The sequence below is a fragment of the Brachypodium distachyon genome, chromosome 1 (assembly GCF_000005505.3).
Source record: "Brachypodium distachyon strain Bd21 chromosome 1, Brachypodium_distachyon_v3.0, whole genome shotgun sequence".
In the NCBI taxonomy this organism is placed as follows: domain Eukaryota; kingdom Viridiplantae; phylum Streptophyta; class Magnoliopsida; order Poales; family Poaceae; genus Brachypodium; species Brachypodium distachyon.
Genome location: NC_016131.3, coordinates 67,618,559 through 67,687,269, shown reverse-complemented (window position 1 = coordinate 67,687,269; position 68,711 = coordinate 67,618,559). Strand labels below are relative to the sequence as shown.

General features: G+C 43.4%; 7 protein-coding genes and 1 non-coding gene across 10 annotated transcripts in view; 2 read left to right on the top strand and 6 right to left on the bottom strand.

Annotated features, from left to right (window-relative positions):
- Positions 1–7,650, bottom strand: part of LOC100837000 (DNA polymerase I) — an 8,263-nt gene extending 613 nt beyond the window's left edge. The window contains exons 1-14 of one of the 3 annotated variants that reach the window (XM_003558377.3): positions 7,501–7,649; positions 7,222–7,368; positions 6,603–6,831; positions 5,927–6,006; positions 5,064–5,102; positions 4,640–4,658; positions 3,834–3,890; positions 3,082–3,209; positions 2,928–2,996; positions 2,549–2,634; positions 2,331–2,440; positions 662–712; positions 287–345; positions 20–64 (exon numbers count right to left, since the gene is read on the bottom strand). In XM_003558377.3, coding sequence (XP_003558425.1) covers positions 20–64; positions 287–345; positions 662–712; positions 2,331–2,440; positions 2,549–2,634; positions 2,928–2,996; positions 3,082–3,209; positions 3,834–3,890; positions 4,640–4,658; positions 5,064–5,102; positions 5,927–6,006; positions 6,603–6,831; positions 7,222–7,317 — 1,068 coding nt within the window. In that variant the 5' untranslated portion in view covers positions 7,318–7,368; positions 7,501–7,649. Of the gene's footprint in view, positions 1–19; positions 65–286; positions 346–661; positions 713–2,330; positions 2,441–2,548; positions 2,635–2,927; positions 2,997–3,081; positions 3,210–3,833; positions 3,891–4,639; positions 4,659–5,063; positions 5,103–5,926; positions 6,007–6,602; positions 6,832–7,221; positions 7,369–7,500 lie in introns of all 3 variants that reach the window. The other 2 variants (XM_014897463.2, XM_010230624.2) reach the window with 2 other exon arrangements.
- Positions 7,651–15,257: 7,607 nt separating this feature from the next.
- TRNAE-UUC lies at positions 15,258–15,331 on the top strand. Its single transcript has one exon. It is a non-coding gene; the product is annotated as a tRNA-Glu (tRNA).
- Positions 15,332–15,690: 359 nt separating this feature from the next.
- On the bottom strand, positions 15,691–23,841 carry LOC100836494 (coatomer subunit gamma-1). The gene is made up of 18 exons (XM_003558375.4): positions 23,548–23,841; positions 22,278–22,375; positions 22,124–22,174; positions 21,788–21,901; positions 21,493–21,693; positions 21,320–21,421; positions 20,753–20,860; positions 20,450–20,680; positions 20,090–20,340; positions 19,793–19,964; positions 18,383–18,538; positions 18,234–18,284; positions 17,908–18,048; positions 17,629–17,823; positions 17,321–17,452; positions 17,063–17,236; positions 16,433–16,672; positions 15,691–16,053 (listed from the first exon to the last, which is right to left on the bottom strand). Exons 1-18 carry the CDS (start codon positions 23,627–23,629, stop codon positions 15,859–15,861), a joined length of 2,694 nt encoding a protein of 897 aa, XP_003558423.1. The 5' UTR covers positions 23,630–23,841; the 3' UTR covers positions 15,691–15,858.
- A 3,025-nt stretch (positions 23,842–26,866) lies between these two features.
- On the bottom strand, positions 26,867–29,723 carry LOC104581320 (proline-rich receptor-like protein kinase PERK4). Its single transcript, XM_024457609.1, has 8 exons — positions 29,046–29,723; positions 28,447–28,956; positions 28,281–28,367; positions 28,110–28,180; positions 27,920–27,996; positions 27,665–27,809; positions 27,374–27,538; positions 26,867–27,270 (listed from the first exon to the last, which is right to left on the bottom strand). The coding sequence occupies exons 1-8, from the start codon at positions 29,626–29,628 to the stop codon at positions 27,055–27,057; spliced, it is 1,854 nt and encodes a 617-aa protein (XP_024313377.1). The 5' UTR covers positions 29,629–29,723; the 3' UTR covers positions 26,867–27,054.
- Positions 29,724–30,345: 622 nt separating this feature from the next.
- Positions 30,346–36,558, bottom strand: LOC100832522 (DNA (cytosine-5)-methyltransferase CMT1-like). Its single transcript, XM_010231902.3, has 21 exons — positions 35,757–36,558; positions 35,639–35,661; positions 35,455–35,551; positions 34,582–34,689; positions 34,378–34,512; positions 34,173–34,272; positions 33,695–33,903; positions 33,542–33,607; positions 33,205–33,447; positions 33,005–33,063; positions 32,869–32,935; positions 32,458–32,787; positions 32,311–32,379; positions 32,151–32,237; positions 31,960–32,047; positions 31,577–31,695; positions 31,384–31,488; positions 31,256–31,299; positions 31,115–31,184; positions 30,924–31,027; positions 30,346–30,811 (listed from the first exon to the last, which is right to left on the bottom strand). The coding sequence occupies exons 1-21, from the start codon at positions 36,303–36,305 to the stop codon at positions 30,613–30,615; spliced, it is 2,871 nt and encodes a 956-aa protein (XP_010230204.1). The 5' UTR covers positions 36,306–36,558; the 3' UTR covers positions 30,346–30,612.
- A 3,701-nt stretch (positions 36,559–40,259) lies between these two features.
- Positions 40,260–42,470, top strand: LOC100836190. Its single transcript, XM_003558374.4, has 2 exons — positions 40,260–40,967; positions 42,113–42,470. The coding sequence occupies exons 1-2, from the start codon at positions 40,397–40,399 to the stop codon at positions 42,307–42,309; spliced, it is 768 nt and encodes a 255-aa protein (XP_003558422.1). The 5' UTR covers positions 40,260–40,396; the 3' UTR covers positions 42,310–42,470.
- Positions 42,471–43,022: 552 nt separating this feature from the next.
- LOC100832213 lies at positions 43,023–50,238 on the bottom strand. The gene is made up of 8 exons (XM_003561808.4): positions 49,871–50,238; positions 48,048–48,368; positions 47,525–47,784; positions 46,855–46,996; positions 46,381–46,752; positions 46,156–46,287; positions 45,393–45,521; positions 43,023–45,311 (listed from the first exon to the last, which is right to left on the bottom strand). The coding sequence occupies exons 1-8, from the start codon at positions 49,970–49,972 to the stop codon at positions 43,296–43,298; spliced, it is 3,474 nt and encodes a 1,157-aa protein (XP_003561856.1). The 5' UTR covers positions 49,973–50,238; the 3' UTR covers positions 43,023–43,295.
- Positions 50,239–63,151: 12,913 nt separating this feature from the next.
- On the bottom strand, positions 63,152–67,808 carry LOC100835572 (metal tolerance protein 4). The gene is made up of 7 exons (XM_003558372.4): positions 67,506–67,808; positions 65,840–66,012; positions 65,556–65,754; positions 65,249–65,427; positions 65,002–65,152; positions 64,320–64,453; positions 63,152–63,757 (listed from the first exon to the last, which is right to left on the bottom strand). Exons 1-7 carry the CDS (start codon positions 67,693–67,695, stop codon positions 63,578–63,580), a joined length of 1,206 nt encoding a protein of 401 aa, XP_003558420.1. The 5' UTR covers positions 67,696–67,808; the 3' UTR covers positions 63,152–63,577.
- Between the last annotated feature and the right edge of the window lie 903 nt (positions 67,809–68,711).

Here is a 68,711-nt window from a genome sequence, read left to right as displayed (position 1 = left end):
CGATTAGAGAGAAAAATACCAGGCTTTTGCAAAGTATTGCCTGTTCCGATTGAGATATCAAAGCCTGTAAAGGACCACAATAAACACAATTTCTAAATCTTTTCTTTTATGGAAACAGTTGGGGAGAATCCTACTAGAACAAGTTACTCAACAATTTGAGAAACCATAAGATGATATACTTCATGAAGAAAAATGCAATCAATAATAAAGATGGTAACATGTTTAAAAATCAGATTCCATTGTTAGCATTGTTACAATCTGCAAGATCTAGAATGGTCCAGTCTACCTGCTTGATTCGCTCATCTTCGACTTCATTCACAGATCTCAATAAATTCTCCAACGAACCTATTCAAGTTACAATGAACAGACAATTTTCAATCAGGGTACCTGATATATCATGTAATACTTCAAAAACTCAACATCAAATATAGTTAACACCCAAGGCTGGTGGGTTAGTAATGGAACATCAGTAATTTCAACTTGGTATGCATCCAAGGTCTCCTTTATTGCATCAGAATGTTTATTTGGCTAGGTCAGTTTGCAATACGCTAAAACTAAAATGAAAGCAAAATCCTGCAGGCTAGAGTACTCAAGAGATCGATACATATCTGCTATCTAGTAAGTCTTCCAAAATGAGAATAGTTGAAAAGAACGAACATACCAAACTTAGTTATCAGTTTTACTGCATTAACATCTCCAATCCCTTCAACTCCTGAAAAAAAAGACCAGACATACAACAAACGTCTCAGTCAATAGGTCCCCGTAGTGAAAAAAAAAGATCATGATTCGAATTGCATTAATAAATGGTAACATATCTAAAGAAGATATTTCTCATATACAAATTGTGATTTACCTAAAACAGTTAATTTGACTTAGAAGAGTTAATAAAAAAATTGCCCAACATATATAAGTGCAATTAAATTGCACGGTACACTAATGGATACAATGTGTCTCGAAATTTGTGCAGATTCTCTCACCAAACATCTACACATGCATGGTGTGAGAGAATGCGCACAGATCTGGAGGCACATTGTATTGGTGAGATAGTGGAAGCACTCACCATACAGATAATTTCCCCTAAATAAAGACGCACAGTAATAAAAAAGAAACCCTTATTTTAGTGGATCATGCAGCTCCCATTTTCTCCACAAAATAAAAGTTAAAGTAGAAAGCATGCTATTATCAAAGTATTCATTTGCCATTTCACATTGTCAATTTGTCATCTTACAAATACTGTTGTGTCTGAAAACCTTCATGTTATCACTATATGCATTCTTTACCAATGGAGTGAGAAATAGCAAACAAAAATTGTCAGAAAAGGAGAATGACTACTATATTTATGGCTGTTCGTGGGTTGGACCGAAACCAAACCCTGTTTGCAGTTGCTGGATAACAGCTGACATAAACCACCAAATCCAAACAGAGGGAAGGAGACAGCTAGAATGGGTTGAAAAGAATTGGGATGTTTTGGCCTTTTAGGCACGTGGATGCTTTCGGTGGCGAAGGCAAAGCACAGGCGCATAGCAGCAGCCAGCGCTGTCGATCTAGCCATTAACTGAGTAGGTCCTACGCAGATCAAGCCAAGGCCGAAGCCAGCGAGTCGAGAGTGCACAGGTGTGGTTGGGAAGCTAACACAACATCTTATCAGTGTGGAGTCAATACATAGGTGGATGGCATCGTGGAGCGGAGCTTGAGAGCCCTAGATAGACAAGAAGAGCGGAGAGCTCACCGGAGTTCTTGGAGACTTGTGGGAGCAGGTGGCAGAGTTTGCACACAGAGCTCGAGAGGAGTAGAGGCAGTTTGCTCCGACACGTGTGGAGCATCAATCACCACATGAAGTCCATTGGTTATGCTGTTTTCTTTGGTTTCAATGGAGGAGAAGGGTGGCAACATCATCATGACGTGTCTCGGGCAGCTTAGCAGGCCCACCCACCAGGCCACAAAGCCTAGAAACTGTTTAAACCGTGCAACCCACTTAACCAAGCCGCCTAACTCAGCAAGTTTCTGCCTATTTTTCTCCCTGTACACAGTCCACAAACACATGCAAGCGTTGTGGCGGAGCTTAGTTAGGGGCTTAGGGGCAACATCGGCAATTAAATTGTAGATTAGCATTGCATACATAGCACTATTTTGGACCTTGTCTGACATAATACCCTCATTTAGCCCCCTCTCAAATCTTGTTGAGCTCTGCCACTGCGTGTGCGCCTAGTTTACTCCTATACAGTTTGGCCAGGTTTTTCATGCCAAACCGTAAGGAACCAGTTTTGTTTACCCCTAGCTAGAATGGTATCATACGATGCAAGTATACAACAGTAAGTAACAGATAATACCTGGAATATTATCAGCTTTATCGCCCGAAAGTGCAACAACATCAACAAACTGTGATGGCTTTAGTGCTCCGTATCTCTTCACGAAGTCTTCGACTCCAAATGAAACCATCCTGTTTGATAAAAAAAAATGAAACCGCCCTGTATGTCAATATCATTTACAATATGAGTTTGAATTTTGCCAGCAACACTTACAAAAGACAAAAAACAATTACACTGACCCAGAACCACGTGGAGAAATCCGCAGCAAACGTAGAGAAGGAGATAAAATTTGGAAGAAGTCTTTATCAGGAGAGACAACCCGTACCTTTAGAACAAGACCAGGAGTATTGAAAACAGGAAGACATCAGCTAAAGAAGAGAACCAGAGTATACAAGAAGATATCAAACCCAACAGACTTTAAGAATATCCAATTTTATCAGCTAGCGATTCACTTCTACAGAGACAGCATTACTTAAGTATAAAGAACCCAGTGAGCCTATACTTAAACATCAGCAGTCAATAGTAATTGTAGTAGATGAGAAAGAATGAAGAGAGATATCGACGAAATATAAATGAAAAAAGCATTCAGAGAACAGTTCATGAGAGAAGTAATTTTACCTTGTAACCTGCAGACACACTGTTGACAGCTAGTGTACCAATAGCATCATCGGCTTCGACACCTGGAACCTACATTGATAATTTTGACAATCCCAGATATCACCAGACAACCAACAATATCTTGCAAACTGCATGTACATCTGCCAATTTTTACCTCAATTACTTTAATTGACATTGCTTTGATAGATGCCTTCAAGTATTGCATGCCCTGAACAATGGTGTCTGGTGTTGAGGTACGGTTGCTCTTGTAAGCAGGGTATAACATATGTCGAAAAGTCATTCCTAGGAAAAGAAAAAAAGATAGCATCATGTTTCTAAAAATGTAAATCCATGGAGTATTGGTCATAACTGATATGATTTAAAAAAGTTATTCGCAACCCTATATTCAGTTAGTGTTACTTTACAAATGAAAACGGCAAACCTATATATCAACAAGGAAGAGAGCACAATGGGAAAAAGGAGAAAAGAAATTGCTTCAGCCCAGCAGGCTAGAAAGAAAGAACACATGTTCAGATTTCAGAAGGACCGCAGCAAATGCTGCTGAGCCAGAGTGTCCAAATGCACACACTACATACTCTTGCCCCCCCCCCCCCTCCCCCGACACACACACAAAAAAAAAACTCTTTAACTAGTAGGCACAAGAGGAGGAATTCAACAATAGCAAGAAAAAAACTAATCCACCTTTATAAAAAGAAGAAGCTGGTGCTTGTAAGGTGGACCTTAAACATCACATTTAGAACTCATATTTTTTTTCATTCCTACTGTTTTACACTTGTTTTGATCCAGTCTATCCATTGCATAAAAAATTGAATCAGTCTAAAGTCCCAGATGCATCAAGATGAGGAAGCCTAAGATTACCATCTCCCATGATCCACCATTAAGTTACTTGAGTTTTCTTACTCTTACCTTTTGCCATGTGACATTCTTTGGATGGCATGGCAGTATAATGACCATATGGGACTCCTGAAAAGAAAAGTGTGGCCACATATTTATTACTCTAAGAACTATAACAAGATGTATTACTTTGAATTTGCATAGCAAGGGTATTGGGATTCTTATCACAAACTAAACCAAGCAATGTCCACTTTTTAAGAAGAAACCCCAACAGATAGACTAAGGGCAAGGCCACAACAATCCACAGGAAAACAGATATTAATTGCAAATTACGACACATGTTGAAATGAGTTACATTGACTTGTATGTTTGACAGCAAGTCAGTAATATTTGTTTGGATTTGCACCACCGCGGTGATCCATAAATATTATAAACTTCCCCCTCTCTTGTGCAAAAATAAATCATTCATAGAGTGCATTTCACAGAGAAGTTGAGATTACAGGAGGAAGCATTCAATAGAAACGGATCAAAGATGATAAAAGAAAGCGAGGGAAATATGGCATTGTTGGCCCAACAATGAGCAAATCAGGGAAGAGGATTAAAGCATGATCAGGAAAGATGAGCATGGAGAGAACGTCACATGTCAGGAAAGATGAACTCGGAGAGAACATTACGTCCAATTGCAAGTAGTAACATAAGAAAATACTTGGAGAGAACAGTATGCGGACTTAGTATTTTGACTGTTGAACTGCAAATTGACATTACATGAAATGGTACATTCAAGAATGACAGCAAGATATTCAATAAAAGAACTACTGCAATAGTAACGTTAAACAGAATAAGTTTACTAAATAAATATGGGAAGGCAGACAGCTCACCATCATGGTCGAACACCACCTGCGAATGAGTTTAAAGGAACAATAAGGGAGCGGGAGGCTAAGAGGAAACAATAAAAGAACACGCAAGGAGAAACATTGTAGTCTCTGTAAAATGTGCTGTACTCACTGCTCAGGATTTACAGCTTAGTTTGAAAAATGCCCAATGACTCTTAAAGATAAAAATGTTGAAATAATAAGGGTACTACACATGTGCAGGTTAACTAAAGCCCCTATTTTTTTTATTCCAATAATAAGATACATGAGCAACTAGACCAAGGATCCTAATTACGCGTGTGCACATATATTGACAAGCGATTACCAATGAAAAAAGTTCATGCATAACCAGAATGTAGTTTTATCAGTTAAAATACAAAAATAAATAAGCGATGCCAGTAGAACCAATGCTAGAATAAAAATGGCATACCGCAACATGAGATGGAATTAACTCCAGCATGTCAAGAAGCTGCAGAAAAAACTCGAAAGGTTGATGGATCACAACAAAGGATCAGAAATGCTATCAACTAGATAACTTTACAAAGGAAAAAGTTCTAGTTCTACTATGTCAATGTAAAGTTGGTTCCTGAAAAAGCATTGCGGCAAAAGGTTAAACCATTAATGATTGAACCACAGAAGTACTAGATGTTTTCTTCAAAGCCACAGTAAACAACATATTGACATATTGTGGTTTTGTATGGACCCAGAAGGGATTAATATCAACTGAGGATAAACATTATGGTTAATAAATTTCTCAATTCTGAAATAGGCAGATATGTACAGGAAATTATTTTCTTCCAAAACACTCCAAACCCCAACTGCCCATCTTAACAGTAAAATATTCCTACCAGAACAAATTTGATGGGAAAAACATCATATTGTCTGTCAATATCAGATAATACTTGCACTGACCATCCAAAGTTTCTTTACATGGTTGCACTGACCGTCCAGTGCCATTGACTGAAAATATCTCCTAATTACAAAAAGTTTCTCAACTTTTTCTCACCTTCCATGTTTTTTCAGTTCTCCGCAATTCCCACTTTTTATATTAGTGGTGTCTAGTGGAGTAGTGGATGGTGAGAAAAATGTTTACAAAGAAAATAAAATACAAACATGTACCAGTACCACAGTCACTACATAAATAAAAATACAAATGAAGAAACTGAATTGCTCTAGCGGATTGTATTTGGGACAAAATTTACATGAACCAACCATAATAGTGAATAAATTTGAGTTTATTGACATCAACGATGACATTTAATAATTTAAATGCTACAAACTGGTCCAACTTACAAGTGACAGAGCTTTGAATATAGTTAAAACCCAATCCCCATTGCCATCAGCATGCTCCAACTGACCATGTTGCAGCTGCGCTACATCCATGGAAAAATAATATAAGTTGTAGATTATAATACTGAAAAAGCGCAATAGGAAAGAGAAATTTTACAAAACTACATGTTAATGTACTACAAACGATCACAGAATTATATATTTAGGAACCATTTTCACAAAACCACACATTGTTCTCTAAATCTGAAGTTCTACGAAGTTGGTCTTATAATTCTGTAGTTTTGTGATATTTTGTACATTGAGGATGTAGTTTCGCAAAATTCACTTTGGTGAAAAATACAGACAAAAAGTTACAAATAATGTGACATAGTGTGCTAGGGGGCACCTGCTTATGAATCAACAGTTACTTTTGGTGCCTTTTCTTTTGTGAACATCAATTATGCTTGAACAGCTAATCAATATTACATGACACACATTCCTATAGTTGACGGAAACCAGGTTTAAATCCACGAATCTCGCAAAGAACATACACAATAGAGTGTGCCTGAGCAACTGAGCGTCATGAAGAGGTGATCCTTAAGACCTTTCTTTCTAGACATGAATTTATCATAATAGGAAAACAAAAGCAAACAAAATGACAAGACATACCAATAAATCAGTGCATCAGGGAAAGACTGACCTAATATCTTGTAGTAGGATCTGTACATCACTGAGGTTCCATCAACAAGCATTATTCTACTCTTTGAAGGATCAGCAGGAGCGACATTCTCACTTTTCGAAAATATGGACGACCCGACTGAGGACATGCTGTCATCATACAATGGAATCCTTGGAGCATTGTCCACGGATGGTCCTTGAAAACTCTCAATCGAATCAGTGATTGGCAAGAGTGACTGCTCTGAAAAACCCTAACACATAGAAGAAGAAAAATAAGAACAGTATTTGATGAGACTCACATTATTGAAAACTTCAAGTTTAAAAACCAAATGAATTACTATCATTTCGAATCTGAAAAGGGTTGAGCAATCCAATTTGGAACACAACTATACGAAGGTGCTCCGCTGAACACGAAAAAACTTTATCCAAAGGCAGTGTACTGCAAATATCAATGAAATGGCCGCCGAAGCTTCGCCCAATGTCTACTCACTATAGCTTTTTTTTTAGATGGTTACTCGCTAGAGCTGGTTAATGTGGTATTCTTCTATATTTTTCTCTCACCCGGGCAATCTCCAGGTCCAGGCATTTAACAGTGAGAGGAGGAGGGCGTCAGCGAGCAGAGGTAGGGCTGGAACATGTACCTTTCGGGAGACCGCGAGCGGTAACGGGAGGGGCCGCGCGGCGGCGCGGAACAGGAGGCGGGGCACCGCGGCGGCGCGGATGCAGCAACACGCCATCGCCGGCACGGGTGGAGGACCCAGTACGGCAAGGTAGTTCCGCCTCCCTACCTTGATTTTTGCCTCAGTTAAGAATTGGGAAGATTAAGGAGATGAAACGAGGAGCTAAAGGGCGATATCCGTTCGTGGGATGATGGGAGGAGAAACGGTCGGGAGCGAGAGAATCGAAGGGGAGATAGATACCTGCGGTGGAGGAAGAAGAGGTAGGGGGCTGCGGCGCCCGCCAGCGGGACGGGGAGAGAGGGGTGGCGGCGCTCGCGCGAGGAGGAAGATGGGGAGGGAAGGTTGCCAAGCAAAAAAAAAAGAAAAACATTCTTGGAAACGGCTATTCATGTTTTTTTAGGAATCCATAATAAAATTCGAAGGCCATTCTGCCGCACATCGGCAAACATCCCATCCGCATAACTGGCTAAAACATGAACCGCCTTATTAGTTTTTCTAGGACATTGTTCAAACACAACCTTGGCAAAATTATGACAAGCTAAAAAACAATCGCCATAGATAGTTGATGCAGGACTAAGATTAAACCTACCTTGAATCATCGTGTCTACGACTACCTTGCAATCCGAATTCACCACCAGACGGTTACACCCCGTAAGCTGCGCCAGATTAAGCCCATCACGAAGAGCAAGGCTTCAGCCGTAACTGCATCTTCGAGATAAGACAATTTGCAATTAGCAGCCGCAATGAAGAAACCACGCTCATTACGTAGAATAGCACCCGTTCCTCCATCAGCAGAATCTGCGTTAAAAGCAGCATCAACATTCAATTTAACAAAATTTTCTTTCGGTCTCACCCAGCCATGCCGATCAATTCGCTGTTTTCCTGTCAACTTCACCTTAGAATAACTTGTTGCCAACACAGCAATCGCTTGAGCTGAATGAGCAGGAGCTTGAATTCTTTCGCCATGAGTCACCTGACGCCGCTCCCACCAAATGTACCAAATTGCAGTAGCGATTAAATCATTCCGCTTCACATGCGGAAGCAGCGGAGCCAAGGCATCTTTATTCAGAAGCAAATGCCCAAGGGTCGACTCACCTTCCCTGTCCGTCTGGTAGCCTCCCCAGATTATCCCAGATCTCCAATACCTGAGCACAATGAAAGAAAACATGAGAGATGCTCTCGCAATCAAGCTGACACAACGAGCATTGAGAGAAATTCTGCATGTGCCTATTAGCCAACACACCGAAGCAAGGGATAGCTCCCAACAAAGACCTCCAGCAATGGATTTTGATTTTTGTTGGAACTTTTAGAGACCAAACTATGCTCGATATAGATTGTCGGATGTACCTTGAGGATTAGTATGCCTAATCTTCCTTCCATGCTGATGATCCCACTCCAAATAATAAGCCGATCGAATTGAGAAGATGATGTTCCTATTGTGATGCCAAGACACGAAATCCTCCAACATGCCCATCGATAAAGGGATTTTAAGAATCCATTCAGCATCGATCGTCCAGAAAAGATCTCGAACCAAAGCCTCATCCCAAGTTCTGCTCTCCACATCAATAAGCTGAGCCACTTTAGTTAAAACAATTGGCCCCCGCCTCGTCCTAATTCTTCTCGAAGGACAGCTAGGGATCCAAGGATCATCTCATGTATTCATCGAATTTCCGTCCCCAATTCTCCAAATATGTTCTCTCTTATACGTTTGGATACCCTGCCAAAGGCTCTGCCAAGTGCAAGAACTACCTTTTTTCAACACACAGTTGAGAAGGTCCCCCGAGGGGTAGTATTTAGCTCTCAGGACCGAGGCACAAAGAGAATTTGCTTCTTGTAGCAGTCTCCAGCATTGCCGAGCTAGCATAGCCAAATTAAAACAGTGAAGGTCCCTAAACCCCATACCACCTTGCTTTTTTTTGGAATACACAGCTTCCACCAAACGAACCAGTGCAAATGTTTTTTCATATCATCGTCACCCCACCAATATTGGGACATGGCAGAATTAATTCCCTTGCAAACTTGTTTAGGGAGCTTAAAGACATAGCATAGGTTGGAATAGCTTGAGCTACAGCTTTAAGTAACACTTCCTCCCCCCCATAAGACAACTTCTTTTCTTTCCAACCATTCAAGCGACCGCTGACTCGGTCCACAAGATGTAAAAAGTAATCAGTACGATCAACACCAATGATCGGAGGGAGACCCAAGTATTTATCAGTAATTGATTCCGTCAAAATATTCAGAGTTACACATACCGTTTCTCGAGTTTCCGCATCTGTACAAGGACTACAGAAAATACTGGACTTAGCATCACTCACCATCTGTCCAGAAGCCGCACAATACATATCCAGAGCCCTCTTAAGGCTTGTTGCATTACTAGCATCAACTTGCATTAGGATGAGAGAGTCGTCAGCAAATAGGAGGTGTGAGATTGCTGGCGCTGCCTGACAGACTCGCACCCCCTGCAAGACACCTTCGCTTTCTTCATGAGATAACAAACTAGATAAACCTTCAACACATAATAAAAACAAATAAGGAGACAATGGGTCGCCTTGACGAAGCCCCCGAGTTGGGGAGAACCTGGAAGACATAGTACCATAAAAACGGACGTGATACTGGACCGAGGATACACACTCCATAATTAGATCAACCCAATCTTGGTGGAACCCCAAACGGACCATGATACCATGAAGAAAACACCATTCAACCCGGTCATATGCTTTATGCATATCCAACTTGACCGCACACAGGCCAAACTTGCCTTGCTTCTTCTTCTTAATTGTATGATAGCACTCATAAGCTAAGAGGAAATTATCCGTGATCAGCCGCTCCGGGACAAAGGCGCTCTGCGTGGGCGAAATAATCTCCGGGAGGAGAAGCTTAAGCCGGTTTGCCAACAATTTAGAGATGACCTTGTACACAACATTACAGAGACTAATAGGCCGGAATTGAGTAATAAGTTTTGGATTTTTCACCTTAGGAATAAGCACAATCGTGGTATTGTTCCATCCATCTGGCATCTTCCGTGAATTAACTGCCAGGAGCACCTCATCAGTCATGTGATGCAAAGGAGAACGGAAGGCATGTTTCATTCCAAAGAAGAAATTTGTTTATTATTGTGAAGCGTTTATTCTTCGACTTCTTTACAACCTCGTTTCCAACACAGGGTCCAGACAGCTTAGCAGCCGCGAGTTAGACTTTTGTGGGTTGTGGTGACGCACTCAAAGAGTTCTCTACCATTTGCACTTACGCGAGATGCGACTATTTATTTTTCTGCAAGCCTTACTTAGTCGGTTCAACTATTAATACATGCAGTCGACAAGGTTTTGTTATGACCGACTCCTTATATATTATCGGTAAAACACAATTGACTCCTTCGGATTAGCTTCGGCATTTTTGTAAAACCGTTCCACACAAACATCAATTTGGTCGGGGAGTTTGTATGAAAGAAATACAAACTCGCATTAGATGCCGCAACTTTTGCGCATAAATTATTTATTATACGGGTTAATTATAAGATAAGTCAATACATTATTGTTAGATGTCCATTTGTTCGATCCACGATGAAGGGACAAGTTGCGCATTTGGACGGGGTTCACAAAGTCGTTGTAAGAGACAACACAACGATGGTAGGTTAAGCATCGCCTCCGACAACGATGACGGCTCTTGTGGGACTCGATGTGCGCGGCATTTTGACATGCCCTTCGCGCGGCGACAACAATACGGTCTGCAAAAGACCGGCTCTCCGGGAAATACAACTTCTCGACTGTCAACTTAGGTTCTTATAACAGTTAATATATAGTTGGTTTCGATTCTCAGTTTAGTCACTGTATTTTGGAAATTGAAAGTTACGCTCCGTGAACTTGACAGAAATATCTCACATATGGTCACGATACCCTATTTTGTATGTATAGGTCGGTAGGTTGTGCCAACTCAGCTCGAATTTTTGCATCCCCCCCCCACCAAAATAATCCACGAGGACCAGAGCATATTTTTTGCATTTTTCAGAGGGCAAAATGCAAAAATCCGAGCTCAGATAACACAGGATAGGGACCTATACGTACAAAATACGGTACCGGTGACCATACGTGAGATATATCGTCAAGTTCACGGATCGTAACTTCCGGTTTCCAAAATACAATGACTAAATTGAGAATCAAAGCCAAGTTCGGTGTCTTGAGTGCATTTTACTCTATATGTTTTTATTCTAGAAACATCTCCATGCTTACCCACCAATTAAGATCAAGTAGATATGTGACATAGCAAACAAGACTCTTCCCAGCAAAGATATTGTTACATTAACAACAATATAAAAAATACTCCCTCCGTCCGGAATTACTTGTCGAAATATTACATGTATCTAGACGCTTTTTACACATAGATACATCCGTATTTGGGCAAGTTTGAGACAAGTAATACCGGTCGGAGTAAGTATCAAATAATATATGTATTGTGTATGCAGATTTTTCTTGTGTATATAGCCACAAACACAAATAAGAATGAGTCAATCAGAGTAGCCAATCCACTGCTAAACTTTATGAAATGATTTCATGAAGGACATAAGAATGGTAACAAATCATGCAAGGGTATATAGATTATAAATTGAACATTAGCTACTAAAAAAATGTAATAATATTTTCATCCACGGTCCACTATAACAAAGTTTGAACTCACGTTCCAGAACTACATAAGCTAAAACATGATTAATTAAAAATCTTAAGTCATTACAACATATATCTACTATCGTTAAGTAACATGACAGAAAATGCAGGTAAAAAAACATACAGAGAATCGTACATGAACATCAACACTAAATAGACAATATAAATAAGAGATAATCCTAAGATCATGACAAACATGTATGTAGATTTTGGTGAGACATTTCCAAAAAATATAACTATATATTTGCCTGTGCTTTGTGTTTCTACTAGACCAATTATGGCCGTCTCGTTACGAGCACTCGTAAATATTAAATTGAATCCAAAATCAATACAAATCTATCTATTTAAATATTAAATGTTGAAAATACAATGTTATAAAAATTATTAAAAACTAAAAAAATAAATGCATCGAAATACATTTTGCAATCATAAAAAATATATCAAACGAGGGGAGACTCTATGTGCATCAGGTTGCATTTGTGACCAGTTGGAAAACTGAGGAACTTGTGCTGCATCAGCTCTAGGAAGTAGAATTCACAGGGCTGCTAGGAACGGAACATGAAGTTGATTTTGTGTGACGGTTTTTCAGTTGCGCCACGATGCTAAAAACGATGACAATATTTTTCAATAAATCAGTCGCTGAAAGCAAAACCAAATGGAAACTGAAGATGGTAACAATTTTCTTTCAATTTATAACTATTAATGAGGACATCTTTTTACATCTTGGAAACTGAAGAGCCAAAAGTACAGAGATATAAAAAGATTGTGTGCAATCTGTTGCCCAAATTATTGGCCAAAGAATTTCACATGGCCAAACTCCAAATAAAAAAGCAATGCAAAGACCAAAACAGATATGCTAACAATAGCCTACACGCTAGCAACAACCAAGAAGAAGAAACCAAACTATTGTACTGTTGTTGCGGCTGTTCGTCTCGTATGCTTGCGCCAGGCAATTCTCATGTTGTGACTCCTCTCTTTGTAATGTTCACAGTTTTAGACCAAACATTGTGTCTGATTCATATTAATTAACCAAACAAGTCAGAATACCCCTCATCGTGGTGATTTTGCATCAATGACGAGTGTTAATTGAAATATATAGCTAGAGTCTCAATTAACAAATACAAATAACCTTTGATGTATTGAAGGTGTAGCACATAAAAAAACTTCATGTTTCTCCTCCAACAATCTATTTACTCATTGTATCTCTAACAATCTTCAGACTCTTGTCCGAGATCCTGCCAATTTTCAAGTTTGGGGAATAAATCGTTTTCCATTGATCTTATTAACTCATATCATGCCTGTAACCTCTATTTGTGTCATGCTCTGCACAGGGTCATCAATATTGCCTTAACAATGGAGAAACACACCGCAGGAAGGGTAATCATGGTCCAGAGCTAAATTTGAGATCAAACTGAAGCATGAAATCAGATATATTTTATACTCCCTCCGATCCGAAATTGTTGTCGAAATATTACATGTATCTAGACGCTTTTTAAAAATAGATACATTCATATTTGGACAAATTTGAGTCAAGAATTTAGGATCAGAAGGGAGTATGTGTTAGTATATGCCCGTAACCTCTATTTGTGTCATGCTCTGCACAGGGTCATCAATATTGCCTTAACAATGGAGAAACACACCGCAGGAAGGGTAATCATGGTCCAGAGCTAAATTTGAGATCAAACTGAAGCATGAAATCAGATATATTTTATACTCCCTCCGATCCGAAATTGTTGTCGAAATATTACATGTATCTAGACGCTTTTTAAAAATAGATACATTCATATTTGGACAAATTTGAGTCAAGAATTTAGGATCAGAAGGGAGTATGTGTTAGTATATGCCCGTAACCTCTATTTGTGTCATGCTCTGCACAGGGTCATCAATATTGCCTTAACAATGGAGAAACACACCGCAGGAAGGGTAATCATGGTCCAGAGCTAAATTTGAGATCAAACTGAAGCATGAAATCAGAATAGCGAGCACTAAAAAATCAGATCGGTAATGCATAAGTTAGTTGCACCAGAGGTTTTGGGTGTACGGTCGTGTACTTCGTCCGCCATGGCCCATAACTTTTTGTGTCCGTCTTCCTGCGCCCCTTCCTTCTCTCCCTCTCCCGCTGGCTCTCTCCCCCCGCCGCGCCTCCTCTACCTCTCCCTCCCGCGGGCACAAGCGCCGGCAAGCCAGGAGGAGCAGCAGCACCACGCCGCCTTGCCTCGCCGACTGGAGCCAGCGGCGGAAGTGGCCGTCGGCGGCAGATCCATGGCGATGGAAGCCGGCGGCGGATCCGTGGTGATGAGGATGCCGGCGGCGGCAGATCCTTGGCGATGGAGGCCAGCGGCGATGGACATTCGGGCCGTCCCGGAGACGGAGCAGAGCGAGCCTGGCGATGTGGTCGTGGTGAGCCCCGCCGGCGGCCAGCTATCTTCCTATGCCCATGCCGCTGCCGAAGGTTGTGCCGAGTCCGTCGGGCAAGCTGCTTGATCCTGACGCAGCCGCGGCGGCAGGAGTACTGCCGCGGTCGCGCTGCATCAGCAGCATCTGCAAGCACGGCAACGCGGCCGTGCACGCGAAGCTGCAGGCGTTGTTTGGTTGTTTGTGACTGAGTACTACTCTAGATGGTGCTCGTGTTGTTTGATTGCACATGTTCTTTTCTTTGATTTAGAAATATACAGTGAGGAATATGCATAAGTTAAATTAGGTTTAGAAGTATTCCTCAAGTTATTCCACGAGATTAAAAGATGGTTAGTGCATTTTATTATTTATTTAAGAAGATGAGAAAGGAAAAAATAATAATATTTGGGGAGAGGAATTTGGGTGATACCGTTGGGTAATGGGGTGGACACTGTCCGGACACATGTCCACTTGCTTCCCTAAACGGACAAAATAGGACATTTTGGAGAGAAATTTGGGAATCCCATTGGAAATGCTCTCTCCAATGGCATCCCCCAAATAGGACATTTGCCCCAACATCATCTCCCAATGGCATCTCCTAAACGGACAAAATGTCATGTTTGTCCGGACACATCCTCAAACTTGCTCCAAATTTGGGGGAGGTTTGGGGTGTCCGGACATTGTTCGATGCTTTCTTTTGTCCGTCCTGGCCCCACAACAAGAGATGGGAAAAGAAGAAAAAAATATGAAAAGTAGAGGAAAAATGATAAATAGAAGGAAAAACTAATTTGGCGGGAGATGTGGTTGGGTGATGAAAGGGGACATGGGGAGGATATGTGTCCACTTGCTCCCCCAAATGAACAAAAAAATACATTTTGGGACAAAATTTGAGGATCCCATTGGAGTTGCTTTTAACAAAGTAAGAGCACGGTTGCAGTCAGCACATCCATCGTCGTCTAGTCCGGTTAGGATATCTGGCTTTCACCCAGACGACCCGGGTTCAAATCCCGGCGATGGAACATTTTTTCCAATGTTCGTGCGACTGAAGAGTCTAGGCAGATACTCCCACGAGAACTGCTATACGATGTTTTCTGTTCGAACTTACGCAGCCACTCTTGTAATCCTATGCTACTCTAAACTCTACAAAAGTACAAATGTTCAGATATTAGCTGTGCAGTGAGCACAAGGGGCACAAAATACGCTAGGCTGATAATCCCACGAGAAGTGCTATACGATGTTTTCTGTACGAACTTACGCAAACCACTTTTGTAAAATCCCATGCTAGTCTAAACTCTACGAAAGTACAAATATTCAGATATTAGCTGTGCAGTGAACACAAGGGGCACAAAATACGCTATCTAAGCAAGTAAGCAGCAACTCCCAGGAAGAGAAGGAAGATGATTATTGTCTTTTCTTTTTTTCTGTAACATCGAGACATCAACAGGTTACAAGTATAACAATATAGTCGCAAAACAGGAAATAATGAAGACTATCTACCGGCTCCACACAAGTTTTAGCAGGAGTCGAGACAATCCGTTTTCCGGTTTTAGCCACTGGCGACAATCTCGTGGATCTTGTCACTGACTTCGGGGTCATCCGACCTGACCGCCAGCTTCATTGCCACTTCCTTGGGCCCGCTGAGTCCGAATGATAACCTGACAAGAACCTTCACGTCCCCGATAAACACGCCAGAAAGCAGGCAAACATGTGATCTTGCATTGCTTGGTACAACCTCAGTGCCCTGCCAAACATGAGTAGGTATTTAGCAGCCTTTCAATTTTTCAAAAGTTTTGGGGTGTGTTTGACTGTTTGTGTTGAACTTAAGTCTACTTTACAAAATAGTCTGGCCAAGCCAAATTCATTTGAAAGTAGAAGATGCAGTTCAATTGCATGTTATGATTAGTACATCAGCTAGTCAATTATCCCATTTCACTCATCCCATTCCCCATGAGGTGGACGAACAGGAACAGCAACATAAATGTAGAAGGTATAAAGTACTACGCACTGTGCATAAATTCATGGTTTCAGTTAGTGCTGATGCTCCAAGATACGGCAAAAGAGTGAATAGAAAAACAGGTAAATTGCTTAGCTGAGATTAATTTTGAGAAGTGAAAGCTCACCTCGCACGGCTGCATGCCAAGAATACTAGTGACAGCACTTACGGCCTCAGCCAAGCTCTCTCTAACCCCGAGACCGTACTCATCAACACGCTCACTTTCTGGGTCCATATTTTCCCAGGCATTCCTGAAGTTGGAGACTGCAACCCTCAGCATATAATCAGCCGAGACAATTTCAAGGTCTTCTATCTGGTATTCATCCTCCACACCATCGTCATCAACTTCTCCTGAAGATGTGTCGACCTGACAGTGGGAAATAACATTAATTCAAAGAATGACAAGATTAGCGCCAAACTTGGTCACGTTAATGCCTTGTTTTGCAGACAATGGCTTATAATTGCTTGAAGCTCAGGCTGCTCCATTATATTATATACCTAAATCATTTTACAATAGTCTACTTGTCTGAACAGATGAAGCAGGTTTCTCATGAAGAATTCAAAATTCCGAAAAGGTGAAGCCATAATGTTGTATATTGATCAAAGAGGCAAAGAGTTTTAGAAAAGAGGTTTTTCGGTATATCCTAGACAGTAAATACCAATTAACAAAGGTAGACAAAACTCATATGGTACAGAAAACCTAGGAATTATTGGTCATACTAGAATCCAACAATAGGAGGAATGTTATTACCCTTACCTCTTTAACAGTGAACTTCAATACATTTGAAAATTTACAAGTAGCAGGAACACGTCCTGGCTTTTCGAAAGCAACAAAAATTTGGCCAGGTGAATCATAAGCCAAGGTTTTAAGCGATTTTAAACAAACTTCTGAAAACTCTTCAGCATCTGTGGCATCAACATAGACAGTAACCTGAAAGCAACAGCCATTTATGAAATCTTCAGCGTCAGTTGACAATTATGCCTCCAACAAAATGCTAAAAGATTTGTTCCTTACATCTTGTAGCAGTTGTTCAGGTATAGTGTTCGTACAGTTGTACTGCAATACAACATGGCTCTCGTATATGTGCTTAACCACATTAACCGCATATTCAGTCTCTGCCTCTGTCAGCTCCACTGGTTCTGAGGACTGGAGGAACAGGAGAACTTTAGCATGTGAACTTGTGCAAAATCAAAGGGGCTGTCTGGAAGGATGGTATTCTTGGTAAAGTTTTGTTATTTAAGTCAACTTTGAACTACATATCAAAACTTCACCAAAAACACAACTCTTCCAAACAGGCAACAAATAGTATTAACTCTCCAAACCTTGAAGAGCCTTCCAAACCCAGAAAACTCAGCAATGGATGAAAGCATCTTCTGATAAGCATCAACAGCTGAAACAGGTGCAGGGGGAGGAACACCAGCAGGTGGCTTCTTTCCAGGGGCCTTCTTATCTTGAAGTGGTTGTGACTTGGCTTCTCTTGACACCAGTGAAATATCAAAAGGCTCCTCGGATGGTTCCTATTAAGTTCTTGAAGATGAGAGAGTATCATAGGGTATGGTTCACTTTAAACACGCAAAATGTAATGCTCACTGTAAACATACATAGGTTCTCAGACTTGCTTCCAGGTTGGCAAGGGGTACATCAAAGGATCCAAATAGAAATTCATTCACATCCTTCTCTGTGTTACCTACAGCAACTTCACCATTCAGGGTTTGGAGATAAAGTGTAGCACGATCACGGACCTACAACAAGAAAGACCAATTGTGTTTATTATTGCCCAGATTCATCATGTAACAATGGTATTTTTTAATGCTAAGGTAAATCCAACAACATGTGGTCTGCTAATAAAAATTGTAAACCTAATTCTCTTTTGGTTTGCATGTCACGAGAAGGAAATAATTAAAATGAAGTAAAATTTCAAATTTACCTCATCATCAGTGTCAAACAGGCACCGCCGCAGGAGAACAAAGATCCGAGGCTAAAATGATAAAAACAAAAACCATGAGTTAAAATATGCTGAACAGAAAACAAAGTGGTGTAAGAATGGGAAGAAAGGATGCATGATTTTATCGATACCTTTAATCCCTCGACTAAGGCACCAAACTTTGCCAATGTACTGACAGCACTAGCACGAACAGTGGAATTTTCGAGTATCACACGGTTGTAGATGTAGCGTATGTATCTGCTTGGATCTGACGTTCTTGGCCCTTCATTTCCCAAAAAGTGCAATATCTTGCAACAAGAGAAAGTAAGGGTCAATTCTCTAGTAAGTGTTGAACTAACAGGTAATCTTTTATTTTTCGTAACAAACTCCAATTTTCTGAAGTTAATTCACAAAACTACCCAACAGTTCCTCTTAACGTCATGGTGAATGAGGAAGAATAATAGAAATACTCCCTCCAATCCAAATTACAAGGTGCATTAGGTCTTTAAGACAAGCTTTTGACTAAAAATTACTCTATTATTATGTGGGTTATAAGATATGAAATCAGAATTAGTAGTTAGCGATACCAATTTCATGTCATATGAACCACATACTAACAATGTAATTCGTGGTCAAAGTCTTCTCTGACTAAAACCTAATATGACTTATATTATGGAACGGAGGAGTACTGGTTAAGCATTTAAATAGGTTCAATACTTCAATAACACTCAGGCCCATACATTTGTACGGCGAACAACCATATATGTACATATCTAGACAAAACCTAGAAATGTTAAACATGTGTGCATAATTTCATCAAGTGAGACATACTGTAAACATGACATCAATGTACAGCTCAAAGTTGTTCAATACGAGGAAGAATAGTTGACCTCGCCGAGTAAAAATCTCAACTATGATCAACCAAACCTCTCCTAGGCAAACTTCATAACCACAGACATGTTGTCCAATCGACCTTAATTTTCACTTAATGTGCTCTATAGCATAACGGGTACTCCCTCTGCGACACTTATTATGGATTGGAGGGAGTACATGGTATGGTACAAACCAAAATCACCCTTGTAGACTGCAGCTGGATCTGCTGGGAAATGTTGTTCTCCATACTCTGCTTAGTTTCATGAAAGTACAACTTCATACAGTTCTAGCTATGGATGTTGAAAACATGTTTTCAGTATTTTGGGAAGGATCAAACAATCAGCACAGGGAAAGCACCTAGATAAAATGGGAGAAACAAGCCTTAGTGCGACACACAAAGCTTCTGAACGACATACACAATCAGAGCTACCAAACTATTACCACTGAACTTTTTTACTGTCCTAGATGTCGCTATAGCAATAATTGATTACCAGCCACATCATTTTAAAATAACATCAGGTAATCACTACACGAAATATGTACAGAAGTTGTAAGCAGACTCATTATGCATGTCTTGAACATCAGAAAAGAACTACAAAAGAAAACTGTTTAATACATTAGGTAGCTGGAGCATGGAAGTTAATGAATAATTGCTTAATCAACAGCAATAGTATAAGAACTGTAAGTACCTGACTAGAAAGATAGGTGAATTCACAGTCTTCAATGAATTCACAAAGATGCAAAAGGCCAATTTCTTTGGCGTCTGGTATCGCACTGATCAGAGTAACGATGGCATCAACTATGGCCTTTTTATACTCAAAGCCCCCTTCTTCTCTCAAACTGTTACTCAGAAAAATCATCCTAGAGAAAAGAAAATAGTCAAAGTACTGGACTGTGGATGCAACTTAAAGTAGCCAAAAGACAAGGCACTAAAAGAACACAAATATAATATCAAGTTATCAACCCCCATTAAGTTGCTCACATACATCGAACGATACTTCAGTGGGAACTTCAGGCACAGAGATCGTATAGCTTCAACAACAACTATCTTGAATTCATCTGCTATGTCAGACATGAAACTGGTAATTTGTTTCATGAGGCGATCCACACTTGACTCATTCCCAGTTTTAAGAAGCGTAGTGATTGCCAGGGTTGCTATACTCCTGTTCTGGTCTGACATCAGAGTTTCCAAGTCAACATTGCAATTTGTCACTGCCAAGGGGCGTGTTATAGCAACCTGCAAGACAATGGTATATCAATATATGGACACAGGATACTGTAAAAAAGGGGATGTGTATACAAGATGATATGTGTGTATCAAAGTATGATCAACATGGATGGATTACCTTATTGAGTGTCCGAACAGCAGCAAATCGAAGCACGGGTTTGGATGAGCTCAAAAATAACTGTAACACGGTAATCGCTGGTGCTAATTCACGACTTGTGACATCCATCTCTGTTATTTTCCGTGCAGCCTCTAAAATCACCATTTCTGCTTTATGTCTGAGACATGATTCCAGATAATCAAAAAATGGGCGATCGCCATTTTGTGTGTTTGTGCTTGATTCTCGAATAACCTAACAAGTTGCACCTTCCGCTTTTAGCAACTATTATTTTGCAAGGTTCTAGTACTAGTAAATATAGGTTACCTGGCTCGTGTAGCGAATCAGAAGACATTGTGCAAGGGGCGAGCGGACCGACCCCCTAGTCAAACTAGAAACCAGCTTGCTAACAGCCAAACGGTCATTCTGTCTGGTCTGCAAGTCATTGAGAACATTAACTGAACATCAAGGGTCACCGTTTAATAGAAACTATAATAGTTTTGCTCATAAACATTCGCATTTGCCTACACCGCTATACAGGTTTGTACATAGTAAAACACAGTACAATGATAATCCTAAATGTTGGCCAAGTATAGGTATACACAACAAGTAAAACTAGTTTTAAAGCAACGCACCCAAAGTGCTATTTGTTGTTAAAATATTAGCAGGCACAACTTGTAACCTACTCATCAGTTCCATATGTTAAACCACAATACATATCAATAGAATATAGGGTATGTATCACAAGGCAACCTATGGGAAAATGACAAATACTCAGCATGGCAAACCATGTAAATAAGCATTCTAACCTATTGCGCTGTCAATTTTCTATTGCTTTCTCCTTATGTTCTTGTTATAAACTTAACTGAAAGGTTAAGAAAACACAATTTGTACCTGGTGAAGAAGAGCGAGTCCATGAAATTGCACAAGTGCAGCTCTTGATTGCACAGCTTCCTGCACTTCATTGCTCCATCTTTTCACAATCTCTGGATTTGCCTATACATAAAAATATTTTCAGTGTCTTTAAACGAGGAATAGAAACCTTTGTATAACAACTGTATGAGTACCTGAAGGAGGTGGATACCACTAACAAGAGCAGCACTAGAAACCACAGGATTTTTGTCTACAATAGCTTGCTTCAAGTATCTCTCGATTTGAGTAAGGAGGTTGCCATCAATTATTCTACATAGAACTCTAATAGCGTTGGCACGATACATGTCTGTCTTACTGTTCATATCTTTCATCAATGAGCTTGTGACTATGAAAACCTGTTGCAAAAAGTCAAACGAATTAGAATGATAAGACATGGACCAAACTAAAATTGAAACAAATTTGTCCATCTTGAAACAGCATTCTTTTGACCTCATCTGATGAAGGAGAAAGCTCTTTTATTATTAAATACACCATCCTCCTAAGACCAGCATCATTGGACTGGAATAACTTGGTTACTGCAAAGAAAACTTCTGTGGCCTCAACCTGCAGCAGAACATATACATTGGGGATTAAAGCAAGACCAATATCACAGTGGCTCTTTTAAAAAAGGTAATATTACATACTCAAAATCGAATTGCTCTTTTGTTATTTAGCTTGACACCGTGGCTTGCATCGGTACACATTACATTGTTAAATCAATATTGCTTTACTGTGTTGCAGCATAATTTGTCACATACAAGTCCTTGAAGATGTTCCCAGGCATACCTTCGTGAATGTCTCTCCTTGATTAATTAAATACAACAACTTGGTGATAACCTGCAAAAAGGGCAAAGACCACGAGAATAAGAGGGCAAAATACAGAGTTCGATGTACAATCAGGAAGGATGAGAAAATTGAAGTGATTGTAAGCAATTCTTACTTGCGAGCATCGTCGGGCATCAAGTTGAGGATCATGGAAAGCCCGCGCCTCCTGCAGAACAGCCCCCTTCTCAATCCCGAAAAATGGCGAGTACTCAACTGCAAATGATTCCACAGTTAATAAACATGTCATAACTTGAAAGCATTTGGCTACACTGAACAATCGAATCATGAACATCAAGTGGAAAATTTCATGGCTAAAATCAGAGATATCAGGAACAAAGGAATTTGTTTAGTCCGGAATAAAAAACCTTGTTGTATTCCTCAAGATTCACACAATACAAATTGCTCCAGCCAAAAATGCATAAAAGGTCAGCTGCAGAATTGACCATGTTGACTGAGCAAGTGAGCAGCATGGACTCTTGTGGTCTTAGAGTGGAACACACTACTATTGGAAAAAGGCACAGAAAACATGCGATCAATGAGGTCGATTTTCCTATCATTATATCACATTGATGTTAAACAGAAAGGACTAACCACACACCACCAAACAATAGCACTAAATTCCACTTTAAACAGACCAGGCAAAGATATATGAACAGAAACAGAAGCAATTCATTGTTTTCACAACATGTCAGCTATGAGACCTGGCGGCAGACCAGATCCCTGGTGTCCTTACGGACCAAGCAGTGACCAAATATAAGCTCTAGTTGCAACATCAGTCCACTGATTCATGCAGGATACATAGAAATCAACTGTGTACAGAATTCTCATGTCAAGAATAACATGTATTTCATGTCAATCTAGTTGTCCAGACAAACAAATAGGCTAAAGAGCATCCACGAGACCACGATATAAATATTTGTGCGCAGACCAAGCAGTACGTGGGGCGAACTGGTTCCGGCTGGCAGGGACCACCGGAGTCCGCGTCCCCTAGTCAATCGCCAGAGAAACTCGCTACTCGCTTAGCCTGAGGACGGACCAAAGAGTAAGGGACGCCGTAACCGACCGCCAGATGAGGTTCAGTTTGTGCGGATCCAGCTGAATCCGACCACTCCAGCCCCAATTCAGAACCAGATCCCACGAAGGCCCACACCGAGACCATCGCTCCCACCAGCGAAGCATCGTCACACGACCGCACGACCACCGCCGCCAACAGCAACGGCAACGTCACGCGCAGGACACACGGCGTGAGATCGTCGCGAGATCCGGCATTCATACGCGTCCCCGGATCGTACCGTGGCCGAGCCAGATCAGTAGGCCAGGCCAAGGTAGGAGAAGCGCGAGGAGGAGGAGTGGGCAGGGTTTAGCAGGGGAGAAGGAAAACAAACTCTCGGATTCGTCGTCGTCCTTCTTCATGTAGGGCTGCGCCATCTCCGGGTCGGTGAGGTCACCGGCGAGCGAGCGAGGCATGCGCCGATTCAATGGTGGAACAGACAAGGCGCACCGTGGCGGGGTGGTGGGTGCGCTGTGATCTTCGAGGCTTGGAGCGGACGAAGCTTTTTTGCCCGGATCCTACGCAAGCACGGCGGTGGGGTGGTCGTCCGGCCGGTGGGGATCGGGACTTGAGAAGAGGCTCGCGCTCTGGTTGGTTGTTACGCGCCCTTTTCACACTTCGGTACCTCGAGCAGTCGAGCTCGTGTCTGACTCAATTTTCTGGCGCGTTGTTACGACGTGCGACCGTAAAAGAGTGTGCCGGCTGCACCGGTCTTGCGGTGCCACGACTGCTCAGCCATTTTTTCCGTTTACACATAAAGCTGGTGCTTCTCTTCACAAGTTCTGGACGTGCTTCTCAGTTTCATGTGTAAACGGAAGAAATGTTTTTTAAGGGTTAGAAGCAGCAAAAGCCGAAGGAGAATCCCAAAATGTTGTGAAAAGGGTCCACGCCCTACCCTAAATCAACGCGGAATAATATATACCTATTATTAGGTGCACAGATGTGTCTGTCGTCACTCCAGTACTTCCTGAGACCTACGCGATGCCATCTTAAACCTGCATAGCCGAGCCCACAACTACAACTCTTGATACATCGCACGAAAGTATGAGCATATAGGTCAAGGAAAGTCACCAGGGGCATCAATGTAATTCCCTACCAAGAGGCTCTCATCCATGAGGGGCCTTAGAAGCATTATGAGAATTACTAAAGTAGCATTGTGCATATGTAGCAGCTAGTGGCATAACCGTAAATTGCGTAAGGGCAATCTTGTAAACCATAAACTTTCAAACTCTATAAATAGAACTCCCACCCCCTCATCTGAGGTGGTGGCATTTGCTTGAGAGAACTATTTCCCTTTTCCCTTGCCATCCCAGGTCAACATACTCCGACTCTCGAAGTCGTCAAGTGAAGAAGACTCGAGACTCGCGTAGGCGTCCTGACTTTCAAAGTCGTGTCGCCACACGAAAGGTTGTCAAAGTAGGCGGCATGATGGAAGGTCGGCTCGGGCGAGTACAACACTCGCACGTACATGCACTTCTAGTTGAACCAAAAGCTCGAACCAGGGCATCACGAGTTCACTGTTCGAAGCATGTGCTGACAAGGACCACCGCACGCCATCATGCACACGAAGGAGTGGGCGAAGCGGACAGATAAAGGGACTTGAGGATGACGATGGCTTCGGAGTAGGCTGTCTTTCCCGTGAGCACACCTTGTTGAGCCAAGCGTCCGAACTAGGGTGCCACAAATTCGCTGTTCGGGCTTTACCCGCCAACACCAAACAACCAGGGCCTAATTCGGCTAACATTTCACAAAATTCCATATCCCAATTCAAACCATAGAGGGAAAAAATAACAAATTCGGCATGGCCATATTGAATTAACTACTACTCCCTCCGTCCCATATTAAGTGACTTTATATTACATGTATCTAGACGCGTTTTAGGCATAGATACATTCATATTTGGACAAATTTGAGTCACTTAATATGAGACGGAGGGAGTATTCATGGCATTTTTTTTTTCCAAGTTGTAGTTGTCAAGTTTTGAATTCGAAATTTGGGACTTGATAGATGGATGTCGTGTGTGTATACTGATTTTTAAAGATTTTTTCATGACGTTTTAGGTGGACATTTTCGAGCTCAATTGCACTAGTTGCACCGTGAGGAATACAGTGGGTTGCATGCCATGAAGGCATGAAGTACCACTTTTGTGATCTTATCTCTTTCTTTAGGCGACTATTTTTCTTTAAAAAAATTCAAGGAATTAGTGTAAACAATAACATTCAAATTATAGAAAAATCTGGGAAAAGACATCTACAAGCCCGTAAGGTCTCCTCGACTCCTCCCATGGTGTCTAAGGTTAGGGTTCTAAAAGTAAGGGCTCCTGCCAGCGAGTTTGACAGACTCCTCCCTCCTGGTTGAGCTGACGGAGGGGTGGGGAGACTTGGGTCTCCGTCCGCGGTTTCTGGGAAGAGTTTGTCGATTAGGTTTTGGTGTCGCTCTTGCATGCGGTGCCACCTAAATTTTTGTCCTTTGACTCTAATACCAATCTCGATGACGATGGATCTGGTGCCGCCAAGGAGCTTGTGAAATTTTGGCTATTGTTGTTGTTTGTTGGCACGGCTCCATGGTCATCGGCGGTGGAAGTGTCATCTTCCTCAATAGCCTCATCATTTAAGTCTTTGCGAGCAAGGGTGACACTATACCTGGGCAAACCCCGGGCCGGGCCGGGCTTCGTAAAAGCCCGATGGAAAAACCTGAAGCCCGAGCCCGGCCCGGCCCGATACACCTAAATAGGCCATTTAAGCATTAAAATAATTATTTTCGGAATAAATAAATGATTTTTTATACCTATTTTTCTTAAAAATACCCGTTTTTCGGGCTTTTGGGCCGGGCTTGGGACTGAAAAGTGAGGCCCGAGTCCGGTCCGGGACGTCGGGCTTGGCCGGGCCACCCATGCCCAGGTATAGGTGACAGACTGATATGCCAATGTTAGGGTCGTTGCATGTCTAGATCAAGAACAAAGCCTGAAATCAATTGAGATTAGTACTATGATATGCATTTATCATGTCACCAAGTTTCAAATGCAAATTTAATCCACGGGAAAGGGACAATGATTTTTATTAGTAGCAAATTTAAAACCTGTTGTTGTTGGTAAATGTTACTGGAGGTGTATATCAGCTTTGGTTTCTAATTTTCATGGCATGATAGAGACGTGTGTTGTATCAATGTTGTTCATAAATTATATTTCCCATGAATTCTGTTTCTCTAACCTCTCTAAACTCTTTTTACTCATTCTTTATGTCGAGAATCTAAGAGAAGGATGGTGATCAAAGTTCACTCTATCAGTTTTTTGGCCATAACTATTTCAGTTCTTATTTGGATACTCCCTCCGTTCCATAAAGATGAGGCGTGCCAATCTTTATGGAACGGAGGAAGTAGTAGCCAATTTTGCGATAAACAATGTTCTGTTCCATAGGCTACCAAAGTCTCCACCAAAAATGGACTACCAAATATTTGACATAAACATTTTTAACTGGAGAAACATACCCATAGGCCATAGCGACTTCCTGGTGGCGGTCAAAGCTTGGGAACCAGCTAGGAGATAGTACATCGATCCATAAAGTTGCCTCCTTTCAACACCCCACCCCCACCCCCTTCCCTCCCTAGATCACTCTCCACTTGACTACAGAAAATGTAACCGAGGAGCTGCACGGTTTACATGCAATTTACACAGATATACATCGATTCACACGATAGTACAGCAAATATTTACAAGCACGAAAGCAGTTACATCCAGCACATGTACATCCCATATCCCAGCAACCAATCCCCCATTCCATGTTCAACTTACACGGCGAAGGGCTCTTCTATTCTTCGATCCAGAGGGGAAGGAAAGGATTGGTTATGAATGCCGTCGTGCTGTGTCTCCTGACTCGCTGTACTCGTTGCTGTCCTCCTCGCTACTCTCAAACGCGATCTGCCTCAGCCTGTTGATGTTGGACGCGTAGTTCCCGCCCGAGCCGCCCTCTGATCCGGAGCTGAACATCATGCTCTGCCCAGGCTTCACCCCATCGTGCAGGTCGTCCAGCGACGCGTCGCCCTCCAGAGCACGGACAATCTACGCCAGGAACAGTAGAAGGACCACTGTTAATTCACAGCAAGAGATGGCAGGCATTCTAGAGAGACAGGGGAATCCAGTGTGTAGTGTTCTAGATTTTCACCTGTTTCATCTTCGGGCGGCGCTTGGCAGAGTGGCGAACGGCTGCCGCGGCGGCGGCAGCCATGCGCTCCATCTCCGACCGGTCGTACCTGTTCTCCAGGCGCGGGTCGATGAGCTCGTCGAAGGAACCGCCTTCCGATAGCGCCTGCGCCAAGAGTGGCCTCGCCTGTTGTCGGCCGTGACCAAACCAACGACCGGCGCGTCAGTCAGAAACTCGATCGGAAATTCGGAATCGATCAAGCTATGCAGAGATGGTTTGGGAGAGGGAACAAGATTAGCAGCAGTAGCTAACCCAATCGACCAAGCTATCCTCCATGTGGTTGGTGGTATCGACGGGCCGGCGGCCGGTGATGAGCTCGAGCATCATGACGCCGAAGGAGAAGACGTCCGATTTGTCCGTGAGCTTGCCGCTGGAGGCGTACTCCGGGGCCAGGTACCTGCACGCGTACACGAACAGCAGAAAATACGGTAATATAATGCTTGCACTTTGCTCTGCTGAAATGAGACATTTGCTGCTGTGCGTGTGCGTGTGCCTGTGCGTGCTCACCCGAAAGTACCCATGACTCGCGTGGAGACGTGCGTGTTGTTGTCCGTGGTTAGCTTGGCGAGCCCGAAATCCGCAACCTGCGTGCTTTCGCCAAACGAGTTTTTACTGCAATCTTATAGGTACTGTACTATATATATCTCGTGATCGGTTTAGTTCAGTAAATTTCATGCGTCCGCGCATCGTTAATTACCTTGGCGTCGAAATTTTCGTCCAAGAGAATGTTGGCTGCCTTGATGTCACGGTGGATGATCCTTGGATGACCTTAACAATGCATGACACCGCAAAAGTAAAAAAAATCGTGAGATGGACGCGCAAGGAAACACATCATTCGTGTCGACGACAGACAGCAGCAGGAACTTACAATCTTCGTGCAGGTAAGCGAGGCCCTTGGCGGAGCCCAGCGCTATGGCGAGCCTCCTCGGCCAGTTCATCACCGGCACGCCCTTCCCTGCCGCCGACATGCATTTGCCAGAAATTCAGAAGACTTGGGGCTGGGTTGCCAGAAGGGGAAAAACGAAGGCACTTACCGTGGAGGTGACGCTCGAGGGTGTCGTTGGGGACGAACTCGTAGACGAGCAGGCGCTGGGATGATCCGGCCATGCAGTATCCGACGAGGGAGACGAGGTGCCGATGGTGGACGCGGCTGATGATCTCCACCTCGGCCTGGAACTCGCGCTCGCCCTGCCCGCTGCTGGCCTTGAGCTGCTTCACGGCCACCTCCTTGCCGCTGCCGGGCAGGACGCCCTTGTAAACGAACCCGAAGCCGCCCTGCCCCAGCAGGTTCGCCTGGGCGAACCCGCCCGTCGCCGCCGCCAGCTCGTCGTACGTGAAGGAGCTCTGCGCCCCGAAGCCCAGCGCCATGGCCGGGGACGGCGGGGGCGGGGTGCCCCCCGTCCCGTGCGATTGCGTCCCGCTCATCATCTCCTCGCTCAGGGGAGGGCCCTGCCCCGGCGAGTATTGCGGCCGCCATCCCATCCCCCCGCCGACCGCGCCGCTGTTCTGCCACTTGGGCATGCTGTTCGCGTAGTACACGTTCCCTGCACGCCCCCGCCATGTTTAGATCTCTGGAAGTAATCTGCAATGGCTGCGCTGGAGTGTTTGCGTGTGCAATGGTGTACCGATGTACCGTGTTGGTCGGTGTAGTAGGGCATGTTCATGTGCGGGGGGTGGCGCGGCTTCTTCTTCCTCCTGGCGCAGCACACGCACGCGGCGATGGCCAGGAGCAGCCCGAAGGCTAGGATCCCGATCACCACGCCGACGACGACGGCCGCCACGGGCGGCGCTGAACCGCTGCTCCCGCTCTTGCCGCGGCCGCCGCTCCCACCCTTGGAGCTCCCGCCCTCCGAGGAGGAACCGCCGCCGCCGCCGCTGTGCTTCGGAGCCTCAGGAGACGGGATGGCGTTTGATCCTCCTGGCGGTGAGACCTGCAACGGGGGAGAGCCGCCGTCTGCTGGTGGAGCCGGCGGCGGCGACAGCGGCGGGGAGGGTGGCGACGGGGATGCGCCGGACGAGGACTCGGGCGGTGGGGTCGACGGTGTGGACGATGATTCGGGGCTGGAGGGAGTCGGCGGTGACGGCGGCGACGAGGTGGATTCCGATGATGATCCGTCGGAGCCATCCGAATCTCCCGACGCCGGGGAGCCCAGTCCGCCAAGCAGGCCCAGAGGCCCATGGTTTAGGGGCCCGCTACCCAGCGGCCCGTCGTCCATTATTGAGACGATGCCTCGTTTTCAGCGGGTCACCACCAGGATGCCTGGAGCTCTTCCTGGTGAAGATGACTCCTCCCTCTAGGCTGGAACGGTGCTCCTCGTTGACGCCATCGTCCCCGTGACGAACCCCTGGAACAACATTGTGGAGAAAGAAACGGTAATGCGTAATTGCTCCTGTACTTTGCCTCACGTTTAAGAATTGCTGAGTCCAGGATCAAATAGTAAGCAAATGCTAGACCAGATTTTCGTAAGGAGAACCATTGTGCCATTAAAATTTGAAGCGAATGTGTGAAAACGCAAAGGACCAAACCAACCAAAGATTTTAAAACGTGAAGAAAATCCATGGCGTACCTCCCTTGACCCCCTGTTCTTTCGCAAAAGAAGAGGAGAAGGGGCTGAAACACAGCCGGAGAGATGGCGAAAAGGAAGCAGGCTTCGCAGGCGTAGGTTTCGTCACATTGTCCAACCTCCGCCGCACCGGCCCACCACATTTCCTGGCTACCACCCATTGCCCTCTTTATATTTTCTAATTTTAGCTTCAGCTCCAAATGGGAGGTTGAAAGCCAATGGAAGCAAAGCTTGTACAGGTTTACCATGCAACTTTTATTCACTTTGTCGGCGATAGATCATTCATGACAACAATTGATCTGAATTTATGCAATTGATAGGTTGTCATAAAACATATTCTATGAATGATTAGCACTGGAACTTTTAGCCTGATAGTTAATGATCAAGCACTTCGCAATTGATATGTCGCTAGAAGTGTTTGAGAGCAGAACATGTCAGAGAGGAGATCATCTTTGCTGTTACGTTTACAAACCATGAAGGGGTGTGCCTAAACAGACGGAACACATTGTAGTCAGGCAGACCAGCCATTGCCTATCAATATCTGAATATTAAGGAAATAGACAAGTATGCAACTATGGAAATAAATAACAATGTTCTGACAGTTTCTCGGGCAAATAAGCATAATCGATCAAACTATTATTCTGCCTCCACTACTTCACCACCAAGAATTCCTTCAGACAATCTTGTGACTGTTGCTTGATCTGTAGGAATAAAACTTTCAGGCAGTTTGAAAAGGGGTTGGTCTCCATCAAATTCACGCCGGTAGGCCCGCCCAAGGGAATATCCCAGAGCTCGAGCAACCGGAACAGCAACTGCATTGCCAACCTGAATATATCTACATAAAACGCAACACAGTCAAATCTGATTCATTAAAAAAAGGGTCCAGATGTTCAGATATAATATTTCTGGATAACAAACGGTTATGGTTCCATACAAGATCAACTTACTTCTGCTTTATAGGGCCAAATAGTCTGTAGTAGTCGGGAAAGCCTTGTAGCCTTGCATTCTCCCGGATGGTCATAACTCTGTTCTGGGTCGGATGCAAAATAATCTGCAAAAATCCATCAATGCTCAATCAGAATAGAAGATATCAGCCAGTTATAAAATTAAGGCACCAGAAAATTGTTAAGAGCTGTACCTGGTTGTGAGGCTCGGCTCTGGTGACAACAGTCGGAACAGTTTCATCCCACCACAGTCGCCCAAATGGTCTGCAAACAACATAACAAGGATTACCAATGAAGTTCTACAAATAATACAAAAGGATATTCAGTATACTTACTTCAGTGACTTCCCCTTGATGTAGGTCATTGCATAGTCAGGCACCTAAGAGAGAAGAAAGGATGATCAACAACATGGAAAACATAAACGCTACAGCTAATGAAATTACTTCACAACAAATTGAAGTACCAAAGGCTTCCCAGAAGATAGAAGTACACGAGCCATATCCGGATCAAACTCAACGGTATTATCTTCCCTAACCTGGACACCGATCAAATCACGGAAGTTGGCCCCCTGAAATACAACAGGTCCTTATGAGTTATAGGACATGGCAAAAAAGAAAAGAAAAGAAAGAGTATGACACTACTAAGTTTCAGCTTACCTTTTTAACAGGAATCTGCTGCACTCGTTCATAATCATCCTCGTTTAGTTCTAGAGGCTGATGATCAAACAGTTGAGCTTCCTCAGGAGCAGCATCTCCAAATGAGTAATCCTTCATATCTTCAAATGAGTGACACAACAAAAGAACTCAGAATAGCAATATAATCAACAAAGTGAACACAAACATTAAAATGGTGGAAACTATGGCAAGGTAGCATAATTGAACACACCCACACATGATTCGATCCAAAATGCAGGAACAAACATATGAATCTGCATATTGAGACAAAAGGGATAAAAAATGAAAGGAAACTTCATAAAAAGAAAGAGAACTATGTATCGGAATTAGGTTTGCCACTCAACTGGTCACGCCTGGTGGTTTACCTTTACGGTTGAGCCGAATATAGTGTTGGAATTCTGTTTTGGGGTTAATACGATGCTCCATCACTTCATAAGGTTGATAGTTTCCGACCTGTAGAAAAATCATATATATAGTGAAAACAGAAAGAGACAGCAGAAATGTTCAAGCAGTATTCGGAAAGTAATGATTATGGGAGAAAACAGTACAGCGCGACCTTCGGTAAATCAGATATTGCATCTCCAAGGACAAGAGCTCTCTTCAAGTGCTTATCTTCTGTTTCATCGTATGCAACAAGACATTGCTGAAGACATAACAGCATTGCAGTAAGAGAAAATAATCGCAAAAAGGTGGTAGTTATTCACGTATTCCCTTACCGAGAACGCATTGGGCACTACTCCTCGCATCACAACATCATGGGTAGGAAGTGGGAATTTTGGAAGTACCTGCATTGCCACATGTATCTTCTTATTGAGCAGTAGTGTTACAAAGTAAGCCAGAAATGGTAGAGAAAGGAGAGAAACCATTGATGGAAGAGCTCCCCAGAGAAATGCTCGCATCCTAAACTGTGGTAGACCATAACATCCTGCAACAATCATCCCAAGTCTAGCTTGGTAATTCATGGCCACAAGCCGACTCAATGCATACCGACCAAGGAATCCATCTGCAAATTTCACTATATCTACGACATTCTCCATAAGAACATATTTAGGTCTCAGGTAATTCACAATATCCATAAAGACAGTCAACTGTTTGTTTTTTTCATCCTTCAGCGGATCATTGTGCTTTCTGAATCTGTTGAATCCACTAATGCCTTGGCAAGGAGGGCCCCCACAGATAACATCCACAGTGTCCTTTGGAATTAGAAAAAAAAACATAAATAGATAGCACAACCACATGAACCCAAAATGAACAAGAAGGATGAATGTACTTACAGGCAATGGCAAAATACTTTCCCTGTATCCACTCTCGACAAATTCTTTAATACACTCAGGGGAATCACTGAAATTTTAGCGATGGTAAGAGAATATTGAGGAAGCAAATAAGGAATGTGATGAAAAACATACCAACCTAAGGCCATCAATGGGCTCCCATGTATCATGACTGGAATCATATTTTTTCCACCGCACCTATACAGAAATTCCCATCTTTAAACAAGTTTGCTTACGTCGTAAGTAACAAGATACAACAATTAAAAACAAGATAAACTATAGATATAAAAGAATGACTCAAATAAACACTTGAAGTTTGAACAATCAAGTCTGCAGTACCTTAAAGCACAAACCAATTTCTCCAGTGCTATTTGGATCACCATAGCATATGTCAAGAAGCTTCTCTACCTCATATGTATCCTCTGGGAGAGGTTCACTTTCATCATCTTCAGCATCCATTGAAGTCTGAGCTAGAGCAGAGCCCAAAGAGTTGTTTTTGTGGGTGACACTGACATATTTCTCACAAAGTGCTTCCCACTGCCGAAGGAGGGAAAGGAAATCCTCAGCCTTCTCATTTCGTACCTACAAATTAGAGGTAAAACTGTACAAGTCATTTTGTCTGTTTAATGAAACAGGGAAGGCCATTCAGTGGCAGTTTGCCGGTGGAAAGTACTACCTGCGTGGATGGGTGGTTATGCTTTAGACTGTTGCAAGCATATGTGTTCATATCCACAGCCCATCGCTGCACAAGAAAATAATATTGAGATTGCCAACTAAAGTATCTTCAGGGTTAGCTAAGTCCTAAAAAAAATTTAAGCAGAAAACATACAGTATTCAATTTTACACCAGACAATGCAGCACCCAGGCAAAGCCCAGTTGACATTGCACCACATCCAGAGTAAAGATCCAGCAGCTTTGCTGTTTCCATTTGTGCATCAGATGCTGCTGCAAGGTCAGCCACTGGATTTTCCTTGGAAGAGTTGTCATCGTCACAAGAAATATTTGATGTTGCTTCACTGCCTGATGCACCATCATTTTCTACAACAGAATAGTTAACTTGTGAGGGAACATGTCAAGAAATATCATGGTAAACAATATTGATGAGTCCGGCAAAAGTACGTGTACATCCAAAATGTATTAAAATGAGTCTACTGTATTGTGCCATTTTAATACAAGTTCAATGTAAACCATCCAAGTCTACTCTATTGTATAAATTTTGATACAAGTGGCATGCAGGAAACAAAAGACAAACTAAACAGTGCAACTATGATGATTGCAATAGAAAGAGGAATTCTAGAAGCAATTACCTGATGGCATATTTGCAAATGTGGAATAGTCAACAGAGTAAGACATGTCATAATAAAAATCACAAGTTGATATGACCTGAGCTTTTCCTTTGGGTGTCATCTGAAGTTGTTTCGTAAAATAACAAGATGAAAGATCAGCAGAAATATGTCAATGTTGTATGCAGTACACATTGTTTCTGCTTGAAATAGTGCATAGAACACTTACATTTGGGTCAACATAAATGATGTTAATTTTTGAGATTATTGACTCAATCATATTATCATTCTTTTCCTCTGAAAGGAAAACACGCTTATGGTCATGTTTATGATCATGAACCATTAACAACTTCCTTGAGATGACCTGCAAATATGTATTAGACTACACGTGTTCAATTTCCTTTAGAGAAAATAACATATGCTTGACACATACCGTATCTGCTGTACGGAAAAACCAACGACAGGTGAAATATGATCCACGGTCTATCCCTTCAAAAAACTCTGCAATACGTCCAATGTAATTTTCTTCATCAGGGCCAGCCTGCAGTCGCTCAAAATAACAACATGATTAGCAAGCTTGAACAGAGGCAGAAGAAAGTTAGAACAAAAAAATATGCAAATTATCCAAGACATTATTAAAATTCCAAGTAACAGAGATCAGTTTCATACGCACTATAGAGCAGTAAAATGTAACATTTGAATTGAAGAGATAACAAAAAAAGACAGTGTTTTATGGTCCAAAAAAGAATCAACTTATTTATTTAAAAGACCTTGATGTAAATAAAGAACACAAGACTAAAGAGTAAGTTCAGAGCACGTGAAAGGCTAACAAATATATTGGAGTAATCTAGAAGGCCTCTTGGCACGTTATGCTACAAAAGGGACCCGCCCAGGGCCCCAGCAGACAAAATTTTAATTAAAGTAAACTAGACCTTGATAACTCAATAGTTAAATTAACTGAGGTTTGATTTACATGTACACCTTTAATCTCCATCATCAAACAAAATTTATTGCACATATTTTTATTGACCACAAATTGAATGTTTGAACATTAACAGCACACCAGAGAAAAAGAGGAGCCCAGTATTTCAACAATTAGCACAACAGAAATGGCAACAGAGGCTGCATTAATCATCTCCTTACGCTAGAATTACGTACAGAACTACAGATGCCATAGGAAATAAAATGGCAGTCGATTAACAGGAAATACAGAACTACAGATCGATGTTATAGGAAAGAAAATGGCAATCGATTAACAGGAAATACAACTGAATAAAAGTCCACAAACTAGCTAATCATGGTTGACCTTGACATAGACATCATCATCAAGATGAAAAATTGCATCATCCACACAGGCAGATCTGTAGTGGCACCGGGCACTAATATCCTCCTCCCCAGCAGACCTGCCGAAACAATTTCGGTTTACATGTTAAAAGCACCAGAAAAGAGCTCCTTTTAGAACACTATATTAACAGTACAACAAGCCATACCGCCCAACGAGTGAATCAGAATCCTGCAAACAAAGAAGGAGGCGTTTTAGTTTTGAACTTTAACGTATCAAACAACATGGCTACTGCCTACGTGCCCGGATGCAGATCGACGTCGTACCTTGGTTCTGTACCTCTCCGGCCATCGTTGCCTCGCCTCGTGATCCGGCACCGGCTCGCCCACGAAGTGGTCCTCCGAGGCGTCCACCTTCCTCTCCGTGCTCGGCCGCGCCACCCTCTTCCTGGCGCCAGCCGTCTCGGCAGACTCCTCTCCTCCACCCTTGGCCTCCTCGTCTGCTTCCAGCGCGGCGGCCGCCTCCTCCTGTTCCAGCATCTCCATCTCCTCCGCGCACATGTCGTCGTCGTTGATCGCGCTACCCGCATCGTCCACCTCCATCACGCCCTCCGCCTCCGCGGCCACCGCCTGCTGAGCGTCCGCCACCGCCTCAGGCAGCTTCATCTCCTCCTTGGGCTTGCGCTTGGCCGCTCTCTTACGGCTAGCAGGCTTCCCCGCCGCTTTGCGCCGGCGTTTGCCGCACGGCATCTCGCGCTCGAGCACGGCCTCCTCATCGTCGTCATCGGCCTTGGCCTCCTTTGCGGCGGCCGATTTGGACAGCATGCGCGAGGAGCGCCTCGTCGCGGCCGCCGCGGATGGCGTCACCGGGGACATGGGGGCGGAGTTGTGGGGAGTCGGAGATGCAAGCGGGGGGTTTGGAATGCGAGGTGCTAGGGTTTTGGTGTGGTGGGTGTAGGTATGGTGGACGATGCTGATCCTTTTGCAGATCGCAGATGGTGAGAGTGGTTGGTTGAGGCCTTGAGGGGAGCCGCTTTGGATGCTTTGCGATGGGAAAAAGGTAGAGGAGGTCTCGAACGGGCGGGAATGTGGAATAGCAATGGCTCTCCTCGGGGATCCATCAAAGCTGCGCTTCTCCTCTCCCCTCTCCCGCAGGGAAGGGGGGGTGGTGTGGGGTCCAAGTGCCAGGGAGACGTGCCGCACCACTCCCGCGTTGGTAGCTTCCATCTGGGCCGGCCCTGCCGCACGCAGAAGCCCGTTGATCAGTTTCCCTGGAGAGCGTCGGCAAGTCTCGCGGTGGGACCCCGTGTCATCGGGCCACACCTAACACCGGTCAGCGCCGGGAGTTACGAGAGCGGGATATTTCAAACTTTGGTCCTGGAAATGCGTGTACTTGACTAGGAACTGGTACTGGTGACCGTCGGATCGACTGGCAGGTGGGCTGGAGAGCGGAAGGGTCTCCTCTTTTCTCTGGTCGCAGTCGTCGCCTCGCCTCACATGCAGGGACAGACAGGCAGGCAGGCGATGATCCCTGATCGGGTGGCTGTTTTCAGGAAAACACCGGGATTTTCTCCTTTGCTTTTTCTATTGCCGTTGTAATGCAACGATTTCCTGCCATCTTTCTGCGTCTGGGGATTGGGGAGAGAGGAAAAATCGGCGTATCCCACGGGAGTTTTTGAATTTTGAAAACGCAGTGAGAATTATGGATATGACATGCGTTGCTGGATGATTGGGAGCCTCCTCTACCATTGCCCATAATTTTGTTGCCATTTGCGTTGAGTTTATACGGAATATCGGGTTTTCCATGCAACTCTCGATGGTTGTTTGAAATATGAGGATTATGGAATGATGCGGGGGGGGGGGGGGGGGGGGGGGGGGTGGTGTTGGAGCCGCCCAAGGAAATAGCCCTGCCTAAATAAATAAATAATCATATTTTTGTCCTAAGTCAAAAAAAAAATCTGACAAAGTTCATAGAAAAGTCTACCACCATCTACAACTCTAATTTTATAATTCATCCTGAGATATATGTTTTCATAGTATACTCACCCATGTCAATTAACGTACTGTGGCAAAGAAAATAGACTGTACCAAAGTTTTCAGTTTCCTTGCCGAGTCCGAGATTATTCTTTTTTTTGTAGAATTGGAAATCTGAAAATTTAGTAACGGAACTTCGTAAACGTGAGAAAAATGAACCATGGATGTAATGCGCATTTGCCAGGGTTTTAAATAGCGCGCTATGACATTTAATGCCGGTCTCCTCCAGATGCTATAGACGCCATAACGTGCTATCGCGCGCTATTTCAAATAGCATTTCGTTGAAAAACAAATCAATTATAGCTCAAAATTATATAGTTTAGCATAATAACGTACTAGAAAAAAAAATCTCCAAGCATTTACAAGACCAAATCCATGACATAAACAAAGATACGAGGCATAATTGAAGCATTGGAGGCGTCGTCACTGGTCGCAAGCTGGAGGAAAGGCGGCCTGTTGCGAGGTGGAGGAAGGAGTCGCCTCCATTGCTGCCGGTCACGAGCTGGAGGATCTGCCACCTCCGCTCTCGTGGTGGAGCCGGTTAGGTCTGAGAGACTGTGACTGAGAGATTTTGAGCCTGGTCTTTAGGATGACGTGGTACTATTTGGATTTTGGATACTAAAATATCTAGCGACGTTATAGCAAATAGCATTTAGCGCCATTTAGCATGCTAATAGCGAGAATAGCGGCATAGCGAGAAAAATTGATTAAACGTAGCGCCGAGTCTTCAGATATGCTATAGTGAGAAAATAACGCGCTATTTAAAACCATGGTATTTGCCCAACTAAGGTGACGTTTTAAAGATGTTTTACACCCATGGGTGCATCAATGGAAAAACCTTGTATGAAGGGTACGTGTATGGTATTGTGATACCCCTCTTCTATCCTTCTATCCGTATATTTAAATGTGGATTCTGCGTGCCATATGTAAAAGTGACGTACGTCACTAAAAAAATCTACTCACCACAAGTCAAGGGCCTCATTGCCTCCAGGCCCGAGCGGCCTAGTCCCCGCTCGGCCCCTCTTGACTATTCCATTCCTAGCCACCGAGCGGCGACGCACTACGCACTCCTCGTCTTGTTTCCTCTCTTTTAAAAAACTCAGTTTGAACTTGTAAACCTGAACCATTCTCGATTGCCTAAATGTTAATGTGTTTAAGTTATAATGGTGAACTATCAACTACCTTCAATTTTGCTGCCTTTCATGCACTTTCATCATCGCTAAAACTTCATGCAATTTTGTAATGCTCATCAAACTGTCAGCCTCCTTCGTGCAAGACAAACCGGAACAAAGAGGCAGGATCCTTCCGAAAGGAAAGAGATGGCCGACTCGGTTCAGTTAGTTGCCCCCTGGCACGCCACGTTGGCCTGATAGGTGGATCCACCTGTTAGTTTCGGGGTTATTCACTAGCAACCAGACACTTAGTGTTATTCGGTGGTTTTTGTACAAAAAGTGTAAATTTCACAGAACCACGTGTTTTGAGGTAGTCTTCTCACCGAGCCCCACTTTTGCTAATTTGTCCAGAGAATCACTGGGTTTGTTTCAAATTGTCCTACATCGCCCAAAATAACGATTCAAGCGATTTTGGCAGTATTTCTTACATGTGGGCCCCGCATGTCAGGCGTCACGTCTTTTGCATTAGACCCCTTTCCTTTTTCTTTTTTTTTTCCTCATCACCTCGTCTTTTTCTATGACTCCGGCAGCCAACTGCTTCGCCATGGTGGACACCAACCTACCCACCGACGGGAACACCGCGTCCAGCATATATCGTGCACATGAGCTTCTCATCCTCCGGCTCCACCATGGCCTGCCCCCACCGCCGCACGCTCTGCTGCCCCGCCCTCACCGCCTGCCTTGATGCCCTGCTCGCTCTTTCACTGCCACACTCCTCCGTCCCTTCCTGCCTTTGCGAAACCTGCCCACACTCCCTTGCTCACCGGGAGTGAGAGGTTGCAGAGGAACCGGGAGAAGATGCCACCGTACAAGAAGACAAGTGGATGAGGAAAAAAAAACAAAAAAAACGAGGGGTTCAATGAAAAAGACGTGGCACCTAGACATGCGGGACCCACAAGTAAGAAATACTGTCAAAATCGCGTAAGCGTTCATTTTGGACGAGTTGAGACAATTTGACACAAAACATATGGTTTTGTGGACAAATTAGTGGAAGTGTAGGCTCGGTGAGAAGACTGCCTCAAAACCTGTGGTTCTGTGAATTTATTCTAAAAAAACATAGACTGGTACCAAACTGCAACCTTAGCCACCAACGTGATGGTTTTTGTAATTTACTCTTTTGTTGGCTTGCCTTGCGGTTGTGCAGGCAGCTAGCGCGGGTTCGATCCCCCGTTGAAGCGAACTGCGTTTCTCAACAGGGATTTAATCTCTCTTGTTGTTCCGCCTCTACACGCGCACTTGCTCCTTAGTGGTAAAGCAACGTACCCGTTGCCGATTGAGTCCGGTGGCTCTGAGAATCTATTGTGCGTGCGTGTAATAGGTTGTAGGTATTCTTACGCACTAGGGGTAGGATGTGTGAATATGGTGTGCGTGCAGCGTGTGTTAGTACTTGAGTTGAGTTCAGATACTAAAAGTATTGTACGAGAGAAGCCTAAAAAAAATACCGGACGTTTTTTTTTAGAAAAGGTTACCGGACGTGTGAAGGAGTAGAAAACAATTACCACTCGTACAATTTTTGAATGAGGACACAGCCACACAGGCTTGGGTGAGCTCCAGGGTACTATCCGGAGGCCCATGGAGCCGGCAGGCCGTGATTAGAGAATCCTGGCCCACAAAATACTCGAGCCTACCCGGCTACTCCACTCCTAATCTCCTACGCCCGCTACTCCGTTAGCCGCTGCAGCTGCACGGCCGACGACCTCCTCGTCTGCAACGCTGCCACAAAACCTGACACTTCCATCCATCCTCCGGCCATCACCCGCCATGGCCATCACCTCCACTTCCCTCTCCCTCGCTTTCTCCCATCTCTTCCGCCCAACTCCCCAACCCCAATTCCAACCGCGACACCATGACCTCAAATTTCCTAAACCCCTGCGCCTTGGCCTCGCGCCTGCACTCTCCTGCGCCGCACCCCTTGCCGCCGTCCCCGACGGCGTCGCCATAGACGACATCGTAGAGAGGGACTGGTCCTTCCTAAACGCCTCGGGGTCCCAGCTCCCCCGCGCGCTCGCCGCGGGGGCGCTCTCGCCGGCGTCGCGGGTGCTGGCCGTGACGCCCACGCCGTCCTTCGTGGATGCCCTCCTGGCCGAGTCCCCCTGCGAGCTCCTGGTCGCCGCGCACGAGTCCCTGTACGTGCTGGGCGGCATCAAGGAGGAGCACGACGAGGTGAGGTGCTTCCATTTGGAAGGAGGGGGCGGGGGCCGGGGAGGCGGCGTGGTGGAGGCCGTGCCGGAGAGGTTCGACGCGTTCGACGCGGTGTTTGTGTGCTACTTCCCGGGGATTGGGGTCTCGGCCGCGGCGCTGCTCAAGTCGCTCGTGAAGAGGTGCTCCAAAGGTGAGTGACTTCTATGAAATGCCACCTTATCCTCGTTTCCAACTTCCTGTCTGTTGTTTCTGAATCTTGAGTTGATCAATGGCATTCACTGATTGGTTTAGACTTATGCATTTCCTTCTATTAAGTATGCCTAGATGGCTAGATGGATGTTTCTGAGACCTTACTGACGTGTTCAGTATTCTAATAGCTGTTCAGTACTGCTTTTGAGGTGGTCTTATCCTTAGAATGTTAGAAGGCACACTATTTTGTGGACATTAATGGGTTTGAATGGCCAGATTGGCCTGTTAGATCAATGTTGCTAGATATCCTGTTGCTCTGCCATATATATAATTGAAATACTTGGGCAAACTTGATTTGGCAGATACTCTCTAATCCTCTATGTTTGTTGATTTAATTTGCTTGGAACTACGGAGTATATTGAAGGAATTAAATTGCAACAGGCATATAGAACAGCACATTGACTCTTAAATTGTACTGTAACTAATATCCAAGCACTACGTTCTTTTTCTAGAAGGGGAGTGTGCTGTGGTTATTTTAGTTCCTCGAGCCATTGGGCTAGTCGCCTAGGAGTAGATTTATATGTGGTTTATTGATGGTGCTCATTCCCGCTTCATTGATTCATACTAGTACTTACTAGCTAAAGTCGTTACCAACACTCATTTGCCTAATATTGTGCTGCAAAGGCAACCTAGAGTCCTTGTTGGAAACCAGGGCAAAATTGAGTTTTCCCCAGGTTCTTTGTAGTATTTGGATGGTATCATGTTCATATTTTCTTTTGCATCTGAGAATTCGACCAGACTATCTTATAAGTTTAGTTAGTATCTAGTTGTCTCATATAGATTTGCCCACTCATCTCTAATGACTCAGCCTCACACAAGGTTAGGTTAGCAAGACTTGTCCAAAAGCTTTTATTATTCGGATAAGACACCATCAAGGTTGTCAATAGTCAAAACTCATCAAGCGTTGCCACACCTCTAGTTCAGGCAAATTTCAGGAATTTGTCAGGGTACTGCAGTTTGTTCAGGTCATGAACGAAACAACTCAGTTTTGAAACCTCGAGGTTTTAGTGTTTTGCCGTGTTAGTACGCAAACCTCCTTTTATTATCAGTTTTATAATTCGAGCCATTGCTTTTCATTTGACCTAGGTGCAAGAGTTATCATCTTCTTGGATCAAGGGAGACAGAACCTGGAGGAACACCGCAGGGAGCATCCAGACGTTGCATCCTCTGACTTGCCTAGTAGGTCTTCTCTGGAGAAGGCTGCTGCTGGGAGCAAGTACGAAATAGTGGAGTTCGTTGATGAGTCAACATTGTATCTTGCTGTTTTGCAATTCCAAGGGTGAAACATTTTTTGTAAAACAGATTATAGGCTGATGGTTTATCAACTCCTCGTCTGTAGATAGGATCATAGGAAAAGGTCCAGTTTCCAACCCTCAACTCTTGCAGAAGTTCACTTTACAACATTATAACTTTGAGCTCTGAAACTAATTATTTTGAACCCTCACCTCTCGATTCCGTTTACAGCTTGTTTGGCACCCATCAGTTGGGTATAAAATTCTGGAATTCATTTTGGATTCCAGAACCAACTCTAAAAGTCATCATCTCTCTAGAATTGTCTCTACAAATCCATGTGACATGCAAACATGACTCTTGAATCCAAAATTCAAATTCAACCAAATGAAATGTTACTAAAAATTTCGTTCATTTTTACGAAGTGAAACGTAACGAGGGGTACCAAACAAGCTTACTGACATTGCCTTTATGCCATTAATTCTAGTTTCTGTGTCGTGCACTCGTGTTACTACCTACTCTACACATTAGCAAAGGCTTGAAATTCACAGGGTCAGCATGCCTTGGATAGCGCAGGCAGCTATCGTTCTCTTCCAGTCTCCTGGATTGGGAGAGCCGTGCAGAGATCAGATCACCACTTCACTTTATGACTTTAGCACAAAAATGGTGGTCTTGAAAAAAAATCTTCAAAGCATGTGGCAAGTGGTAAGTTGTCATGTGTGCCCTGAATATCGGATTTTGAGCAATTTTCTCTAGAAGTAAACTATGAAGAAAAAAGTAACTGTATATTTACCACATACTGAGAAATCAGAAGGCTATATGATACACTAGCTTTTCATACACATGAAGAGGAAACCAAGGATAGGAACAAAAAACAAGAAAGAGACAGGGAAGATAAACTTACAGGAAAAAACACTCAAAACACTCAAAGCATCTTTTATTTCGTTTGGATAATACAATCACTCACCATGTATAGCACCAACAGTATGCAGCAGCAATGGGAAGAGCACGTCTTCCACATCTTCCACATGCGATTCTTTTATCTAGATAAATGGAAATAGCCGGTTTGATCCGTGGAAAACAGATTATACTCCTTCACATCTGTCTGCTCCCTAGAGCAAGGCTGAGCTTGAACCGGAGCAAATGGCGTTCTTGCCACAATCTCTCCACTCTTACCATCTTTGGATAATGGTGGGGCTGGTGGAGCTATTGGCAGGTTGAACTGGAACAATGAGAAGGATGCACTTCTGTCCTGCATTTTGCTATCACCTTGTGCAGCATCCTTCAGGCCCATCGGCTTCAACACAGAATTATGCCTGTCTGGATTCAAGTCTCCATGAGTATGGCTGCCTATCTGCCCTGTTCCATGTCTGTAAGATGGCGGTGGAGGCATGACTCTGAAGCTTGTCGACTTCTTGTGAATTGGCTCTGGCTGAATACAACTAAAAGCAGGAGCTGGGTAACGATGCACATTGTTGTACTGCACTGGGAAATCAGGAGATCGGTTCCCAGGTACTCGGAATCCAAGTGGACTAGAGAAAAAATTGGGAGGCTGACCATACTGGAAATATCCATTTATTGGAGCAGCGCAAGAATGGCTGTGGGGCCCCACTGAGGCTAGTGAATATGGAGGCAGATGCATGTTCCGGTGATGCAATAACTGATCCTGGAATGGGGGTACGTTGTGACCAAATCTGTCGTTGCGAGGCGGGCATCTGACTTTTGGGTGGTACTCTCTGAAACCATTTCCTGCACATGTCTCAAGTAACGAACGTGAAGCAGTTCTTGTTGATGGAGCTTCTGTAATGTTGTTGACTCTCTCAGAAGATTCCTCTGAGTCAGATGATGATGATTCTGGATTATGAGCGCTCAAAGAGGTCATACTGCTTGAACTGCTTTCTCTATCTGCCTCAGTCATACATGAAGATGAGCCATCAGAACTGGCAGAATTCGTCGTCAGCTCTTCGTCATGCCTAGAACTTCCATTATCTCTTGAGTAGCAGGTCTGTTTATTCATCATAGGAGTTCCATCATGACAAGCAGATTGAGTTTTCTCACTATGTTCATATGACTGATTTGTTTCTGATTTATGAACATCACTGGGCCTTTCAGAAGCCTGACTCAATGGTTCACATCCCGTGTCAAGCTTTTGACACCCACTGATATCACACTCCACTGGTTTAGATGAATCGGCTTTGTCAACTGATCCTGACGTATCATTTGTGCCATGTAAGCAAGTCTTCTTTGGGGTGTCAGTTCGCTCCCATACTAGCTTTTGAACTGCATTTCTCTCCCGTGTACCATCAACACGGCAGTACTGCACTGTAAGCTTATCAACTCCTGCTTTTCTTGCTATCTTCATCTCCCGACCTGATGTAACTGTTGGCGAAAAACAGCCGTCCTCAGTTCTATAACCTTCCTGATGGTTACAGCTGCAGGAATTGTAATCCTGCCTATCTCTTGTTCTGCTATTTGTACTAAACACTGAGTTACAGATTCTAGCATCATTTCTCATCCTTTCCGTTGATTGCGCCTGCAAATTGTCAATGCTCCCAAATTCATTTCGGTCATCATCATACCGACAGGAGGAATTATCTTGAGGAACTTCCTTTCTCAACCTCAAATTTCGTCTTGATGATTTTGAATGCTCGGATGTGAAAGATTCACTGCTATTTACTGAAGGACGTTTGGTAACCATACTGCAGCAGTCCACAATGTTTTCTCCAATAATTTCTCTGCATGAAGATTGATCTGTACAAGTGTCAGCAGTGAACATATCCACGACCATGGAATTGTTTTCCTCTTCACTAGCTGAATCTCTCGAGCCGAAAGTATTTCCAAATTCATCGGTAGTGCATGTTGAGGAATTGCTTAGAGTTGAAGATGAAATATTGTCTGATGATTTGAATTCAACTAGCTTTATCTCCTTGTCCCTTTCCTTCTCTTTCAGCCTCTCCTTTCTCCTTTGCTTCTTTTCTCTCTCTTTTGTTCTCCTCCTCATCCTGCGCTCTTGTTCTTCACGCTTTTCTTTCTCCTCTTCCTCAAGGAGCTTGTTCTGCACGAATTGACCATACAAAATTATGTTCACAAATGCAAATGAGCCAACCTAAATTTTCTTTGCAAGTATAACAAGTACCTGTTTTTCCAATGTAATAATTTCTTTGCATGCTACATGAACTCGCTCCTCCAGAAGTTTTAGCGCAAGAGACACAAAAACACTTTGTGCATTTTGCTGAGCTGCGCCTTCTCTAAAGGCCTTCTCAACCTGCAAAGTAGCTCAAATTTAGTATATCACTAATGCTTGTATTACGGGTGTCTAAATTTCTGAATGAAACCTGAGCAAGTCCTGAATAGTTGCTGGTGACTATAGTAACCACTAATAGTAATGCAGAAAAAATGAGTGCGTCCAAAGCTATTAGCTATGCAGCGTGGATATCAACTTAAGTAGTGATTAAAGTTGCCAATCCCTATTGCAGGATGAAAAAGGAGCCCATAAATTCCAACATATGGATCACCATAAAAAATTCCATTAATTAACCTTAAAAACAAACATGCTATTCAACAGAAAAAACATATCATTTACTGAAGTTGATAAATAAGATGATATGGGCCACTACAAGTTTCCACATAGGGATCATTTAAAGTTATGTGTTGTTTTACCATCCTTAAATTTCTACTTCCACACCCAAACGATAATGGCTAAAACACCTTAATTTGGTACTTCCTCCGACTCCGATCCATAATAAGTGTCTTGTGCTTAGTATAAAGTTGTATCGGAGGGAGTAGATTCTATCCAGAATTTGTAATAGAATGTGTTTCTTTTCCTTCTTTGTACCATCAGAAACATTACACATCCACTGATTGCAACAATTCTTGTGATTATTTTGACAACACGTTACCTGTTCTTTGAATATCACTGCAGCAGCATCCAAAAGAAATTCTCTTGCCAGTTCAGGGCTCTTTGCATGCTTCTGCGGGTGAGAGCCATCACCATCAAGATCATGTTCATCCCTGTCCATGGCCTCATCTTCCTGCTCATGTTTTCATCAGTCAGAATAATAAATGCTCCCAGCTAAGCCTATCTTAGTAAAGATGTAAGACACCATAAGTGATATATCACGTACATCCTCTTCCTCGGCCTCTTCAGCGTGCTCAAATAAACTTCTTATACTTTCACCCTTTGTAACCGTCACAAAGCCATCCCCAACCACCAGCCTGTGATGGACACAAGATTGGCCCTTCAATGCATGTGCCTTTACACACAACTCCGTATAGCGGCCATCAAGCTTCCAAGCTCTCAAAGTTATGAAATAATCTTCAAACTGGTCAAGATCAATCCCATTTCTGTGAACTTGGGTCTTCATCCCAACATCTTCAAAGCCAAAAACATCTGATTGTCCTTCATCTGTCCCAATAGCCCATTCAAAATGATGATAAGATCCATTTGTCTCTGACAAAGATTGGTGCCAATCAATTATGATGGCATCCTCGAACACCTGAAAAGCAAAAAAAACGGATGTCACTTCATAGGAATATAAACCATGTACCAAGCAATGAACTGCAGATCTTGTCAGTGAAAGTTTTGACGAGGCCCTGACCTCGCATTGAAAAGCAGTATCCGCAATACAGAACCAACTGGTGCAGCGAGGTTCCCTTCGTATGCGTTTCAGTTCCTTCAGCTCCTTGAATTCACGGATAACATTCTTTCGGCAATCTCGGCAAAATCTCTTGCTGTCAAACCTGTGTAACAAGTTCTTTCAAAGTGTAAACTCTTCTATTGCGAGCTGTCAGAGAATAATACCAAGAAATGGCAGAACTGAGGAAATACTACTCCAACCCCCAGCAGGACTAAATTGAACCAATCAGTAAATAGTACTCCCTCCGTCCCATATTAAGTGACTTTCTATTACATGTATCTAGACACTTTTTAGGCATAAATACACCAATATTTGCAAATCAGGTTCACCTCGATAAAAAATAAAAAGAGATTCTATCATACTTCAGTACCAATTTTTAAGCATCCACGCCATTTTCCAATTTCCATCAACCTCCAGTGGAACTAAAAAAATCCTTACAAAAACTTGCTAAGTTTATTCTCTAGGTCATCTTCCTTTTGGTGGATCTAAGCAGCGTTGAACTTTTAGTTTGTTATGAACATGCTAGCCCAATTCAGTTATTTCTGTTCATAAGCTTCCTAGTTGAATTCACGATCTTGTCATTTCCCAACTTAAATGTGCATGGAACGGACAGCATCTCCAGTAAGCTCACCTATAGATTAGTCTTTCAATGAAATCTTCCTCCTTCATCCGCAGAAGAGAAGATCTAGTTTGTTCACATAGTGCTGACCAGAAATTCACCAGCGTGTTACATGAAAGGTGGGCAGTATGCAGAGCACATGTTTCTCTAGTTCCATAACCCCTGCTATAACTAGCCATCCCTTGGCTAATCCATCCTCTGCCACCCCCACCACATGCATCGGGATAAAGCATTTCTCGTTCCCTCTCTCTTGATCGTGCATTATCAAATACCTGATTAAACAAATGGCGAATGCAGTAAGCAATAGAGCGATCAAACATCAAAGGAAAGGAAAATGTCCTAATCTATCTAGAATAAAAAATTCTGAATACACCGACACACGTCGTTTGGAGATTACTTCACATTAACAAAACATTAATCAGGTAAACAAATGATCAATATACGAACATAGCAAATTGGTTTGGAATTCTAGTCACGGTGCAGAGAGCAAAAATAAAATATGGACCATGAATTACTGGTAATTGTTCAAACTTACATTCTGGAGCACCCGTAGTGACTTTGCTTTTACAAAGCAGCCAATAAGTGTAAGGACACCATCCTTTGTTGTTGCAAGGCCTCCCCAAGGATGAATTGATGGATCCTGAGAATAATCTTGTTCCCTATGCCTACTCCTTGAATCACTAACTGCGCTCAGACAATCAATATCTGAAACTTCTTGCTGCAGTGACTTGAAATTTTCCAGAAGCAACCCATTGCACCTTGAACAGTAGAAATTCTTGCGTGCTTGCTCAATGAGGGTTTGCTTATCCAATTTGAGGAGCTCCTGTCGTGCTTGAAGAGGCAAGTCATTCCAGAACTGAAACAAGTTCAATCCACAGCCATAAAACAATCAGTTACCTTTGCAATAAAGTTATCATGATACCTCCATAACGTTAATTCCCATGATAAAAATGATGCCACTTGATACACATTCTGATTTTAATTCCAGCACATAGGAAAATGCATACTTCAAATATGAGAAAGAAACAGCTCAACAAGCCAGCTTAGTTACAGAATAGCAATCAACGACAATTTAATCAAGAGTACTGAAAGTCACATTTACAGTCTCACAGCAAGTTGGAGGTGCCTCAGTAGAGTTCTATGGGAATATTCAAGGTCATTGCAAACAACATACTCCCTCCATCCCTTAATATGAGGCACGCACGCATCCCTAGATTGATAATTTAGCTAACTAAATATAAATTAAATAATTATATCATTAGAAAGTTATTTCGATAACGAATCTAATGGTATACTTTTTGTTAAAATACATACATATTTAATTAATCAAATTGATGATCTAGTGATGCGTGCGTGCCTCATATTATGGGACGGAGGGAGTACTAGTACAAAACCAGAATAAGAAATGGCGTGGCATATTACAATGGCACAATGGGATAAAACGAAGCAAACTTGTTTGTTCTAGCAATATCACCATTCGATATCCAAACTTAATTCTATTTGCAGCTTGCTATTTTGTCGGCCTGCTATAATGGAAGAAAGTGCAAACATGCAAAGCATGAGGGCTTATGGTTTAGAGTTCAATACATGATTAGTTGATATGAACTGAGTCATCACACTCTCAACAGAAAACTGAGAGTCATCACAACTTGGTGAAAGCTTCAGAATTATATGCTTCTGCATAGTAAGTTGTTCTGACAGATTTTATTTTCCTAACTCCAGCATTTTTACATGGCATAATTTTTCTCAGAGCAACGATTTATAGGCCATTAGGATCATGGAAGATTTGGAACCAGCTCAAACTTTATAATTGTGCCCTCAAATCAAGTGCCTCAAACTGTTGCAGACGATTCCATCACTGACCACTCCAAAGCCATACCGAACTCATAAAGAAAATGTATTGATAATCCCAGTTCTGTTTTCCCAGGTTAAGCATATCAGCCAAACAGGTGATTCCAAAGGTTAAGAGTCTCTAACAGCAATGCATCACCAATATCAACTCAAAGTAAATGCAATCGAGCTGCTCAGAGTCAATGTTAGTACATATGTTCGTCAGGGGCACCGAGATATCCCGGTTGAATCTCACCACTGCCCTAATTCACGCCAAGATGAATACCCAAGCAGTGACGCTTAGGGAGGAAAAAAAAATCTAGACCAACCAAACACATCGTCACCCCCGATGCCGTCTCCAGGTAGCATTTTACGCGAATCACACGCCGAAACTGAACCAATCCAAAGCAGGCGCAGGACAACCAGTTCAGTCACAGATTCGCAGGGACACCATCACCGATACACCCCAATTCTTACCACTCAAATCAAAACCAGCCTAATACCAAAGAAACGACCACGCGACGGTACCTTCTGGAGGCGATCGAACGTGATCTCGTCCCGCCGCCGCGACCAGATCCCCGATCCCGAAGCCGAAGCCACCGCCGTCTCCGCCTCCGCCTCCGCCGCCATCAAGTCTCCCTGCGGCCGCGGTAACCCGCCCTCAACGCAAGGACGTCTTCGCGCCCGATCCACCACCGCCAACGAAAACGACACCGCGGCCGAAAAACGAGGGAGTGGCCGCGTCGCCGGAGCTGCCGCCAGGTCGGATCGGCCGCGGCGGTGGCGACACGGTGGTTCTGCTGTCGAGACGACGAGATGGGAGGAGAGGAGAGGGGAAATGATGAGGTGAGGTGAGGTGGGGTAAAAGGAAGGGGATGAGGAGGAAGAGACGAAGATGGGAGGGAAGGCGACGACGCCGTACTCTTTTTTAACCGCCACGGTTAGGCCGCGGTGCGATTTCTGTTGGGTTCTAGTGGTTTCGGAAATTTTAGAGGGGGTGTTTGTTACAAATTTGGCTTAAACAACGGCGGTGGTTTGCTGGCGTTCGAAATCCGGTGCGACGTTTTTCTTTTGTCTGGGTCCTTGTGGAATGCTTAATTCTTGTTTTTATTAGTCCATGGGTGCCACATGTTGTCATTTTTGTAAGGCAACACATGATGTGCCATCATGAGTACATAATAACTAAACTTTACAGTGCATGATACTCCGTTTTTACCAAAATACACGAATATCATACAGCTTGATTTCCTTTAGTTTCCAAGGTTTAATGTCGATCTTTGCTGCATTTTGATGAAAAAAAATCAATTTGTATTGATAATTTACAACATTTTCCTGAATTAATTCTGGCGTGCTCTTTTAGTAAATGTTGATATTTTTTGTGAGCACCAAACTAACATGAAAAGTCCTAAAGATATTCACAAGTAGCACTTCATATAGTGACTAAAGTCCTTTAAAGATGTCCCAAAAGAAACATAATAGATATGTGATACGTTTGTTCTGAATATTAAATTGATAGGTGCCACTAGCTAGAGTCTTAAGAAATTTTTTCATGTTGCTTTGGTGGCCGTGGGGAAAGGATGTATGGAAGCACCACAAAAGGTCTTTGCGTAGTATTTGTTGATTGCCTTAACAAAGTGGAGGTCATATGGCAGAAGAATGCCGGGGTATATAAATGGATATAGGACAATTTTGCAAGAACAAATTACTCTTTTTAAAGGGAACGGTACATGAGACATTTTTTTCCCGGGTAGCCAACTAGAGCATATATTAGATCATTATGTAAGTAACTTCTTTTGTAAGAAACTGTAAGAGAGACACCAACAGTATAAATAGATACCTAAAATTGCATCCTTGAGAACATGAACCGCTGTGTTGGGGTTGTACATCCACTCCTCCAGCCAAGTATGTAGGCTCACTTTCTTATTGTGTAATTAAGTTGCCCGTGAAACTAGGTCTTATTTGGACTTGCGAATAAAAAAACACAAAAATGGGATCTCACAGAGCATGGGTCCTTATAGGAGCTCAGGAAACTTGGAAATGGACAAGTCCGATTTGGGTGGTTCATATGAAATAATACAATGAGTTTGGAGAGATATTGAGAGAGAGAGAGGATGAGAGTTTTAAGTTCAAGTTGGAGATCGTGTCAGTTTCTAAAACATATTGTAATTACAAATGGGTAGAGAATTTTATTCGGCAAATGTAATAACATTAAGCAACTGATACCTTCCTCGATCCAAAAATATAGGACATATCAATTTGTCGTTAAGTCAAAAATTCTTACGGTTTGATGAAGTCTAGAAAAATACAACACCTACTATACCAAATCAATATGAGTAGATCCATCTTATCATATGTTTTTGTAGTGTATTGATTTCGTGTCATAGATATGGATGATTTTTGCTATAAATTGTTCAAACTTTCAAATATAATTGATTAAGGAAAAAGTTCCATAAACAATATATTTGTAAATAGAGGGCGTATGTGGTACACCAACGGAAGTAACCACCACGGATCACCCCACAGTTCACAGGATATATCTTTTCTCCGAAAACTTTGCTTTCAGCATTTTCAGGCAGCAATTAATTCTTCGAATGTCATTTTCAGGCAATTATGAAAAAAGCTGCAGGGGAGGATGGAAAGTACTGAAGAAAAAAGGAGGCACCAAAACTCAAAAGGGCATACAAGGACAGCGGATCAGCAGCAACTGAAGGCAGAGAAAAGGGCCAAACTTTTTTGGATCGCTAGCTTACGGCGTTTACAATGGGGTGACGTCAGTCTTCTCTTAACGGTACCACATAGGATAAAATCTGATGTGGAAGAGAGAGAAACGAAAAAAAAGCACAAGCCTTCTTTTAATTAAGAGATGATCTCTTCACAAGAATGATAAGACAAAAATAAGACAATTTTTCTATTGTACTAGATTTCACCTTTTCTTAGCATTTATCTAGTTAATTTTATTCATCTAAGCATTAATTTTAAGATATAACATTAAGAGATAACCCATTGTACAATATGTTTTGTTATCTTTTCTAAATAACGTGAAACACATAAGATAAGACAGTCTTATGAACCATTCTACGTGTCCTTGGCCAGCACAGCAAGACTGGCTTGCATTCGGGCGCTCGCTGCCCCTCCTCGAGTCTCTCTGGACGGTAAAGCGTGTCCGAACAGTGGCCCGTGCAGAAAAGTTTCAGGCCCTTTTTCACACAAACGAAAGCATCGTGCAAGTGGGGCAAAGCAAAAGAGGCGCACGGTTTTTTTTTCTTCCGTAGATGGAATAATCTCGAACAGCGTGCCATTTTCACAATTTGGTCTTCCTATGGAGTGCCCCTTTTTTTTATATATACATGATCCCGTGACACGGGTGCGCCTAAATATCCGGACCACAGCGACACGCATATCGGCATTGAATTTGCTGGGCACATTTCGCTGCAGCATTACGAAACAGCGCACCGAACACCGGAAACAAGCAGGGGCAATTCGAAAAGTTTGCAGAGTGATTGAGTCGTCGGAAGAGCCATTCGAGACGGTGGCTCGGGCGAACCGACGAGCGTGTAGTACGATCGGGAGGACGGGAGGCCTGCGTGCGGCGTGCCATCATGTCGTCATCGCCGGAGAATTGAAGTGCCGATCCTTATCCCCGAACAGAACAGGAGTGATGACATTGTCTCGTGTACTCCTGTTTCTAAATAATTGTCGCTGTTTTAGTGGAAAAACAGGACAGGAGTAGCAAATAGGAGTATGGAGTATCAATTACTTTCTCTGTTCCTAAATACTGAGCAACAAGTATATTTAGGAACGGAGGGAGTAGCAAACGACGCAAGGACTGCTGTTGCATGTGAGAGAGAATTATCAATTGATGAGGTGAGGTCGCCACTCGCCAGGACCAGTACTAGCTAGTACTTCCTCCGTCCCAATTTATGAGGCACGCACGCGTCTCAAGATCATCAATTTAACTACCAAAATATAAATTATATGATGTACAAATCATATCACTGGAAAGTTTATTTGGCTACGAATCTAGTGATATTTTTTTTATGAAATATAATTTAGATTTTGCTAGTTAAATTTATAATCTTGAAATGCGTGCGTGCCTCATATATTGGGACGGAGGGAGTAGTACTGGATCAGATTGGACTGAAGATTAGGTCAACAAAAGGGCGTGACGCGTTACTGTGCAAGATAAGTAGATAGTCCCCAACTTACTCAGCACGGCAACGCCTGCACATCACCGTAAGTGGTTCGCTTAAATATGATTTAACAACCTACGGGGTACGTTCTAAGTTTGGGAACAAAATACAGTCTTCATCAATCATCAGCGAGGTCTCCTCCCTCTACTCTGTGTAGTCGCTGCCTTCGGCTGAGCGTTTTGGTAGTTTATGCCGCCGAAGCCGAACCAAGAATCAGTACGTAAACCTGGAGTTCAGCGAACACCTCCAACCTAGCACACCCAAGTACCCAACTCGAAACATCCCAACTCCGGGTCTCCGACAAGGTCTCCTTACTCAGCTGCGCTGCTAACTGCTATCGTGGTTGTTGGAGACGTCAACGGTTGCCCGCTTCACAAGAGTCGCCAGGTTGCATTCCATTTTCCACTGCGATCCGGGTAGAAATACAGTTGATTGGGCAATAAACAATGAGTAAAATATCGGGGGAATTAAGCACAAAACTCCAAGTAATTAACATGCATTTATGCCTTATAAGTTGCCCCAGAGCCCAGAGACATTTAATTCATGCGGTAATTTCATTCCTGCATCTGCGCCCAGCCATGTGCTTTGCTCCGTATTTCCCGGAAATACCACATGTTTCCTATCACTCTTCCTTTCTTCTTAGAAAAACATACTGGCATCTAGAACCTGTTGTGGCAGAGGCCTGAGTACGGATACGGGAATTTTTTTAGGAGAACATACATGTCTAGGCTAATTTTTTTTAAATAATACAATTTTTTTAATTATTTTTAAAAATAATACGTGTTTTTTAAAAATATCAAAAATAACACAGCCTCGGTCTGGGCGAGGCTGAATGAGCCCAGTTGGCCTGGCCCAAGCCAATTAGGCCCAGTCGGTCTCGGCCAGGCCGACGGCAGGCCGCTTGCTCAGCCCGCGGGGCCCCCACGAGACAGTCGGCCTGGCCCAGGCCGACTAAGCCCAGTTGGCTTAGCCCAGGCCGACTGGCCCAGTTGGTTTGGGTCAGGCCGATTCGAAGTAATTAGCCTCATTTTTTGTTTCGGATTCTTGCGGTCTTTTGAACTAAAATACTCGACAACTTGGATAAAAGTAACACGCCGAATCTGATTGGAAGTAATTAGGCTTCGCCGCTAGTTCGTTGCATGATCAACGCATACACGGCCCAGGCCCATTTTTTGTCTCGAATCCTTGCGGTTTTTTGAACTAAAAGACTGGACAACTTGGATAAAGAGTAACATACATCGATAATTTGCTGGACAATTTTTGTGTCGATTCTTTGCGGTTTGTTTGAACTGAAAGACTTAACATTTGGATAAATTTGAATAAATTAACATACATCGATAATGTGCTGTTTACGGAACCAAGGCATGACTAAATTAACATACATTGGTAATACCGCAATTGGACATAATTAAAGATAGCAAATACATTTGAAACACAATCACTACTGAGACCACTTAGGCCATTTTCCGCTCGTATCGTCACGTTTTTCTGCAGCCTTTGCCACGGCGGTCCTTTCTCTTTGCCTCTCCCTTTCTGCCTCACGAGCATCCTTGCACCTTTGTTCTTCCTCTTGCATCTCAAGCGTTTTCTTCCTGTTTTTCCTTAGTGTTTCGTCAATCCAACGACGTTGTTCCTCCCTATGCTCTTTCATCTCTCTCTCTTGCTCCTCTTTCTCCTGGGCTGCAGCTTTTTCCGCGCGCTCCTCCGCGTGGAAACGCTGCCATGCATTTCGGGACCTTGTTTTGATCTCTTCCACCGCCCAATCCGGCATCTCCGTGTCAATCCAACGATACCACATGCATAGGGGCGGGGGAGACTACAAAAAAGCCTACTGTTACAAATCTGATATGACACAGAAAACATGTTTTAGAACACCTAAATGTGCTAACCGGAGGCTTGTCGTACGGCAAAACCGGGACATGTGGTTCATACTCATAGTTCGCGCACATGAAAAACCTCATGCCCTGCTTATCTGAAAAATCTGTCACCTCCTTCACCTTGCATAGATTGCCGCACCAACACCTGAGATGTTCCACCCCCCGAGGCAACATCGCATCTTTCATCCTCCTCGGCCTCTCGCACTGGTCGGAGCAAGGCAAACTCATTGGGGGACACTGGAATATTAGAAAAAACCGTAGTGGGAAGGATGCTTGGATGACTATCGGAGATGAGGTATTTATAGGCTCTCAAACTCATTCTCCCGCCACCGTTTCCCGCCTGGTTTTCCCGCCACCGTTTCCCGCCTCCTTTTCCGGCCACCGTTTCCCGCCTCCTTTTCCCGCCACCGTTTCCCGTCTATTTGTATCTTCTGTAACTATAAAAGACCGTCCATGGTATTGAAGTGTAGTCTCACCATTTCGTCTGGGAAGATGTCGTCCGGCTTCCCAGATGATCGTACATTTTGGTCAGGTATGTCCCGTGAGCTATTGTGGTTATCCGGTGATTTTAAGGTAGACAATAGGATAGTACCATGGGACGAACTCATTAGTAGTAACACCCTACTAACTGAGATGGGCCATCAATTATATAGGTGCAATTTCCCATTGAGGACTTTTGCAGAGATATGGCAAGAACTGCTAAGGTTGAACGAAAGGTGGAAGAAGCACAGTGAAGGTAAGAGTGAGTCATACCTACAATGGGCTAGAAAATCCATTGTTATGGGTTGAAGAGGAGGAATCCGATGAAGATATCTTCATGCCAAGCAAAACGGGTAAGAGTTCTTCATCGTCCAAGGGGAAGAGTACTACACCATCGAAGTGAAAGAGCACATCATCGTCCAAGGGGAAGAGTACATCATCGTCCGATGAAGATATCTTCATGCCAAGCAAAACGGGTAAGAGTTCTTCATCGTCCAAGGGGAAGAGTACTGCACCGCCGAAGGGAAAGAGCACGTCATCGTCTAAGGGCAAGAGCACTTCATCTTCGTAGGGCTAGAGTTAGGTTATCTTATTTTAAGTTGTCGGTTTTAATTTCAGTCTTTCTATTGCATATGTATTTTAGTCTGCCGTTTTTTATTTGCAAATGTAACTTGAATAAGAATGTGAAAAATAGTAACATGTCTCTCTCATACATAGATAGAAATATGTCTCATACATAGGTCCTACATGCAAATATCAGGCACGGCGTCTGGGACGGCATTCCGTGGGTGCCTGTGGCGTGGTCCAGCCATACCTATAAGGTGGCACAACGTTGCGCGGAGGAATCACAGACCCATCCTCACGATACTGTGAATCCTCCTGTGTGGGGTCTGGTGGCGGAGTATTGAACATCCACCTGTGTTGGACAGAATAGTCCTCTCCTTGAGCGTGATCCTGCTCACTACCCCACGAGGGTTCGGACAACGACGACTGATGCCCGTAGGCTCCTGCATGTGGGAAAGTACTTAGCATTAGAATTGTGTAGCAGTCATGGTAATGAACACAATAGATAGAAATATACATACCCTGTGGCTGGGTTTGTGGACGAAACTCGAAGTTCATCCTAGGACTCTGCTGGTGCTGCCACGCCGAACCTCCAGCCTGAAAAGAGGGGGGCTGCTGCTGCCACGCCGAACCTCCAGCCTCAAAAGAGGCCTGCTGCTGGTGCCAATAGTCAAAAGAAGACTGCGGCTGGTGCCACGACGAACCTCTGGCCTGCTCAGGAGGTGGTGGCCTGGGCGTTGACTGCTCTGGTAGACGTGGACGCGGGTGGTGTCGGGGGTGCGGTGCTTCCTGCTGACGTGGCAGCTACTGGTGCGTGGAGTGACGAGGTGGCCGTACGGATGCCTGGTGGCGAACGACGTCCGAAGTGCGGGTGCACGTGATAGCCGCGTAAACAGAGCGTAACTTCTCCTCCATTCGTCTAAGCCAGGACCGGTGCGGCTCCCGTGGTAGTAGAAGTGGACTGGTCGAAAGCGAACGTCCATACGCAGCGAACTCGGCCTGTAAATCCTGTGTCAACTGAGCCTGCAATTGGCACGAAGAGTATTACATATATATGGCAAAGTACGTAACAAACACATGCATAATGTTAATAGAAGATACTTACTGCGTGCTGTCTAGAGCCTGAAGTAGACTGGCTAGGGTACATATCTTGCAAACTCGGCTCGACTATCTCCTGGGGGTGAGAGTGCTGAATGATGCTTAATCGGGTAGCTGTCATGTACCTCTGCAAATATCCGTTGAATAGATCGAGATCAAAGGCCTCCAATGGCCAAACCCGTGTCGTCGCAGTCTCCCACTCTGTGACGTACGACTGAACCCTCTGCAGCCACTGAGTCTGGGTCCTGGTACTTCTCTTCCTGGTAAACCTGAGATCGCAATAGAAAGTCGAACAATTAAATTATGGACAATTCTGGACGACAATCATAAATTGCAGAACTGCACATACCTGTGGACGATCTGTGGAAGTGGATCCTCCGTCGGTGGAGGAACGACCAACTGGCGTGCCCCAAACTGTCTCATGACCCTCTGCTGGGCCATCTCCTCCACGCAGACGTCGAAGATGATCTTTGATTTTGTCATCTAGTAAGCGTAATCTCTCATGTAGACCGTGGACATCCCGTCAGGGTATCTATCATCGATGGCGTCCTGTGTGTACGGCTCCCAGACAACCGCCTCAGAGTGCAACACGTCGAACTGCTCATTGAATGATGAGTAGCAATTCCTGACCTGATCGTGTGCAAAGCGTCTCTGTAAAAAAAAGAAGTTAGCTTCATTCATGGTTTATGTAAACTAATGTATGATATATTAACTTAAAACACATCGATCTAACCTGGTAATTGAGCAACCAATCTAGGTTAGGTCCGTGAGCCTCCGAGGTGAGTGGCCCAGCTCCGTCAAAAATACCTTGAAAACGTAGGGCACAAATTAACACATAGTTCCACATAGAGTACAAATTAAAAAACAGGGCACAAATTAACACATAAATTGAAAGCATAGTGCCATACCCTCCTGCCAATCAGCTGGTGCCTGCAACGGTCCTATGGGATCACCCACCAATGGTAGTCCCAGCAGCATCGACACATCCTGGAGAGTAGGAGCCATCTCTCCCCAGCGAAAGTGAAACATGTGTGTCTTGGGCCTCCATCTGTCCACTAAGCAGCTCAACAGCGAGTGGTCAATTTGTAGCCGTGTAGAGTTGAAGCCTTGTCGCTCACCCTCTACCATTTCCGCACGAGTTGCCTCAACAAGTCGTGCGAAAGGTAAAAGCCCAGCCCACTTCAAACTGCATAAATAAAATGGACATGCAAGGGATGATTGAATAAATACCGCCGAATCCAGGCAGGGTGTATCATCCAATTTTCCTTAGGAGTGCGCGTGACAAGGGGCTCGACACTCCCAGGATGCACCACCAATCGAGCAGCCCGATGCTTACTCTCAATCTCCGGAGATAGCAATGATACTCTCTCCATTTTGTACCTGCAACATTTATAAACATAGTTAGACATACAAATTAGAGTTAATCATAGTTAAACCGAGAATACATATTAAAACATAGTTGAACAAAGCGTACAAATTAACAGTTCCACACAGAGTACAAATTAAAACATAGAGCACAGATTAACACTTAGTTTCACAGAGTACAAATTAAAACTTAGTTCCACATAGAGTACAAATTAAAACATAGAGCACAAATTAACACATAGTTTCACATATAGTGCAAATTAAAACATAGAGTACAAATTAACACATAGTTTCACATATGCATGATAAACCTAGTTTCTTCCTCTCCCTCGTCGTCCACGTCTCCCTCTTCCACGAGCAGTAGCTCCACCAGTACCGAAAGTTGGACAATAAGTGTCCCTGTGGCCAAAATGGTTGCATAGAAAACATTGTCGTGACGGTCCTCCGGCTTCAGATTCATCCATATCATTTCGGATGCGCCTGGACGGGAGTTTGCCTGTGCCTGTCCGCAGTAGCCCGGGGTCAGGGATGTACCGCCTTTCACCAGGGGTTACCTTGTTGAAATTGCCCATTGCACGAAACCCTAGCATCTCACCCGTCCATGTGCTAAGCACAGACTCTTTCAGGTAATAGGGAGACACAAATGAGATTGCGTCCATCCCTAGCTGCCCGCAAGCAGCAAGTACATGTGAACAAGGAAGGTGAAGCAACTTTGGTTTGTTGCAGCTGCACTCACACGTTGGCCACGCTTCATTTCCAATCTTCACCTCATGTGTCCTCAATTCATTTCCAACGCCAAACTTGTCAGTTGGCAAGCGCACCTCAAACCTATGTTCTTGATTACCGATGGCGACGACAGTATGAGACCTAGCTTTTTCCATCTTCTCATCCATGTATTTCATAATCTTTTCACAGTACGGTGTATTTGGGTTGTTCATGATATGCATTTCAGCTCTCTGGCGTCTATCTCTGAAATACTCACCGTGCCATGGAAAATACCCTCGACGATGGTTGTAAGTGGTAAAGCCCTATTTCCTCTCAGGACAAAGTTGTATGTTTTTGCCAGGTTAGTAGTCATGACGCCGTACCTAGCGCCATGTGTGTCGTGCAGCAAAGACCACTGCTCCAGAGGCTCGTGCTCTATCCACTGCTGAAAGTTTTTAATCTGCGTCCCAACCCTTCTCCTAACATGTTTCTTCATGAACTCATCAAGATAACCACGTATCCTACTGTACTTCCATTGTTGGTTCTGTTTGCAGAGTTTCTTGAATAGATTCATAAGTAACTTGTTCCTGAACTACGAGAAGAAGTTGGCCCCCAAATGCCGCATGCACCAATGACTCTGCATGTCCTGCCATGGAGTCTATTCATCAGGCCCAGGGTTTGTGAGTGTCCTTATCGCACTGAGTATGCCTGCATGTCTGTCATGAAGGATGCACACATTCGGCTTATCATGCACAACTGCTCTCTTGAGCTGCCTGAAAAACCATAACCAACTTTTTAGTGTTCTCACCCTCCACGAAAGCAAATGCGAGCGGAACGATTTGATTGTTGCCGTCTTGACCAATGGCGGTCAAGATCTGCCCCCTGTATTTGCTAGTGAGAAAAGTGTCATCTACGCATAACACCGGTCGACAATGATGGAAAGCTTGGACGCATACACCGAAAGTGAAGAACAGTCGTTGCAGCATCCTCACGGCTGGATACTCTAGGTGCAAGAAGTGTTGGATGTCGACATAGGTGCCTGGATTACGGGCTTGCAGTGTATGAAGGAGGCGGACAACAGAGTCGTACGAGTCAAAAAACGAACCAAATCTTTCCTCAAGAGCCCTCTGCTTAGCCCTCCAAACCTTGCCATACGAAATGTTGTACTTAAACCTTACCGTGACCTTATGCATGATGGCCTTCACTTCCATTGCTTTGCTCTCCACTATCACCGTGTAAAGCAACCGAGCAAGAAGCATCGACAAGAGGTTACGATGGTCTTGAGGGATACTGGGAATGACACATGTGTGCAACACCAAGTCACTCACAACCCAATCTGTGTCATACTTAGGAACATAGCCATGCACCCTCTCGGGACAATCTACTTGTTCGCACTCCATTGTAAGATATTTTTGTGAAGAGATTGTTGTTTTGAAAACCCTTTGCGTGGACATTGCCCAAGCAATTATCGCATCCTGCAGATGTTTCTTGTCAGGAAATCTGGCACCCTTCGCAATGTTGTTCTGATGATATTGCCATGCAGAGTCGTGCCCATCGTTCACGGTCATAGCTGAAGAGAAGTGCTGATTCCATGATGCAGGAATCGGCACCTCCTCTTCGTCCGACTCATGAGACTCATCGTCATAAGAACTACGACCATCTGTATCTTCATCCTCCATCTCGTTCTGCAAGTGACCATCTTCTTCGTCTGCATCTGCCTCGCCAGTGTACTCATCCTCTCCTACTGGCCCGGAGCTCTGGCCTGATTCATAACCACCACTTCCAGCATTCGACACAGAGTTTGCATTGGACAAGTCATAACTTGATTCACCCTCGCCTTCAGCTGGATTGGTCTCATGAGCGACAACCTGGATTAAGGCGACAGGTGTAGTTCCCCTTTTCTCGCAACTTTCTAACCAGCGCACCCACTTTGATGTCCGGTCTATCGACCTCAAAATCCAGAAAATATTTGAACTTGACTTGGTCCACAATGCTTGCACACAGACGGTGTATGTTTCAGGATTGAACGCTAAACATCCATTCCTACAACTGACTAAACGTCCATGTTTGAGGGGCCGTTAGATCCAACTCCACATACTTAAACTGACTCAGATCAGCTCCGTGCTCGGTTGTTAAGACAGTACCGGAACCGTAGTAAAAAACAGACTTCACTACATCGGACATCTCTGATGCCTAAAAAAATGTTTAGACGCGTCAAATACTAAGCAGTACGGCATATAAAAAAAATATTATGACGCGTCAAATACTAAGCAGTACGGCATATTAGCGTCCAATACTAAACGGTGCGGCATAAATAAAATCTAGCCTAATCAAAACATATTACTACCGGCCATACTATTTGGACGCGTCAAATACTAAGCAGTATGACAGATTTAAAATATTAATAGGTGTCAAATACTAAACAGTACGGCATAAAAAAAATCTCGTCTATCAAAACATATTACTACCGGCCATAATATTTAGACGCATCAAATACTAAGCAGTACGACATTAACCGTTATCCAAAATAATGAGCACTACCAAACGCTAAAACATACTTCTGGCATCACCACCATTGCTCCAATCAAAACATATACATTGAAGCAGTACACACGTATCCTCATAAACATATACATTATAGGATAAATACGTGAGAGATTAGGATTTACCTTGAAGCGTGTGAACACAACTTCGAGTAGCCTCACAGTCACCGGATGAGCACCACCACCTCCAAACTCCTCCAAACCACCACCATTGCTCCAACTTTGCACTACAAAATTAGTTCTACATGGCCAATGAAAACAGTAGATCCGAGGTGTCTTTGGGTGCCAACTAGGTAGGGGATGCGATTTTGTGGGTTAAATGGGATCAAAGTGCACTAATTTGGGTTAGAAAATGGGGGCATTTGAGGAGAAAATGAAGAACACAGAAGAGAAGAAACTGGCTGGGAGAACAAGCAGAGGAGGAAGAAGCTGGGCTGCTCGGGCACGCACAGGAGGGATGGGAAGGGAAAGTGAAAAAGGAAAAAGGAAAAAGATTCCGACCCGGAACCCACCAGGCCGCTTTCGGCCACGGCGAGCTTCAGTCAGCCTGGACCAAGCCGACTTCCTCGTGGGGGCCCCGCGGGCTGAGTAGGCGGCCTGGCCTAGGCCGATTGGGCCTAATCGGTCTCGCCCAGGCCGATGCCGTATTATTTTTGATATTTTTAAAAAACGCGTATTATTTTTGAAAATAATTAAAAGAATTGTATTATTTAAAAAAAATTAGCCATGTCTAGACGAGCTGACGAGGTGTATCACTGGAATTTGGGAACGACCGGCACGGTGTATCTGATTTCTCTTCTCATGGCATCTGACAGATCTAATTTGTTTTCGTGTCTCGATGCGTTTCCTCAGAGTTTTTTTTTCTGCTGTACAATAGCTGGGCCCGATCTTCTGTTCAATAGCTGGGCCCGATCTTCACAGTCGACGACAGAAACTACTTTCTCAAGTTCCACTTAGATAGATAAAATATTTTCCTCTCAAAAAAGATAGAAACAATATTTCATACAGGTCATTTTTTCCAAATGTTTTTCTTTGCAAATTTCCACAAAGTTCATTGGTTTTGAGCACAGAGAAATCCCTTAAAGCCAAAAGGTGCTTCCATTTTGTGCCCAAGAAGTTCTACACTGCAGCCCTACTAGCACAGAAACAATTACACCTTCAACAAGCCAAACAAAATAGAGGGTCCACAAAATCAGTCCATACAGTCTCCAACATTTTGGTCCTTATCTCTTAGATATCCCCAACTTAGGATATCATGATCAACGCCGCAGTCAATGTCGGCCCTTATGACCGACCAACGCCGCCCTCGATGTCAGCGCTACATATAGCACAGGACACTGAGTACTGTAGCAGACCTGCAAGGCAAGCAAATAGCCAATATCTTCCGTTTCCAGTGTGGAATTCGATTGGTAATCAAGGTTGGCTGCTAGGAAGCTTGCTGAGAATTGAGTGTTCCGGCTTGTGATCACACTCAAAATCAAGATGAACGAACGCCCGCTCGACTTCTGGGAGCTCCTCGATCTTTATTTGAAGTGATTCTCCAATGGCATGCGCCTCCTTGAGTGGCAAATCCTCCGGGAGCTCAATGTCAACCTGCCATTCCATTGATCATATGAGTTGTGAAGTTCACAGAAATACTGAAAATATTAGTGTTGTGTGCCTTTTTTCATATGAAGCTACTGAATTACCAGTTTCTAACCCAATGTGATGTCATTCACTTAAGCAGTGTTGTGTTGAACTACGACTTCTATTACTGCAGGAGAAAGTATGCACCATACTCCTACAGCACACTTCACATTTCTCAAGGCAAACATTATCACTAAAAGTGTTACTAAAATCATTTTATCATCAGAGACCAAAAGCGAAAATAAAACCCCAGTTTACAGGAGTGACAACTTGTTGCCTGGCTATATCACAAGGGAGCACCTGAAACTTAAATAACTTAGACATCCCATTCAAAATTCAAACAGGATGAGTTGATGTACAAATCTTGTGTCCGTTCTGTTTCTTTATTTTTCTGTAATGAATCGACATATTTGTGTATCCATAAAAAGGAAGTTCACAGACACATAGTAATATTTGTGTATCCATAAAACCATTGAGTGTACATTTAATATCATCCCAGCGCTCAGTGTTTCAAAAAGATGATTCTAACCTCAACAAAGTAAAGTACTCCGAAGGTGTAGGCCCGAACTGTATCAACACGCTTAATTTGAGGATCGTGTCTGATAGCTAAGTATGTCAACTTCTGCAGCATTTCTGGGGGAGCTGATTCACCTACTAGTGATACTGCATCAAGGATAGCAATATGTATTAATATATGGCTATCTATTTTTTTTGACAGGCAAGCAGGATTCACTGCGATTCAATTAGAAGAGGGAACAACTGTACAAGGGATATATGGCTATCTATCAATGTAGCTTACTGACATGCAAATAACCTTGATGTCATATGGACGCAATTGCAATTACATGTCAGCCCTCAGTATGTTGGAGCAACCAACTGTTCAAGCTATGTAATCCCTCCATCTCATATTAAGTGACGAAATATTACATGTATCTAAACGCTTTTTAGGTATATATACATACATATTTTGGCAAATTTGAGTCACTTAATATGGGACGGAGGGAGTAGTTCTTTCCAAAATACAGCATGTTTTTAGAGCAAGTCCTTTGAGACTTCCATGTCCAGTAGGCCTATCAAAACAATCTATCCTAGCAGATGTTCTTGTGTGGAACGTTTTCCCGTTGCATCAGATTATTCTTATTATTGAACAAAGATACACAAGAGCACGTGATGTTTCATATGCCAAGTTAACAAGTAATGCAAATGCAAACCTGCATTTTCCCACACTGTTCCAGACCAGTTTGTAATTGTATAAATCGCAAGGACGATTGCACCAACTGGGTCGATCCACCAGTAGAACCTGTCACCGAGAACAGCAGCAGCCAAACCGACGACATTCGTGACCACATCAAAATAATGATCCTGTGGAAACAAACCCATCACAAAACTTTGTCCAATTATGATCATTTGTTCATTCAAATCAGCTAGTCAAATCAAGAAATGCAATAGGATATCAACCTTAGCATAGGCGCGGACTATGTTGTTACCAGATGTCCGGCAGTAGAGCCAGAGAGTTAGCTTAACTACCGTTGCAAAGATCATGATCGAATATAGCCACATGAGTTGTACTGGGGTCAATTTATCTGGAGTCTCGTTCACTACTAGCTTTTCAACAGCTTGAAGAAATACTTGGAATCCTGTAAATGCAAATTTATTATTAATTACTTTTTGAATACAACAGTTTTAGTACATAAGAAAAAGCAAACAAGTAAGGACAGGACTTGATTCTTGATGAATCTCCTTTTTCGACAAAGAACAATTGTACCTAAAGTAGCCATAACAGCAGCGAAGATGATAATGCCTACAGGCTGCACCCTCAGTTTACCAATGGGATACTTGTACACATTGATGCTCTTCATCGATAGATGTGTGAACCAAAGGATACCACCAGCCATGAGATCAAGCAACGAATCAAGTGTCGATGCAGCTATGGCAATTGAACCACTTTTAACTGTAGCATATATCTGAAGAAAACTAGAAAGTATAAATTGTATAATCAACCTAAAGGAGTTCTAGCAAGCAGACTGAAAACAAAGGGCAAAAGCCAACCTTCAATGCCAAGAGAATAACGTTTGCGTAATTTGATAGCTTCATGGCAAATTCACTCTGTCTTTGCTCCAGGAGCTCCTCTTCTTCACTTATTACATTGGATTCTTCTAGTGAGTCAACCTCCTCAAAGGATCTCAAGGTGGCAAACTGTTTCTCGTAATATTCTTTCTCTCCTAAATAAGCCCAAAAGGTAATCACAGTACAACATCAGAGAAGTTAAAAAGTGTTAATATTGCACATATAATAAGAATTTTTTTATCACGTCCTACCCTACTTGGACATGGGGAACCATCATATTAAGAATAGTTCATATAGTCATATGCGATATACTTGTAGAGTGTAAACTATGGTATGCTTATCCTAACAAGTACAAATACATTGACAGTTCGTAGGAAAAAATTATCCAAGAAGTAAAACTGGATCACTGGCTACGAAAGCCATAATAGGAATAGGAACAGCAAAAAAGAAATGAAGGATGCAATGTTAGCATATTATGAATGCAATCTCGCCTACTGTTCAACATTTATTTTGTTCCAATAAACAACAAGGACAGACAAGGACAGCTAGCTTGGATTGGATCCAACTACTGATAGAAATAAAAGAACCCTCCAATTCAATTAGAAGAATCAGAGGAAATGACCAATGATACAGCCGATGGAAATGCATAATTAAATTGTCTGTTATGTCGAAAATTCGTAACACTCTGTTTGATCTCAAAGAGGTGCATATTCCATATCTCACTCGAGAGAACAAAGTCTAAATTTTCCACTGTCGTATAAAGATAGACAGAAAAAAGAGAGCACATGAGCAGATGCAGAACATCCTGACGAAGATAATGGTATTAAAAACTGACGCCTGCCGCTATTATAGATTGTACACGTTCCTACCCTATGTTTTTTTTTGTCTTGATGTCTCTTAGTATCTAAGTAAGATCTAGAAAAAGAAACATAAGGATCAAAGTTGACAGGTCTATACAGACCAGAAAAATAAATTGAGAAATATATGCAAGCACAGCTAACAATCATAGTATAGTTTCAGGGAAAATTTAAACAGACCTACTACGCCATACTATACTAGAGTGCCTGCTCCTTTTTATATGTCTGGGATATTTTCCGAAAAGAATCAACATAACCCTGAAGGAATTTTGAGCAAAACAAACACAAAAGGCAAACAAGAAATGACCTTTTGACCTGCGGGCTACGACCATGACAGCTTGCAAACCATAAGAAACAAAACACAAGCACTAAAGGCATTGGATTAAACCCAAGAACTGTTGCATCATAAAGTAAGGGGTACCGTACAAACTAGTAATAAAACGTACAAACAATCAAGAGGCAGGTATATCCCTCTCTTTTTGTGTGCAGAACACAGAATAAGTGCCTCCTTTCTCCCAGCAATACAGCCATAAGGAGTCAAGAGATCCAAAGACCCGAATTATCCATGGGAATTTTGGAACTAAGATCACAAGCAGTCGAATAAGAAAACCCACAAAAGTGCCTGCGCCGTCCTTGAAACATTACGAGGATGGAAGCTGATCGACAGCAGAATGCCAAATACAATACATGTTTAAAAAGGAAAGAAAATAACTGTTCTTGGCTTCAAAGAAGAAGTAATGCGAGGGGAGGAGGATGCAAAAATAAAATCTGCGAGAGGGAGGCTTCAGAACCTTCGAGGAGGCCCTTGGAGCGGGAGAAGTCGACGTGGGACGGCCTCTCCGGGTCGACGGCGTCGAGCACCTTCTTGGGCAGCCGCGACACGAACTCCCCCCGCATCGACCCCACCGAGTTCCGCCGCCGCCCGGCGAGGAGCGGCGCCCGCGCCCCATTGTCCCCGTGCCCGGGCCCGTTCGCGTCCATGCCCTCCTCTCCTCCCCTCCCGGCGCGAGTCGAGCCCCGCCTCCCTCCTCTCTCTTTTTTCTCTCTGTGCACTCGGATCGTTCGTCCCCCTTCGCCGCTTCTTATTTTTGACGCCCCCTCCCTCCGTCCTTTGGCGCACGGCCACGTATATACGTTCTTCTACCGTGCTGTCCTGCCCTGTTCTGTTCCGTTCCTGTGCGGCTGATCGCGCGGTGTCTGCGGCTGGGCTTAAACGGGAAAGTACGTACGGGGTTGCGGCCGCGATCAATGCACGTGGGCAAGCGATCGTGTGATCTACGGCTCGGATCACATTATTAGCACATTCAAAGGTGCCTGCCGGTAGCACATTTCCAATGCACCGTATATTTTTTAAACGGTTTTGCTATTGATAAGTGGCCTGTTTTTTAGTTAGAGATCAATCGACATGTTAGTTATCGGATCTTAATCCAACGATAACAAGTGGGAGACGAGAGAATGAGGGTGACCCTCGGATCTTAATCCAACAGTTCTGAAATGTCGACTGATATTGAAAACTCATTTTTTAAAAACAGACGACTTAGAAATAGACACATCTTTTTTTAATAGCTTTGTGAAAAAATATTTTCAGCTAATATTTATGTTGGTTTGTGTGAAGAGAGAAATATCTAGCATATGCCATGTAGACAAAATGTTGGTGTTGACGTTTAAAAGACAGCATCAAGGCCTAATAACAAGATCTACTTGCCTGCAGATCACAATATTCAATGTTTTTTCCTCCGAGAAAACACGTTACAGACTATTGAAAGTTCAAACACAATACTGAACGGGCCAAGATTGTATTTTTTGGACCTCGTTGGACAATGGCTAGTGATAATATTTCTTCGCTTTGGACCATTTGCCAACGGTCTATGTAATTTATACATACAAAATGATGGAAGGTTGAACTTTGAGAGCAGCCTGCAATTCAAATTGCAATTGCAGCCCGGTAGTGGCTAATGGCTAGGGTGGACGAGACTAAGTTCAGCCAGATAAGAATA

Excerpts from the sequence above, each read along its gene's own strand:
- LOC104581320 (XM_024457609.1), bottom strand. The coding sequence starts at position 29,628 with ATGGACGACGGGCCGCTGGGTAGCGGGCCCCTAAACCATGGGCCTCTG. Across the intron at positions 28,181-28,280 it reads CGCTTACCTGCACGAAGATT|GTCATCCAAGGATCATCCAC; the intron begins GTAAGTTCCTGC and ends TGCATTGTTAAG. Across the intron at positions 27,810-27,919 it reads CGAGTCATGGGTACTTTCGG|GTACCTGGCCCCGGAGTACG; the intron begins GTGAGCACGCAC and ends GTACGCGTGCAG.
- LOC100832522 (XM_010231902.3), bottom strand. The coding sequence starts at position 36,305 with ATGTCCCCGGTGACGCCATCCGCGGCGGCCGCGACGAGGCGCTCCTCG. Across the intron at positions 32,936-33,004 it reads GAGCCCATTGATGGCCTTAG|TGATTCCCCTGAGTGTATTA; the intron begins GTTGGTATGTTT and ends CTAAAATTTCAG. Across the intron at positions 32,788-32,868 it reads AAAGTATTTTGCCATTGCCT|GACACTGTGGATGTTATCTG; the intron begins GTAAGTACATTC and ends CTAATTCCAAAG.
- LOC100832213 (XM_003561808.4), bottom strand. The coding sequence starts at position 49,972 with ATGGCGGCGGAGGCGGAGGCGGAGACGGCGGTGGCTTCGGCTTCGGGA. Across the intron at positions 46,997-47,524 it reads ATTGAAAGACTAATCTATAG|GTTTGACAGCAAGAGATTTT; the intron begins GTGAGCTTACTG and ends CTTGTTACACAG. Across the intron at positions 46,753-46,854 it reads ATACTGCTTTTCAATGCGAG|GTGTTCGAGGATGCCATCAT; the intron begins GTCAGGGCCTCG and ends TTTGCTTTTCAG.
- LOC100835572 (XM_003558372.4), bottom strand. The coding sequence starts at position 67,695 with ATGGACGCGAACGGGCCCGGGCACGGGGACAATGGGGCGCGGGCGCCG. Across the intron at positions 66,013-67,505 it reads CTCCAAGGGCCTCCTCGAAG|GAGAGAAAGAATATTACGAG; the intron begins GTTCTGAAGCCT and ends GGGCTTATTTAG. Across the intron at positions 65,755-65,839 it reads TTATTCTCTTGGCATTGAAG|ATATATGCTACAGTTAAAAG; the intron begins GTTGGCTTTTGC and ends AGTTTTCTTCAG.
- LOC100836494 (XM_003558375.4), bottom strand. The coding sequence starts at position 23,629 with ATGCCTCGCTCGCTCGCCGGTGACCTCACCGACCCGGAGATGGCGCAG. Across the intron at positions 18,285-18,382 it reads CCTTAGTCGAGGGATTAAAG|CCTCGGATCTTTGTTCTCCT; the intron begins GTATCGATAAAA and ends TTATCATTTTAG. Across the intron at positions 17,824-17,907 it reads AAGCAAGTCTGAGAACCTAT|GAACCATCCGAGGAGCCTTT; the intron begins GTATGTTTACAG and ends AGAACTTAATAG.
- LOC100836190 (XM_003558374.4), top strand. The coding sequence starts at position 40,397 with ATGGCCATCACCTCCACTTCCCTCTCCCTCGCTTTCTCCCATCTCTTC. Across the intron at positions 40,968-42,112 it reads CGTGAAGAGGTGCTCCAAAG|GTGCAAGAGTTATCATCTTC; the intron begins GTGAGTGACTTC and ends CATTTGACCTAG.